Source organism: Pygocentrus nattereri, chromosome 12, assembly GCF_015220715.1.
Source record: "Pygocentrus nattereri isolate fPygNat1 chromosome 12, fPygNat1.pri, whole genome shotgun sequence".
NCBI classification, from domain to species: Eukaryota; Metazoa; Chordata; class Actinopteri; order Characiformes; family Serrasalmidae; genus Pygocentrus; species Pygocentrus nattereri.
Window position 1 is genome coordinate 32,301,576 of NC_051222.1, and position 72,089 is coordinate 32,373,664.

A 72,089-nucleotide genomic window follows, 5' to 3' on the forward strand; every position below is an offset into this window, starting at 1 on the left:
GAACGGTACTTGTCTGACTGCATTGTGCCAAGTGTAAAGTTTGGTGGGGGGGGATTATGGTGTGGGGTTGTTTTTCAAGAGTTGGGCTCAGGCCCTTAGTTCCTGTGAAAGGAACTCTTAATGCTTCAGCACCAAGAGATTTTGGACAATTTCATGCTCCCAACTTTGTGGGAACAGTTTGGTAGAAACCACCAATGAGAAACTTTCTCCCACTCAACCATGAAAGATTTATGAAATGTTCCACTGTTGTAATTTCATGTTGTGACCATAACAGATACTTTAAAACAGCAATTCATCACCCAGGAGCAAAAATCAGCCTTCAAACTTGGAAGAAATAATGATTTGACATTTATCGCAATATGTATCGATATCAAACAATATGAATTTTTTAATCGTGATAACATTTTTGGCCATATCGCCCAGCTCTACCTGTAGAGATTGAAGAAGGGTCCAGTACATGGCCACGGTTCAAACACAGTCAACACAGTGTTAGCATTCTCCTTTGAACATTGAGAATAAATAGCAGTGGGAAAGGGTTGGTTGAGTGTTGATCGCAGACAAATCACTCACAAGGTTGTTTATTTGAGATTATATCCAAAAATGGCATCTTATTGTTGGTCCTGGTGGTGTTAAATTGTAATTGCAGATCTTGACACAGTTGATACAGTTTCCTTCTGAAATAGTGAAATTCAGGTCCAGTAAAATCGTTTTGCCATCAGAAGGACTGATCCACAAAATGATCATAGAAATTTGGTGAGCTCCAAAATGCATGTTGTGGTTTACATTGAACTAATACACCGTGTCCTGTTTTCATGGCATTTCCAATAAATACAGATGAAAATTTTGTTCATGGGTCGGAGTATTGGTCCAGAACAGAACAACTTTCACAGTGGTGGTCCAGAACAGAACAGCTTAGTTATTTCATGCTGCTGTAAATCACTGAGACATCATCAAGTGTGGAAACATCAGACCTGGACAACATGGCAAACACACTGTGATATATATTTCAATTTTTAGACTCTTTAGTCAAAATAAGAGCCTCAAATATTTCGAGTAGTTCAAATTCTCTTACCTGTTGGCAGCACCAGTGTTAGTAAATCTTATACTAGCGTACTGAACCTCGTCCTCTTCAGTCTTCTGTACCACTTTATCATGGCGGTGCTGGACAGTGGCATACTGAACCTCCTCATCAGTCCCAGAAGCTTTCACTGCAGAGCTCTCAGCATTCCTGGGGTTTCTGACTCTCTGTAATACAATACAGGCATAATGAACATCACACTGATTAGACAGATGTGGATCAGGTGCTGCATCACTGGTTGTGGATCTCACTGCCATATCAATGTAGTGATTTTTATGCAGTCAGAAATAATGAGAAATCAGATCATCTCAGAGGTTAATGCTATTAAATCACACAAATTCAGTTCATGTCTTCTTTTATGGTTATTTGAAGGACATGTATGTACTAACCACCTTCTTTCTCAGTTTCTTTCCACATTAGAGTTCAGCTGAGATTTTATCTAAATTTTTTACCTTCTTAAACTTTTTAAAAATGCCATTTTGGTTGTCAAAATAGAAAATCACAAAGGTAGTGAAACATGTTGAGAAGCTGTGGTTTTGATTGTGTTTGGTTAACTTGCCTGTCTCAGCTTTGATGCATCAGCTGAACCTCCTTGTTTCTTTTTACTGAAATGTAATATCAATGATAAAACAGTAAGTGAAGGTAAGAAAGAATGATCTGCATTAAAGTTCATTTTTCCATGACACAAGATTCATACATACCTAAAATACAAAACAGCAACAATGACAAATAAACATCCACATCCAGCAAGGACCCCAAGAACAGCAAACAGGTCAGCACTCTTAACCCCTGTGTGTGGAGAAATGTTAATAACAGTTGAAAACTGCACTTACTTTTTAATGTTTTATCTTTTTTTAAGAATGTTTTACCTTTTTCAGTGACAGTCACTGCATCTGATTTCTGAGATCCGTGTTCATTCTGAGCCTCACAGTAGTAGGATCCACTCTGTGGAGCCCTGTAACTGTGTCCAGATCCTACAGGTGAGCTTCCACCTTCTTTAAACCAGGTGTAGTTCTGCACAGGTGGGTTTGCATCACTGCTGCAGGTCAGAGTCACTGAACTGCCCTCCACTATTTCACCAGAGGGACTGATAGACACTGAGACGCTCTTTGGTCCATCTAATGGTAGAAGAACACATTACACTTCATGAGGATGCTTTTCTGTTGGAATAAAAAGACTTGTCGTCCTGCAAAATAACATCATGTTAATGGTCTAATACTCATCATTAACTTCAGCTTAACTTCTTTTTTCTTGGTTCTATAAGGACAAAAAAACATTCTGACATCATCAGAAGAACAGAAGAAAATGTAATACACTGAGCAGGAGAAGATTCAAGATGTTTCCATCCTCTTACAGCAAAGCTTTAACTGACTTTAGTTAATTATCAAACCCTTCATGAGCTCAACTGAACAAGATCTCCATAACTGAGATTAGAAACCACAGTTTAACTGTTAAAAGTTGTGTATGGTACCTATTCATCAGAACCCTAAAGATTTCTGAATATATTTCAGTTACTCATTCATTTATTTATTCATGAAGAAAGATTAGTGATACTGCACCAGACTGAATGCACTTACGTCTGACATTAAGAGTGACCTCAGGAGAGTTCTGACCCAGTACACCACAGTGATACCTGTCCTTATTCTCCCTGCTGACCGCCTGCAGGTGGAGCTGGTCAGTACTGGAGGATACAGAACGTCCATTTCTGTACCAGGTGAATGTTGGTCTGACTGTCAGACTGCAGGTGGTTTTACATGTGAGAGTGACGTTATCTCCCTCTATCACTCTCTCAGGAACCTCCACCTGGAGATCTGAGAACCAGAGAAAACAAACTCACACTGTGGAGTCTCACACTCGCTGAGTGAATGTGTTGCTGCTCTCTGGAACGTTTGTACACAGAATTTGAATTGCAGTTATATTTACAGCTTAATGCAACTTGAAGCTAAAATTTAGCCTTAATGAACAAATATGTTTTTTTTATTTCTGTCCTATTAATAAGTTGATAAATTCATAATTGCAATGATAGATAAATGATAACTCATATTTGTATTTCTTCTACTTGATCAACTGAAAAGCCATGCCTAGTGTTAGTGCAGGACAAATAAAGTAAATTTTAGCCCTTCACAAGACCATCAATTTGGAAGGATAGTTGCAGCACAAGCCTCCTCTGAAATGTAATCCTAAAACTATAGTTAATGAACTCTGACTAATGTACTACAGTTAATGATCTACTGCTAATACAGCGCCGTTAAACACCTCAGTGTGCTGATCGACTCTGACTAATGTACTACAGTTAATGATCTACTGCTAATACAGCGCCGTTAAACACCTCAGTGTGCTGATCGACTCTGACTAATGTACTACAGTTAATGATCTACTGCTAATACAGCTGTTAAACACCTCAGTGCGCTGATCGACTCTGACTAATGTACTACAGTTAATGATCTACTGCTAATACAGCGCCATTAAACACCTCAGTGTGCTGATCGACTCTGACTAATGTACTACAGTTAATGATCTACTGCTAATACAGCGCCGTTAAACACCTCAGTGTGCTGATCGACTCTTACTAATGTACTACAGTTAATGATCTACTGCTAATACAGCTCTGTTAAACACCTCAGTGTGCTGATCGACTCTGACTAATGTACTACAGTTAATGATCTACTGCTAATACAGCTCTGTTAAACACCTCAGTGCGCTGATCGACTCTGACTAATGTACTACAGTTAATGATCTACTGCTAATACAGCGCCATTAAACACCTCAGTGTGCTGATCGACTCTGACTAATGTACTACAGTTAATGATCTACTGCTAATACAGCGCCGTTAAACACCTCAGTGTGCTGATCGACTCTTACTAATGTACTACAGTTAATGATCTACTGCTAATACAGCGCTGTTAAACACCTCAGTGTGCTGATCGACTCTGACTAATGTACTACAGTTAATGATCTACTGCTAATACAGCTCTGTTAAACACCTCAGTGTGCTGATCGACTCTGACTAATGTACTACAGTTAATGATCTACTGCTAATACAGTGCCGTTAAACACCTCAGTGTGCTGATCGACTCTGACTAATGTACTACAGTTAATGATCTACTGCTAATACAGCTCTGTTAAACACCTCAGTGCGCTGATCGACTCTGACTAATGTACTACAGTTAATGATCTACTGCTAATACAGTGCCGTTAAACACCTCAGTGCGCTGATCGACTCTGACTAATGTACTACAGTTAATGATCTACTGCTAATACAGCTCTGTTAAACACCTCAGTGCGCTGATCGACTCTGACTAATGTACTACAGTTAATGATCTACTGCTAATACAGCGCTGTTAAACACCTCAGTGCGCTGATCGACTCTGACTAATGTACTACAGTTAATGATCTACTGCTAATACAGCTCTGTTAAACACCTCAGTGTGCTGATCGACTCTGACTAATGTACTACAGTTAATGATCTACTGCTAATACAGCTCTGTTAAACACCTCAGTGTGCTGATCGACTCTGACTAATGTACTACAGTTAATGATCTACTGCTAATACAGCGCTGTTAAACACCTCAGTGTGCTGATCGACTCTGACTAATGTACTACAGTTAATGATCTACTGCTAATACAGCTGTTAAACACCTCAGTGTGCTGATCGACTCTGACTAATGTACTACAGTTAATGATCTACTGCTAATACAGCGCTGTTAAACACCTCAGTGCGCTGATCGACTCTGACTAATGTACTACAGTTAATGATCTACTGCTAATACAGCGCTGTTAAACACCTCAGTGTGCTGATCGACTCTGACTAATGTACTACAGTTAATGATCTACTGCTAATACAGCTGTTAAACACCTCAGTGTGCTGATCGACTCTGACTAATGTACTACAGTTAATGATCTACTGCTAATACAGCGCTGTTAAACACCTCAGTGCGCTGATCGACTCTGACTAATGTACTACAGTTAATGATCTACTGCTAATACAGCGCTGTTAAACACCTCAGTGTGCTGATCGACTCTGACTAATGTCCTACAGTTAATGAACTACTGCTAATACAGCGCCGTTAAACACCTCAGTGTGCTGATCGACTCTGACTAATGTACTACAGTTAATGATCTACTGCTAATACAGCTCTGTTAAACACCTCAGTGCGCTGATCGACTCTGACTAATGTACTACAGTTAATAATCTACTGCTAATACAGCTCTGTTAAACACCTCAGTGTGCTGATCGACTCTGACTAATGTACTACAGTTAATGATCTACTGCTAATACAGCTCTGTTAAACACCTCAGTGTGCTGATCGACTCTGACTAATGTACTACAGTTAATGATCTACTGCTAATACAGCGCTGTTAAACACCTCAGTGTGCTGATCGACTCTGACTAATGTACTACAGTTAATGATCTATTGCTAATACAGCGCCGTTAAACACCTCAGTGTGCTGATCGACTCTGACTAATGTACTACAGTTAATGATCTACTGCTAATACAGCGCCGTTAAACACCTCAGTGTGCTGATCGACTCTGACTAATGTACTACAGTTAATGATCTACTGCTAATACAGCGCCGTTAAACACCTCAGTGTGCTGATCGACTCTGACTAATGTACTACAGTTAATGATCTACTGCTAATACAGCGCCGTTAAACACCTCAGTGTGCTGATCGACTCTGACTAATGTACTACAGTTAATGATCTACTGCTAATACAGCGCTGTTAAACACCTCAGTGTGCTGATCCACTCTGACTAATGTACTACAGTTAATGATCTACTGCTAGAATTGATGTGATTTTAAACCAGAACTGCTTTGAATCCTGAACACCAGTGAATGAAGTACAGTGTCTTATTTCTGCTGATGGATCTTACCTGTGACTGAAAGATCAACTCCTCCTGCACCTTGATACTTTCCTCCAGTTTGGTTTGTTATAAATGTGAAGTAATATTTACTTTGATCCGTTTCTCTCACAGTCTTAAATCTGAGAGAGCAGTCACGATGTTCATCTCCGAGGTACTGAACTCTGCCTCTGTACTCTGGATCATCTAACAGATCAGGATGTTCTGAACCAGATGTAACCAGCTCTTTAGTCCAGAAAGGTTTTTGGACTGAGTGATTACTAGGAGGTGTGTATGTACACTCCATAGTTAATGCAGACCCCTTTAGAGTACAGACAGATTTAGAGTTGTAATTCACAGCCCACCCATCCTGAGCAACAACTCCTGCAACACAAAACACAGAAATGTGTAAATTCTCACTGTTTGGGTCTCAGTCAGTAAAAATGCTGCATTAAGTCTCCACTTCAGCTCATTTCTAAGACGGTTCATTTCAGCTGAGTTTGAATAATCAGCTGTAATAATTTGAGCTCATTTGGAGATAAAAACACAGAGAGAAGCTCCACAGGTCTTACAGTAGTTTAGATCAACTGACCACATCATATATAATAATTAACTCATAACTGTACAGAGTTCAGTTGGAAGTAGCAGCTCAGACTCACTAGAGATGAAGAGCAGAACCATCAGAGAAACAGTCAGAGACATTCTGAGTGAGATCAGCAGGTCAGCCTGTATGATCACAATATTAACAAGATAATGTTAATTTACTGAGTTATTTATGCAAATGAAAGGGTCATCAATATGTCTGTATCTGCTAAAGCACTTTCATAGTGCAGATAAAGCTCAGTCAGCAGAAAGAAGGCAGGCAGAGTTCAAACATGCACTTGGGCCCAATCCCATTTCTTATCTTTACCCCTACCCCTTGTTTTTGAGCATCTTGTTGCCCTTTGGAACAGAGTTACAAGTTGTAGTGGTTGAAATCTTCCCTATAAAATGCTACCCTCACTGGACAAACATCAAGTTTAATGAATAAAATCAGACTGAAAGACAGTGACTCACTTTGTGGCTGCCGTCAGTGGCAGTCATACAGTTTGTTAAATTCATGATTGAAGTAACAATAAATAAGTTCAAGTAAGGTAAAATAATGTATGTTTATTAAAATCTGATTGTAATATGTATCGTTAAAAATTGCACGTTTAAAGGTTCTACAAGTGTTTCCAGGGTGGAACCAATGTTTAATTTGCTGTTTGGGATAGAGCGATATTTTCAGTTACACGCTACACTCGGTAGAGGGCAACGTGTTTTTTTTTTTTTTTCTCTCCGTACGCTAGAGATTTGGAGAAGCGTGCGGCGAAGTTTGACTCTTGGTTAAAGAAGACATTCCGAGATGTGTTTTTGTTAACCCTTTCAAGTTAATGCGGCCAATGAGGTATGCAATTTGTATTTTAATGTGTGTATATCGGAAATAAGATGTTTATCTGTGAAAGACTTGTCAAGTTTCTGTTAGTTACGTGGCCTCAAGGACTATACAGAATTTACTGATGTTGTTTGTAAGTCAAGCCACTGATTTGTGAATATTTTATGTTGTTGAATCATATTCTTATTGTCTATGCTCTATGAGAATCCCTTACTGTATGAAAATGTATTATTTTATGTTTGTACAGTTCTCACGGCATCGTTAATGACACCTGTGTCCGATTAAATGCCAGTAAAAATCAGGAACGCCTTGTGTCCGTTTTTCAACTTGGAGGGAGTTACAGTGAGAACTCAGTCTGCTCGACATGAGGCGAGGAGACAAGGAACTGTGCCTTCCATCCACTGAGCAGCGAAGAAGATTCATCGCACTCTAGCATCAGACAGATAAGACTGTGCAACACAAGCAAACTACGCAGCGAGCAGTTTGAAGTTTACATTGATGGTCCAACAAGTGATACATTTAAAACAAGTTAAATGTTTAAGAAGTGGATCAGCTTTGTTAATTACTTTAAGGAGACACTGCAAGTGCTGAAATTAAGTAATCTGGTGCTATGCACATTTTCTTCAAGTTCAAGGTTCTGTCTAAGATTTTGTAGGTGAAGTCATTTGGCATTTTTCTGTCATTTGGATGCTAAAGGTGTTATACAATTAAGTGCTCAGTTTCATATGGTGTTGGTTCTAGAAACAGTTCATCACATTTGTGTTATTTAAGCTGATATTCATTCGGATGTTTTCTTAAGATTTAAGGTTCTGTGAAAAATCCTTATCTTTATCCATTCTTAATGCTCTCAGACAAGTTTATCTAAGGGCAAGATTAAGCTTGTAGCTATTAATATTTTTGTTTGTTGAGCTGGTCAGTTGTTAAGCCACAAGTCTGTCAAAATATAGCTATAAATTATTTGGGTCCAAGTAAGAAGTAAACATTGCAAAATGGAGCAAATGACTGAAAATGAAACTAAGAATGGAGACTTACTTAAAGATAGTAATGGCGCAGACACACAGCAGTCACCTGAAACTGAAGAGGAGTTAAGAAGAAGCCAGAGAGCTCGAAAGCTTACCGAAAAGGCTCAAGAACAGCATGATAATAAATAAAAAAAAATGCAGGATCGTTTTACCATTACTTATGATAAATGGAAAGTGACTGCCAAGCAAGCTAAGAAAGTGATAAAGGGAACTCCCTCTATTGAGGTTGTGCAGGAGTTGATGACTAAGATACGTTGTGCATCAGCAGATGTGAAACATAGCTATGAAGAACTGCGCAAATGTGCTCCCCCAGGCAGTGAGATCCGTCGCAGAGCTGACACCTGTGACGCTGTATCAAAAATAATCTTGGAAAATGCATCCACTTATCTTCACAACAAGGATGCCAAAGATGTCCAGACAGAGGATTTTGTCTGGCCTGAGTCTGGTTCTGTGTTCTCATCAGCTTCTTCAGGCACAAGTAAAGGCTCTCGAGGTTTAACCTCTGCAAGTGGTTCAAGCATTAAGTCACGTCAGTCAAGCCTGTCCTCTGTTAAGAGACAGGAAGCTGCAGCAGAGCTAGCTGCTACACAGGCTGCTCTAAAGGTCCTGCAAGAGATAGAAAGTGAACAATGAGAACTTGAAAGTCTTGAAGAAGAAAATAGAAAGAAGATTGCATTACAAGAGGAAGAAAATGTGATAAGAAAGAAAGCACTGGAAGAGAAACGCAGACAAATAGAGCGACTTCAGACTGTTAAGAAGTTGAGTGCAGCCAGGGCACGGCTAGAAGTTTACGAACAAGAAGTAAGCTCAGATGAAGAAATAGCAGAGTTGCTTCATAACTGTGCAGCTGAGCAACACCGATCGACAGGAGCTAAAAGAAGTCCTCATGAGCCTCCTGTGACATACCAAGCAGACAGTACTGCAGTCCTTGCTGAAGCAATAGCAGAGTCTATTAATGTGAGCCGTCTTCCAGTACCTGAACCTTCTGTTTTTACTGGAGACCCTCTAAGATTCAAAGACTGGAAGATGTCATTTCAAACTCTAATAGGCAGGAAAAACATTCCAGTAAACGAAAGGGTCTATTACCTTCGTAAATATGTTGGTGGACCTGCAAGAAAGGCCATTGAGAGTTATTTTCTATTGGGAACAGATGCAGCTTATGATTCCGCATGGGTTATCCTGGAAGAAAGATTTGGAAGCTCATTTGTGATAGCTAAAGCCTTTAAGGATAAGCTTGCATCATGGCCCAAAATAGGACCCAGAGACATTGTTGAGTTGAGAGATTTTTCAGACTTCCTTAGGGGCTGCTGGGCTGCAATGTCTCAGATTAAAGGTCTAGAAGTATTGAACACCTGTGATGAAAATCAAAAGCTTCTCACAAAGCTTCCTGATTGGCTGGTAGCCAGTTGGAACAGAAAGGTGATCGAGATCGAAGAAACTTGCAATGAATTTCCTACATTCAGTCAGTTTGTGGAATTCATCACAAAGGAAGCAAAAATAGCTTGCAACCCAGTGACTTCTCTTCATGCCTTGAAGTCTAGTGATGGTGAAAGGGTAAAGACAACAAAGACACGAAATGTCGGTGCAAAGGTGCTTTTAAGCAACTCTGAAGAAAATGCAGAACTCAAAGGGTGCGTCTTCTGTGAAAAACAAAATCATGGCATTCAGAAATGTTGGAAATTCAATGAAAAACCGGTTCAAGAACGTCTCAAGTTTGTCCAAACAAAAAAATTATGTTTTGGATGTTTACAACTAGGACATCGTTCAAAGGACTGCAAAAGAAGAAGCCTTTGTGAAACATGTAAAGGAAAACATCCAACATGTTTACATGAAGATCGTGAAAGGGCAAACAGAAAGGAAAGGGGCAGTGATGAACACCGGGAAAATGTAAAACACTCTGAAAATAATAAGTCAAGGGAAAGAACAGAGCACAAACACACCACTGAACCCTCAAATGAAGCTACATCCAACAGAGTGGTGCAAGGCATGGACAGCATGTACTCCTCTACAGTTGTTCCAGTGTGGTTATCCACATCAAATAATCCAGAGAATGAAATTCTTGTATATGCGCTTCTTGATAACCAAAGCGATACCACATTCATCATGCAAGATAAGGCAGAAGTTCTGGAAATGAAAGGAGAACCTGTGCAGTTAAAACTCTCCACACTTTCATCCAGAAATACAATCATCCCAAGTCAGAGGTTAGTTGGACTGCAGGTGAGAGGTTTCTATTCGTCAAAGAAGATCTCTCTCCCTGTAACCTATTCAAGAGAGTTCATTCCCGCTAATCTAAGTCATATTCCGACACCAAAAACTGCAAGAGCATGGCGACACTTAGAGCATCTTGCGGAGGAGATCGCGCCATTGATTGAGTGTGATGTAGGACTGCTCATAGGTTACAACTGCCCACAGGCGTTGTTACCCCGAGAAGTTGTACCAGGTAAAGACAATGAGCCATTTGCTCAAAAAAAAAAATCTTGGATGGAGCATAGTCGGTTGTGTTAGCCCATGTGTCGACTATGGTGATGCCATTGGGAGCAGTCACAAGATCATCACGAAGTTCGTGAAACCTCAACTCCAAACATCTAAGAACCTCACAACCGAAGTGAAATACATATACCGAACTCAGGTCAAAGAGTTCATTTCTCCACCAGATGTGTTGAGACTGCTGGAGTCTGACTTCAGTGAGAGAAGAGTTGAAGACGCAAAGTTATCTCAGGAAGATTTGCGTTTCATAACCATAATGGAAGAAGGAATCAAAATTAAAGCGAATGGCCACTGTGAAATGCCACTCCCCTTCAAAACGGATCAACCAAACCTCCCAGATAATAAGGTGTGTGCAGTTCACAGGCTCAGATGCTTGAAACGGAGATTTGAAAGAGATAAGCAATACCAAAAGGACTACACAATCTTTATGAATGAAATCATAACAAATGGGGATGCAGAAAAGGTCCCAGAAGAAGAAATCAACAGCAGTCCTGCGTGGTACATTCCACATCACGGAGTGTACCACCCATACAAACCAGGAAAAATACGGGTCGTGTTCGACTGCTCGGCAAGGTTTGATGGTGTGTCATTAAATGACTATCTGCTCACGGGACCAGAATTAACAAACAGCCTGATAGGTGTTCTCTGCCGCTTTCGTAAGGGACAAGTCGCCATAATGTGCGATATCGAGCGCATGTTCCATCAATTTCACGTCAAACCAGAGGACCAGGACTACTTGAGATTTCTCTGGTGGGATGGTGGAAATTTCCAGGCCCAACCATCAGTCTATCGCATGCGAGTACATCTATTTGGAGCTGCGTCGTCGCCTGGTTGTGCAAACTTTGGGTTGAAGCATGTCGCTGCCCAAGGGCAAGGTCATTACAGTGAAACAACTATTCAGTTCATCGAACGAAATTTTTATGTTGATGATGGACTGACAAGTGTTGCAACCAAAGACGAAGCTATAAGGTTGGTGAAAGAAGCAAGGGAACTCTGCAGTGCTGGCAAACTGAGAATTCACAAGTTTGTTTCCAACAACCATGATGTCCTTGCATCCATTCCGGAGGAGGAATGTGCAGATTCAGTAAGAAACCGTGACATGGCGCTTGGAGGGTCACAAATTGAGAGAGCTTTGGGAATCAAATGGTGTGTTGTTTCAGACCAGTTCCACTTCAGAGTGATTGTGGATGAACGCCCACTCTCTAGAAGAGGAGTTTTATCAACTGTGGCATCCATCTATGACCCTCTTGGGTTTGTGGCACCATTTATTCTGGTCGGGAAGCAAATACTCCAAGAGATGTGTCGAGACAAGATTGGATGGGACGAGCCATTGTCAGAAGATCTCAAACCACGGTGGGAGTCTTGGCTGTTGGATCTTAAGAATCTGACTGACATTAAGATTCAAAGATGTTATCTCCCAGAAGGGTTTGAGAAAGTTGAAAGATATGAATTGCATCATTTCTCAGATGCAAGTGTTAAAGGTTATGGTGAATGTTCTTACTTGAGAGCAATCAGTGTATCAAACCAAGTCTGCTGTTCCCTAGTTATTGGCAAGGCCAGGGTGACTCCTACAAGGGTCACCACAATACCCAGGCTTGAGCTGTCAGCAGCTGTTATTGCTGTACGAACTAGTGACCTGCTTAAAAGGGAAATGGAAGTTCAAGCCCAAGAATTCTTCTGGACGGACTCGAAAGTCGTTCTTGGATACATTAACAACGATGCTAGACGGTTTCACATATTTGTGGCCAATCGTATTCAACGTATACAAGAAGGTTCCGATCCAGATCAGTGGAGATACGTGTCCTCTGAGGACAACCCTGCTGATCACGCATCACGGGGTTTGACAGCAAAGGGACTAATTACTTCCAACTGGCTCACTGGTCCAGATTTTCTCTGGCATAGCAAACTTCCTGCTTATGATGATAAGGTGGGAGAGTTGGGAGCTGAAGATCCAGAACTTCGCAAAACCTTCGTCCATAAGACACTGACGACAGAAGATTCGCTGCTTAATCATTTCTTAAAGTTCTCAAGCTGGACAAGACTAGTTAAAGCCATTGCACGACTCATGCGATGCGTCAAGGAGGTCAAGGGTCTGGTGTCTAGAACCAACGAAGTCACCAGTCTTGAGGAAAGAAAAGAGGCGGAGCTTTTCATCATATCTACCACCCAAAAGGAAGTGTTTTCTGAAGAAATCAAAGATCTAAAATCCAAAAAGGAGATAACAAGGGACAGCACAAATAGGCTGCACAAACTGAATCCTTTCTTGGATGAAATGGGTGTGCTCAGAGTAGGAGGTCGGCTGGAGCGCTCTGATTTACATGCACACATTAAACATCCAGCAATCTTGCCAAGCAAAACCCACATATCACAATTACTGATTGGACACTTCCATCAAAAGGTTCATCACCAGGGACGTGGGATGACCTTGAATGAGTTACGATCAAACGGCATTTGGATAGTAGGCTGCAGTCATGCTGTGTCTTCCTACATTCACAAATGTGTCAAATGTAGAAAGTTCCGAAGAAATGCTGAAGCTCAAAGAATGGCAGATTTACCACGTGAAAGAGTTGAAACAGCGCCTCCCTTTGCCTATTGTGGAATGGACTGCTTCGGCCCATTTTACATTAAGGAGGGAAGAAAGGAACTTAAACGCTATGGTCTACTCTTCACTTGCCTGTGCTCTCGTGCTGTGCACATAGAGCTACTTGATGACATGACAACTGACGCTTTTATTAATGCTCTGCGAACATTGATTGCCATTCGTGGAAATGTTCGGCAGCTTCGATCAGATCAGGGAACCAACTTTGCTGGAGCAAGACGAGAGTTCTTGGAATCTGTAAAGAAAATGGACCAAGAAGGCCTAAAACAATTAGGTTGTGAATTTGTCATGAACCCAGCATCTGCTAGCCATATGGGTGGAGCCTGGGAAAGGCAGATCAGGACGATAAGGAGTGTGCTGACGTCCATCCTAGATCATTCGTCCAAAAGACTTGACACTTCATCCTTGCGTACATACCTTTATGAAGTTATGGCGATCATAAATAGTAGACCATTAACAACTCACCTGCTCAATGATCCCAGTTCTCCACAACCTCTTACACCGAATCACATCCTGACTATGAAGTCTTCAGTGGTCTTGCCACCACCCGGTGAGTTTGTGAAAGAAGACCTTTATCTTCGCAAAAGGTGGCGCAAGGTGCAATACTTGGCCAATGTATTTTGGACCAGATGGAAAAGGGAATACTTGCTGAATCTTCAGCAGAGAAACAAATGGTACAAGACACAGAGAAATGCCAAGGTCAATGATTTTGTGATTCTGATGGACAATAGTCTACCCAGAAATGAGTGGAAGCTGGCTAAAATCACTAAAGTGTACCCTAGTGAAGATGGAGTCATTAGGAAACTCGAGCTGTTAATGAGTGATGCAGCACTGGATGACCAAGGAAAAAGAGTTAACAAGCCAGTATACCTTGAGAGGCCTATTCACAAAACAGTTACTCTACTTGAAGCTGAATAGTGCAGAACAATAGTTTGTTAGATCTAAAACATCATTTACATTTTTATTTTTCCTTTGCATTCAGGTTTAGTTGGAAATCACCAGTGATTTGGTGGGAGTGTGGCTGCCGTCAGTGGCAGTCATACAGTTTGTTAAATTCATGATTGAAGTAACAATAAATAAGTTCAAGTAAGGTAAAATAATGTATGTTTATTAAAATCTGATTGTAATATGTATCGTTAAAAATTGCACGTTTAAAGGTTCTACAAGTGTTTCCAGGGTGGAACCAATGTTTAATTTGCTGTTTGGGATAGAGCGATATTTTCAGTTACACGCTACACTCGGTAGAGGGCAACGTGTTTTTTTTTTTTTTCTCTCCGTACGCTAGAGATTTGGAGAAGCGTGCGGCGAAGTTTGACTCTTGGTTAAAGAAGACATTCCGAGATGTGTTTTTGTTAACCCTTTCAAGTTAATGCGGCCAATGAGGTATGCAATTTGTATTTTAATGTGTGTATATCGGAAATAAGATGTTTATCTGTGAAAGACTTGTCAAGTTTCTGTTAGTTACGTGGCCTCAAGGACTATACAGAATTTACTGATGTTGTTTGTAAGTCAAGCCACTGATTTGTGAATATTTTATGTTGTTGAATCATATTCTTATTGTCTATTCTCTATGAGAATCCCTTACTGTATGAAAATGTATTATTTTATGTTTGTACAGTTCTCACGGCATCGTTAATGACATCTGTGTCCGATTAAATGCCAGTAAAAATCAGGAACGCCTTGTGTCCGTTTTTCAACTTGGAGGGAGTTACACACTTGTTGTTTACTGATTGTTTACTTTTATGTTCTTTTACATTCTCAGTCAGTATTTTTACTTACATTAAAGTTTTTGTCTGGTGTTGTCACAGTAATGCAGGTCATTTTGGAGGTTTTTTTTCAATCTATTCTGTGGTTTTTAATTGCTGCATAAGTTAATATTGTCTAAATACTTTTTTCATACAATATACTGTTTAATTGTCAGCATAATATAACACATTGTTTAAGTGTTAAAATATACTCTCACACTCAGCATTGGTTTTTAATGTGAGTTAAAGTTTTAAATGTAAGTCCTGCATGTGATTGTTCAGTGACAGAATAATTCATTTAGTTCATTTAGAGTAGTGATTGATTTTGGCCTGGTAATGGATGGGTCGAGTTTCTATTGAAAAAGAATAGCGGCGTAGTTACTGAGAAAAAAGAAACAAACGGCCATGAACTAGTTCGTTTTCATTAGTATGAATTAAACTTTATCTATTGCATTTTCAGTGTGAACTGGCACAAGATTGTCCAATAGAGGCCTGTAATGTAGTGAGGCCTCATGTTGGAGCTGCATTGCTGATATTATATACATGCACTTCATTATTAGAGTCTCAGTAAATGTTCTGTAGTAGAACCAAAAGATCAACAGTCAATCTACACTTATTAAACTAAACACAGCACAAATATTAATATCAGTTCACTTCTCTGTCCCTTAACTATGAATTAATGACTCTTTATTAATTCCAAAAGCACTAAGAGTGTTTCCTACCTTCATTAAGCGACGATCATCTCCTGAACTCAGAGAACGAATCCAGAGAAAAGGAGGAGCTTTCACAGTTTAAACTGCTAAACTGTATGTGGTTAAAGTGTTGCTGACTTTCTCACAGTCAGTTCTTCATCCCAAGACACACTTATTCCCATTAAAACAAATCTATATCATAAAAACACTAGAAGAACTGCTCCATAACCACGTAACATTAATAAGTGAGCAGTTAGATGATGAACATTTGTCCATTTAATCACTTTTCAGCATCTTTCTTGTTTTCTGTAGTCAGTGTGTTTTACTTCCACTGACCAGCTGCTTCTTTTCCTCTCACTAGAACTTCCTCAATATCTGAACTCTACTCTGTGGTGATGTCAGAGTTGGTTTGTCTTCTAATGTTGGTTTGTGCTGCCACCTCGAGGAATGTACCTGTAATTACATGCACACTGTACTCTAAGACCCATATCTGGACTCCGAGACTGATATCTGGACCTCTGACCCTCCGTCCATCTTTGTCTTCTGCTCATCATATTTCAGTTATTTATTAACAATATTATTAAAACAATATTAACAGTCGCTTTTTCATTAAGATTAAGTGACCCTTATTAGTCCCACAACGGGGAAATCCCACCTCCGCATTTAACCCATCCGTGAAGTGAAACACCACATACACTCTAGTGAGCACACACACACTAGGGGGCAGTGAGCACACTTGTGTGGAGCGGTGGGCAGCCCTATCCGCAGCACCTGGGGAGCAGTTGGGGGTCAGGTGTCTTGCTCAAGGACACCTCAGTCATGTGCTGTCGGTTCTGGGGATCGAACTGGCGACCTTCTGGGACCAGGCTGGTTCCCTAACCTCCAACCCACGACTGATAAATGTATGATTAGACATCATCTTCTTGGAGCAAATATTACCAAAAATGGATCCTACAGTCAATAGATACAGCACAGATTGGCACTCAGGAGAACAAGGATGAAGGAGCTTGAAAGGTTCTTTAGATGAAATGATGAGTCTCTACAAACAATGATCAGGTCTGTCCAGACTGTGGTCTTTTTTGTGGTTCTTAATGATTGTGGATAAAAATAGCAGGACAGAAAAAATATTGATGCTTTAAACTGAATACAGAAGCAGAAAAGCTGTCTGGTCTGGATTAAACAGTGTGGAACATCATTTTGAAGGTATTTCATGCAACTCATGAAGCATAAACACACATTTTTGTTCATATAAAGCCTAAAATCATATATTTATCTAGTATATACCTGCTCTTTAATGTCCATGTCTATATCACTTATTGCAATCCCTGGGCTTGAACTGTTTTTCTCTTTTTATTATATTTGGCACAGTCAGGCTGATGAGAGATCATTATGTTATTTACAGTTGCAATTGTTAATGGACAGTTATTTCATATTTGATTATGAAAATATTTTGGCATGTACAAAAGTTTGGACACCCTGTCAACATCCCCTTTATCTCTACTTATGAAACTTTTCTTGTTTTTTCTCCTTTTTTTCTTGATTTAGCAAATTTAATTTGTTTGTATATACACTCACCAGCCACTTTATTAGGTACACCTTGCTAGTAAAAGACTGGACCCCCTTTTGCCTTCAGACCTGCCTTAATTCTTTGTGGCAGACTTTCAACAAGGTGTTGGAAATGTTTCTCAGAGATTTTGGTTGGTTATTTGAGTTACTGTTGCCTTTCTATCATCTGGAACCAGTCTGCCCATTCTCCTCTGACCTCTCACATCAACAAGGCATTTTCGTCCACACAACTGACCGCTCACTGGATATTTCCTCTTTTTCGGACCGTTCTCTGTAAACCCTAGAGATGGCTGTGTGTGAAAATCCCAGCAGATCAGCAGTTTCTGAAATACTCAGACCAGCCCGTCTGGCACCAACAACCACGCCACGTTCAAAGTCACTTAAATCCCCTTTCTTCCCCGTTCTGATGCTCGGTCTGCACTTCAGCAAGTTGTCTTGACCACCTCTACATGCCTAAATGCATTGAGCTGTGGCCGTGTGATTGGCTGATTAGCTATTTGTGTTAACAAGCAACTGAACAGGTGATCACTGTTGTCGGAATAAAACCTTGTTTGTCTCCATTTTTGTCATTTACAGTCCTTTACATTGTGTGCAAATTTCATAATTGGAATTGGATAATAAATTAATTAAATAAATAAATCGGACTTTTCATAATTTTGGAATTGGAACGCCAGGATGCTGCATAAAATGTAAATAAACATAAATAAAAACAGAATGCAATGATTTGCAAATCTCAAAGACCCATATTTTATTCACAATATACCATAGAACACAATAGAACACAACTCAGGTGTTGAAAGTGAGACTTTTTACTATTTCATAAAAAAACATTAACTCATTTAGAACTCATTTAGAAAATTCAGACGGGGCAACAAAAGGCTGGAAAAGTACCTAACTCACATGACTGGGTATAGTAATGTCTGTGGGTCGTAACGTTGGTCCTGCACAGAACTGCAAAGCTGTTCATTTCATGATGCTGTAGATCACTGAGACATCATGATGTGTGGAAGCCGCAGTCCTGTAATAGCAGAGTAAACAGGGAGTGACGGAGAAAACTATCATTTAATTAAATTTCCAGTTTTAAGCTGCTGTATGTTAGATTAGACAAAATAACTGATCTGATACAGTTTGAGGAGGTGATGGGTTCTCTCACTTGTTGTTAGTACCAGTGCAAATAAATCTGACACTGGCATACTGAACATCATCTCCTTCAGTCTTCTCTACTACTTTATGATGTTGGTCCTGGACGCTGGCCTCCACATTTTGCTGAGTCGCTGGATCTGGATCAGGTGTTGTATCTCTGGGTGGTGCTCCAAGTCCAGGTGTTTCCAAATTGCTGCATTGATTCCCCTAAAGTGAAAAAGACACATTAGAGCAAATGATTTAACAAAACACGATTATTATGATATAAAATAACATTTTTTTTTCATATTTGGGACAATTTACTATATAGTTTCTAGTGCAGCTAGTTGGGATAGCACTATGTTCAAAACAACATATTTATCTCCACATCTGAGGATGAGTACTACTGAATTTTATTACTGCAGGTTTTTTTCTTATAGCCGAGTGACCATATTTATACCAAGAACCAACAGTAACTCCAGCTAAAACTCTGCAAAGCTCGGTCAGCGGTGGTTTCCACATGGAAAAATCCCATTAAAAAGATTTAGATTAGTTAGATCTTGATACATGATCTACAATTTAGTACAAAAATGCAAGTTAAACAACGGAATCTACTTGATTTATTGGGGATCTAATAGAATTCAGTGCAGCTCTGATACGATTTGATTCAGAAACATTACATTTCTAGTGCCTCATGCAAAAAGGCCCCTACTTTATTTCATGAATGTGCTTTGTTAAGGTCTTATACTATAAAATATGGATTTCACATGAAATTTAATCGTAAAATGCCACTTCCTTACGCTATGTAGGCTGTTTTCTTCTTTCCGGTACATGTTGTTTTCAAATTTACCAGGATATTTGCGCAGATGTTTGGGAATTTTTTTTTCATTGCTTATATTTGCATTTACATTGTTTTAAATTCTTAATTTCTTTTTTTTCCAGATTTGCCTTCCATACATATTAACCCATTTAGGAACTTCACTGACTGCCTGTATCTTTTAAGATGTTAAGTGACACTTTTTAAATAACCCTCTGCATTTAACCCATCTGTGAAGTGAAAGACCACATACACACACACACACACACACACACACACACACACACACTAGGGGGCAGTGAGCACACTTGCCCAGAGCGGTGGGCAGCCCTCTCCATGGCAACCAGGGAGCATTTGGGGGTTAGGTGTCTTGCTCAAGGACACCTCAGTCATGGACTGTCAGCACTGGGGATCAAACTGGCGACCTTCCAGTCACAGGGCCAGTTCCCTAACCTTCAGCACACGACTGCCCCAAAGCTCCTTCTCTAGTTTAGCATGAATTACACTGACCTGTGTGTCTGTCCTTTTTGAAAGGCAGTTTTAGTGTATTTCACTCAGCCAGCCACTTTTTTTTTTAACAATATGTTTTGCCCCACCACTTTTGGAGATGTTGTGCCACCACCGGATGGATAAAGAAGAGAGCCTCAGCCTCACCTCACAACAGCTCTGTAAGCGTTATATTTTATTCATAAAGATTTTATTTCAGGGCAACTTTTTGAACTGTTTTTACTGGTCCTTTGTTAGAGAGAGTTGAGAGTAAGAGTCACTTGTTATACACTCACTGGCCACTTTATTAGGTACTAGTTGCTAGTAAAAGGTTGGACCCCCTTTTGCCTTCAGAAATGCCTTAATTCTTTGTGCCACACTTTCAACAAGGTGTTGGAAACGTTCCTCAGATATTTCGGTTGGTTATTTGAGTTCCTGTTGCCTTTCTATCATCTGGAACTAGTCTGCCCATTCTCCTCTGACCTCTCACATCAACAAGGCATTTTCGTCCACACAACTGACCGCTCACTGAATATTTCCTCTTTCTCTGACCGTTCTCTGTAAACCCTAGAGATGGTTGTGTGTGAAAATCCAAGTAGATCAGCAGTTTCTGAAATACTCAGACCAGCCCGTCTGGCTCCAACAACCACGCCACGTTCAAAGTCCATTAAATCCCCTTTCTTCCTCATTCTGATGCTCGGCCTGCACTTCAGCAAGTCGTCTTGACCTCCTCTACATGCCTAAATGCATCAAGCTACAGCCATGTGATTGGCTGATTAGCTATTTGTGTTAAAAAGCAATTGAACAGGTGTATGTAATAAAGTGGCCGGGGAGTGTATGTTACTTTTTGACTGAATACCAACTCTCCTGGTTATTGTTAAGATTGCAAGTAGACCTGACTGTTAACATAAATCTTACTAGTTAAATGTCCTTCTTCAATATAAACTGTGTTGCTCTATGTGGTTTCATACGCTTCTGTTTTACACTGTTGTCATTTGCTCTGTTTTGTCCTAAATGCACACACATGGGACGGCCGTATGGGTTTAGCCTGTTTCCTGGTTGATTCACACTGGATGCAGGGTGCTACATCTACGTGACTCTACTGTTTTCTGATGTGCATCAGTATTTCACTACACTCGTAGACGTTACATTCATTTATGCCAACAAAACAAACATTTCTCACATTCTTACAGAGTGAAGTAGCCTGAAACAACAAACACTATTACACCTTTACAGTTACTATCAGAAAACACAAGTACAGTACATTAAAACAGAATTTGTAGAACAAAAATATCTTGCTATGACAAAATAGGGAAATAAAACATGAACTGCAGATGAAAAAATGAAAGCTTATAGTAACTAGCCAAACTGCAAGGAATGCTGGGAGGTCCTTCCTCCAGCGCTGCACAGAACTGACAAAACAGTGCAGAATAAATTACAGAAGAGTTTTGGGTGACTTGCCAGTGTCATGCATGTAGCTGTGCCTCCTCGGCTCTTTCTCCTGGGAAAAAGAATTCAGTCAATGAATGATTCAAATAACAGCGTAAAATAATGGAAAATGAATAGGTTTTTCACTGGTGACATTACAAGAAACATGCATTTAAATCGGATTCCAATGACAGAAAACCTTTAAGTTTCTGGCAGACACTCTTATCCAGAGAGACTTACAGTTTGACCATTTTTTAAACAGGTAGGTGAAGGTAGTGTTAGGAGTCTTGCCGAAGGGCTCTTATAGGTATAGTGTAGGTCTGCAGTGTGGGAGGCAGTAGTGTTACCCACAACACTGTACCAACCCCAGCATGTTACAACAGCATGTTAACGTACAATTAAATACTCTGCAATGTTAATTTTAAAAGGATTTTTTCCAGTTTGGTAATGAGAAAGGATGCATCTGCTTACCTCACATAAAAAACAGCAACACAAACAAATAACAATACAGCTGACACTCCAAACACGCCATACAGAACTGGATTCCCAGCCCCTGTGAGCACAGAAATGTGTCAGGTTTTACAAAATGTTGCTCAGATTTACAGGTTTTTCCACATCACTAATACCTTTCACAGTGACAGTCACTGCAGCTGATTTCTGAGATCCGTGTTCATTCTGAGCCTCACAGTAGTAGGATCCACTCTGTGGAGCCCTGTAACTGTGTCCAGATCCTACAGGTGAGCTTCCACCTTCTTTAAACCAGGTGTAGTTCTGCACAGGTGGGTTTGCATCACTGCTGCAGGTCAGATTCACTGAACTACCCTCTGAAGTTTCATTGATGGACACCAGGACTTTCTTTGGAGCATCTAGAAAATATAATGGCAGAAGAGCAACTTTTACTACAGATAGTCCTTCTGTACATTTCAAATCAACACGAGTGACAAAGATGCAGACCAACAACTTACACAGTACTGTTAATGACTTGTACTCTGAGTATTTAGACCCGTGTTCGTTGGTTGCCATGCAATGGTATTCCCCACTGTCTGCAGAGCTGATGTTTGAGATGCTGTAGATTTGACTTGTTGATTTCTGCAGGGCTCCTGTATTTGGCTTCTTAAACCAGGTATAGTTCTGCACAGGTGGGTTTGCATCACTGCTGCAGGTCAGAGTCACTGAACTGCCCTCCACTATTTCACCAGAGGGATTGATGGACACTGAGATGCTCTTTGGAGGATCTAAAACATCAGAAATTCTAAAATGTTAGAGTTATTTTTAAGTCACTAAGTGGTGTTTAGGAATGTCAGCAAATTGTTGGTGCACATCAACATTACACTCACACAAAACATTCAGAGTTAGAGCTTCAGAGAGTTTCTCTCCATGTTCATTACTGGACCTGCACTTGTATTCTCCACTGTCCACAGAGCTGATCTTCTTCATTGTGTAAGTCTCTCCTTTTACTACTAATGATGTTCCTTTAAACCAGGTGTAGTTCTGCACAGGTGGGCTTGCATCACTGCTGCAGGTCAGAGTCACTGACCTGCCTTCCACTATTTCACCAGTAGGACTGATGGACACTGAGATGCTCTTTGGAGGATCTGGAAATCAGACGAAAAAAGCCATGAATGATCTAATGATCAGAGGATATTACAGATCTAGAAAAGAGAACTGCTACAAAACAGACTCACACAAAACATTCAGAGTTAGAGCTTCAGATAGTTTCTCTCCATGTTTATTACTGGATCTGCACTTATATTCTCCACTGTCCACAGAGCTGATCTTCTTCACTGTGTAAGTCTTGCCTTTTCCTACTGATGATGTTCCTTTAAACCAGTTATATTCCACAGGTGGGTTTGCATCACTGCTGCAGGTCAGAGTCACTGAACTGCCCTCCACTATTTCACCAGAGGGACTGATGGACACTGAGATGCTCTTTGGGCCATCTAGAGGTAGAACGACAAATGAAACTTTTCAGAGGGGCTTTTCTGTAGAATAATCAAATGAATAAAGTCCTGTAAATCCACCTCATATTCTATTGTAGATACCCATCATTAACATTAGCATATGAAGATTATTGTACTGGAAGCTTTAGGAATAATTTCATCCATCCATCCATCCATCCATCCATCCATCCATCCATCCACTGTATGTATAGAATTACTGTAATCTTTTCTTGGGAAGTAAAAGGAATACGGACTTTCAGATCACATTGGATATTGAGATTTTCAAAGAAAGTTTTTTTTGGCTTCATTAACTGAATCATTGTATTTAACAAATAAGAGAGACAGCAGTTCAATATGATGTTTCTACTTGTGTTCTGCTGTTTACCACATTGCATTAAATGCATAAATATCGCCGTTGTCAGAAGAAAACCTTGTATCTCCAAAACCTTTACAGGACGAAAAAACCTACTTTATTTTTAATGAACGTCAGTGGAACCAGAATTTTATCCAAATCTTTTTGGCCCGTTTCTTTTGGTCATTTCTACATGAAATTTCACACAATGTAAAGAGCAAGAGGTGATACTAAATAATTATAGATCAGAGACGTATATAAGCTTTTACAGTAAAATAATTTCTGTCTTTTATTTATTACATCAGGACTGAGATTAATGTGACTGACACAAACTCTCAGCTTTGTTTGTGTTCTGAGACTGAATGAATGAATCTGGACTTACATCTCACATTAAGAGTGACCTCAGGAGAGTAAAGGTTCTGATCCAGTACAGCACAGCAATACCTGCCTGCATCCTCCCTGCTGACCGGCTGCAGGTGGAGCTGATCAGTCCTGAAGGATAAATAACGTCCATTTCTGTACCAGGTGAATTTTGGTCTGTAAGACAGACTGAAGCTGGTTTTACATGTGAGAGTGACTTTATCTCCCTCTATCACTCTCTCAGGAACCTCCACCTGGAGATCTGAGAACCAGAAAGCAAGTCCTCAAATAAGCCAAAGAAAACTGTAATATGTCAGTGCACAGCTTTAAAATATTTATAGCAATTAATTAAAGCCAATGAACATTGGATTTTACTTTGATTAATTTTAGATTTTAACACTAATTTTAGCCAGAGTTTAACACTAAATTTAGCCTCTCTGAAACATCTCTGAAATGTAGAGCTGATCTGGAATCAGATTCAATTTAAGAGCAAATCAATTAATATATACTTACATCTGACATTAAGAGTGACCTCAGGAGAGTGAAGGTTCTGACTCAGTACAGCACAGCGATACCTGCCTGCATCCTTCCTGCTGATTGGCTGCAGGTGGAGTTGGTCAGTCCTGGAGGATAAAGGATGTCCATTTCTGTACCAGGTGAATGTTTGTGTGACTGTCAGACTGCAGGTGGTTTTACATGTGAGAGTGACTTTATCTCCCTCGATCACTCTCTCAGGAACCTCCACCTGGAGATCTGAGAACAAGAGAAAACAAACTCACACTAATGTACTACAGTTAATGATCTACTGCTAATACAGCTCTGTTAAACACCTCAGTGTGCTGATCGACTCTGACTAATGTACTACAGTTAATGATCTACTGCTAATACAGCTCTGTTAAACACCTCAGTGTGCTGATCGACTCTGACTAATGTACTACAGTTAATGATCTACTGCTAATACAGCGCTGTTAAACACCTCAGTGTGCTGATCCACTCTGACTAATGTACTACAGTTAATGACCTACTGCTAATACAGCTCTGTTAAACACCTCAGTGTGCTGATCGACTCTGACTAATGTACTACAGTTAATGATCTACTGCTAATACAGCTCTGTTAAACACCTCAGTGCGCTGATCGACTCTGACTAATGTACTCCAGTTAATGATCTACTGCTAATACAGCGCCGTTAAACACCTCAGTGTGCTGATCCACTCTGACTAATGTACTACAGTTAATGATCTACTGCTAATACAGCGCCGTTAAACACCTCAGTGTGCTGATCGACTCTGACTAATGTACTACAGTTAATGATCTACTGCTAATACAGCGCTGTTAAACACCTCAGTGCGCTGATCGACTCTGACTAATGTACTACAGTTAATGACCTACTGCTAATACAGCGCCGTTAAACACCTCAGTGCGCTGATCGACTCTGACTAATGTACTACAGTTAATGATCTACTGCTAATACAGCTCTGTTAAACACCTCACTGTGCTGATCGACTCTGACTAATATACTACAGTTAATGATCTACTTCTAATGCAGCTCTGTTAAACACCTCAGTGTGCTGATCGACTCTGACTAATGTACTACAGTTAATGATCTACTGCTAATACAGCGCTGTTAAACACCTCAGTGTGCTGATCGACTCTGACTAATGTACTACAGTTAATGATCTACTGTTAATACAGCGCTGTTAAACACCTCAGTGTGCTGATCGACTCTGACTAATGTACTACAGTTAATGATCTACTGTTAATACAGCTCTGTTAAACACCTCAGTGTGCTGATCGACTCTGACTAATGTACTACAGTTAATGATCTACTGCTAATACAGCGCCGTTAAACACCTCAGTGTGCTGATCGACTCTGACTAATGTATAACAGTTAATGATCTACTGCTAATACAGCGCCGTTAAACACCTCAGTGTGCTGATCGACTCTGACTAATGTACTACAGTTAATGATCTACTGCTAATACATCGCCGTTAAACACCTCAGTGCGCTGATCGACTCTGACTAATGTACTACAGTTAATGATCTACTGCTAATACAGCTCTGTTAAACACCTCAGTGCGCTGATCGACTCTGACTAATGTACTACAGTTAATGATCTAATGCTAATACAGCGCCGTTAAACACCTCAGTGTGCTGATCGACTCTGACTAATGTACTACAGTTAATGATCTACTGCTAATACATCGCCGTTAAACACCTCAGTGCGCTGATCGACTCTGACTAATGTACTACAGTTAATGATCTACTGCTAATACAGCTCTGTTAAACACCTCAGTGCGCTGATCGACTCTGACTAATGTACTACAGTTAATGATCTAATGCTAATACAGCGCTGTTAAACACCTCAGTGTGCTGATCGACTCTGACTAATGTACTACAGTTAATGATCTACTGCTAATACAGCTCTGTTAAACACCTCAGTGCGCTGATCGACTCTGACTAATGTACTACAGTTAATGATCTACTGCTAATACAGCGCTGTTAAACACCTCAGTGTGCTGATCGACTCTGACTAATGTACTACAGTTAATGATCTACTGCTAATACAGCACCGTTAAACACCTCAGTGCGCTGATCGTCTCTGACTAATGTACTACAGTTAATGATATACTGCTAATACAGCACTGTTAAACACCTCAGTGTGCTGATCGACTCTGACTAATGTACTACAGTTAATGATCTACTGCTAATACAGCGCCGTTAAACACCTCAGTGCGCTGATCGACTCTGACTAATGTACTGCAGTTAATGATCTACTGCTAATACAGTGCCGTTAAACACCTCAGTGCGCTGATCGACTCTGACTAATATACTACAGTTAATGATCTACTGCTAATACAGCTATTAAACTCCTCAGTGTGCTGATCGACTCTGACTAATGTACTACAGTTAATGATCTACTGCTAATACATCGCCGTTAAACACCTCAGTGCGCTGATCGACTCTGACTAATGTACTACAGTTAATGATATACTGCTAATACAGCACTGTTAAACACCTCAGTGTGCTGATCGACTCTGACTAATGTACTACAGTTAATGATCTACTGCTAATACAGCGCCGTTAAACACCTCAGTGCGCTGATCGACTCTGACTAATGTACTGCAGTTAATGATCTACTGCTAATACAGCGCCGTTAAACACCTCAGTGCGCTGATCGACTCTGACTAATGTACTACAGTTAATGATCTACTGCTAATACAGCTATTAAACTCCTCAGTGTGCTGATCGACTCTTACTAATGTACTACAGTTAATGATCTACTGCTAATACAGCACTGTTAAACACCTCAGTGCGCTGATCGACTCTGACTAATGTACTACAGTTAATGATCTACTGCTAATACAGCTCTGTTAAACACCTCAGTGTGCTGATCGACTCTGACTAATGTACTACAGTTAATGATCTACTGCTAATACAGCTCTGTTAAACACCTCAGTGCGCTGATCGACTCTGACTAATGTACTACAGTTAATGATCTACTGCTAATACAGCTCTGTTAAACACCTCAGTGTGCTGATCCACTCTGACTAATGTACTACAGTTAATGATCTACTGCTAATACAGCGCCGTTAAACACCTCAGTGTGCTGATCGACTCTGACTAATGTACTACAGTTAATGATCTACTGCTAATACAGCGCCGTTAAACACCTCAGTGTGCTGATCGACTCTGACTAATGGACTACAGTTAATGACCTACTGCTAATACAGCGCTGTTAAACACCTCAGTGTGCTGATCGACTCTGACTAATGTACTACAGTTAATGATCTACTGCTAATACAGCTCTGTTAAACACCTCAGTGTGCTGATCGACTCTGACTAATGTACTACAGTTAATGATCTACTGCTAATACAGCGCTGTTAAACACCTCAGTGTGCTGATCGACTCTGACTAATGTACTACAGTTAATGATCTACTGTTAATACAGCTCTGTTAAACACCTCAGTGTGCTGATCGACTCTGACTAATGTCCTACAGTTAATGATCTACTGCTAATACAGCTCTGTTAAACACCTCAGTGTGCTGATCGACTCTGACTAATGTACTACAGTTAATGATCTACTGCTAATACAGCTCTGTTAAACACCTCAGTGTGCTGATCGACTCTGACTAATGTATAACAGTTAATGATCTACTGCTAATACAGCGCCGTTAAACACCTCAGTGTGCTGATCGACTCTGACTAATGTACTACAGTTAATGATCTACTGCTAATACAGCGCCGTTAAACACCTCAGTGTGCTGATCGACTCTGACTAATGTACTACAGTTAATGATCTACTGCTAATACAGCGCCGTTAAACACCTCAGTGTGCTGATCGACTCTGACTAATGTACTACAGTTAATGATCTACTGCTAATACAGCGCCGTTAAACACCTCAGTGAGCTGATCGACTCTGACTAATGTACTACAGTTAATGATCTACTGCTAATACAGCGCCGTTAAACACCTCAGTGTGCTGATCGACTCTGACTAATGTACTACAGTTAATGATCTACTGCTAATACAGCGCTGTTAAACACCTCAGTGTGCTGATCGACTCTGACTAATGTACTACAGTTAATGATCTACTGCTAATACAGCGCCGTTAAACACCTCAGTGCGCTGATCGACTCTGACTAATGTACTACAGTTAATGATCTACTGCTAATACAGCGCCGTTAAACACCTCAGTGCGCTGATCGACTCTGACTAATGTACTACAGTTAATGATCTACTGCTAATACAGCGCCGTTAAACACCTCAGTGCGCTGATCGACTCTGACTAATGTACTACAGTTAATGATCTACTGCTAATACAGCGCTGTTAAACACCTCATTGTGCTGATCGACTCTGACTAATGTACTACAGTTAATGATCTACTGCTAATACAGTGCCGTTAAACACCTCAGTGTGCTGATCGACTCTGACTAATGTACTACAGTTAATGATCTACTGCTAATACAGCTCTGTTAAACACCTCAGTGTGCTGATCGACTCTGACTAATGTACTACAGTTAATGATCTACTGCTAATACAGCGCCGTTAAACACCTCAGTGTGCTGATCGACTCTGACTAATGTACTACAGTTAATGATCTACTGCTAATACAGCGCTGTTAAACACCTCAGTGCGCTGATCGACTCTGACTAATGTACTACAGTTAATGATCTACTGCTAATACAGCTCTGTTAAACACCTCAGTGTGCTGATCGACTCTGACTAATGTACTACAGTTAATGATCTACTGCTAATACAGCGCCGTTAAACACCTCAGTGCGCTGATCGACTCTGACTAATGTACTGCAGTTAATGCTCTACTGCTAATACAGTGCCGTTAAACACCTCAGTGCGCTGATCGACTCTGACTAATGTACTACAGTTAATGATCTACTGCTAATACAGCGCCGTTAAACACCTCAGTTTGCTGATCGACTCTGACTAATGTACTACAGTTAATGATCTACTGCTAATACAGCGCCGTTAAACACCTCAGTGTGCTGATCGACTCTGACTAATGTACTACAGTTAATGATCTACTGCTAATACAGCGCCGTTAAACACCTCAGTGCGCTGATCGTCTCTGACTAATGTACTACAGTTAATGATCTACTGCTAATACAGCGCCGTTAAACACCTCAGTGCGCTGATCGTCTCTGACTAATGTACTACAGTTAATGATCTACTGCTAATACAGCGCCGTTAAACAACTCAGTGCGCTGATCGTCTCTGACTAATGTACTACAGTTAATGATCTACTGGTAATACTGCGCCGTTAAACACCTCAGTGCGCTGATCGACTCTGACTAATGTACTGCAGTTAATGATCTACTGCTAATACAGCGCCGTTAAACACCTCAGTGCGCTGATCGACTCTGACTAATGTACTACAGTTAATGATCTACTGCTAATACAGCGCCGTTAAACACCTCAGTGTGCTGATCGACTCTGACTAATGTACTACAGTTAATGATCTACTGCTAATACAGCTCTGTTAAACACCTCAGTGTGCTGATCGACTCTGACTAATGTACTACAGTTAATGATCTACTGCTAATACAGCTCTGTTAAACACCTCAGTGTGCTGATCGACTCTGACTAATGTACTACAGTTAATGATCTACTGCTAATACAGCGCTGTTAAACACCTCAGTGTGCTGATCGACTCTGACTAATGTACTACAGTTAATGATCTACTGCTAATACAGCTCTGTTAAACACCTCAGTGTGCTGATCGACTCTGACTAATGTACTACAGTTAATGATCTACTGCTAATACAGCGCCGTTAAACACCTCAGTGTGCTGATCGACTCTGACTAATGTACTACAGTTAATGATCTACTGCTAATACAGCTGTTAAACACCTCAGTGTGCTGATCGACTCTGACTAATGTACTACAGTTAATGATCTACTGCTAATACAGCTGTTAAACACCTCAGTGTGCTGATCGACTCTGACTAATGTACTACAGTTAATGATCTACTGCTAATACAGCGCCGTTAAACACCTCAGTGCGCTGATCGACTCTGACTAATGTACTACAGTTAATGATCTACTGCTAATACAGCGCCGTTAAACACCTCAGTGTGCTGATCGACTCTGACTAATGTACTACAGTTAATGATCTACTGCTAATACAGCTCTGTTAAACACCTCAGTGTGCTGATCGACTCTGACTAATGTACTACAGTTAATGATCTACTGCTAATACAGCTCTGTTAAACACCTCAGTGTGCTGATCGACTCTGACTAATGTACTACAGTTAATGATCTACTGCTAATACAGCGCTGTTAAACACCTCAGTGTGCTGATCGACTCTGACTAATGTACTACAGTTAATGATCTACTGCTAATACAGCTCTGTTAAACACCTCAGTGTGCTGATCGACTCTGACTAATGTACTACAGTTAATGATCTACTGCTAATACAGCGCCGTTAAACAACTCAGTCTGCTGATCGACTCTGACTAATGTACTACAGTTAATGATCTACTGCTAATACAGCTGTTAAACACCTCAGTGTGCTGATCGACTCTGACTAATGTACTACAGTTAATGATCTACTGCTAATACAGCTCTGTTAAACACCTCAGTGTGTTGATCGACTCTGACTAATGTACTACAGTTAATGATCTACTGCTAATACAGCGCTGTTAAACACCTCAGTGTGCTGATCGACTCTGACTAATGTACTACAGTTAATGATCTACTGCTAATACAGCGCTGTTAAACACCTCAGTGTGCTGATCGACTCTGACTAATGTACTACAATTAATGATCTACTGCTAATACAGCGCTGTTAAACACCTCAGTGCGCTGATCGACTCTGACTAATGTACTACAGTTAATGATCTACTGCTAATACAGCGCTGTTAAACACCTCAGTGCGCTGATCGACTCTGACTAATGTACTACAGTTAATGATCTACTGCTAATACAGTGCCGTTAAACACCTCAGTGCGCTGATCGACTCTGACTAATGTAGTACAGTTAATGATCTACTGCTAATACAGCTCTGTTAAACACCTCAGTGTGCTGATTGACTCTGACTAATGTACTACAGTTAATGATCTACTGCTAATACAGCGCTGTTAAACACCTCAGTGCGCTGATCGACTCTGACTAATGTCCTACAGTTAATGATCTACTGCTAATACTGCTCTGTTAAACACCTCAGTGTGCTGATCGACTCTGACTAATGTACTACAGTTAATGATCTACTGCTAATACAGCTCTGTTAAACACCTCAGTGTGCTGATCGACTCTGACTAATGTATAACAGTTAATGATCTACTGCTAATACAGCGCCGTTAAACACCTCAGTGTGCTGATCGACTCTGACTAATGTACTACAGTTAATGATCTACTGCTAATACAGCGCCGTTAAACACCTCAGTGTGCTGATCGACTCTGACTAATGTACTACAGTTAATGATCTACTGCTAATACAGCGCCGTTAAACACCTCAGTGTGCTGATCGACTCTGACTAATGTACTACAGTTAATGATCTACTGCTAATACAGCTCTGTTAAACACCTCAGTGTGCTGATCGACTCTGACTAATGTACTACAGTTAATGATCTACTGCTAATACAGCGCTGTTAAACACCTCAGTGTGCTGATCGACTCTGACTAATGTACTACAGTTAATGATCTACTGCTAATACAGCTCTGTTAAACACCTCAGTGTGCTGATCGACTCTGACTAATGTACTACAGTTAATGATCTACTGCTAATACAGCGCCGTTAAACAACTCAGTCTGCTGATCTACTCTGACTAATGTACTACAGTTAATGATCTACTGCTAATACAGCTGTTAAACACCTCAGTGTGCTGATCGACTCTGACTAATGTACTACAGTTAATGATCTACTGCTAAAACAGCTCTGTTAAACACCTCAGTGTGCTGATCGACTCTGACTAATGTACTACAGTTAATGATCTACTGCTAATACAGCGCTGTTAAACACCTCAGTGTGCTGATCGACTCTGACTAATGTACTACAGTTAATGATCTACTGCTAATACAGCGCTGTTAAACACCTCAGTGCGCTGATCGACTCTGACTAATGTACTACAGTTAATGATCTACTGCTAATACAGCGCCGTTAAACACCTCAGTGCGCTGATCGACTCTGACTAATGTACTACAGTTAATGATCTACTGCTAATACAGTGCCGTTAAACACCTCAGTGCGCTGATCGACTCTGACTAATGTAGTACAGTTAATGATCTACTGCTAATACAGTGCCGTTAAACACCTCAGTGTGCTGATTGACTCTGACTAATGTACTACAGTTAATGATCTACTGCTAATACAGCGCTGTTAAACACCTCAGTGCACTGATCGACTCTGACTAATGTACTACAGTTAATGATCTACTGCTAATACAGCTCTGTTAAACACCTCAGTGTGCTGATCGACTCTGACTAATGTACTACAGTTAATGATCTACTGCTAATACAGCTCTGTTAAACACCTCAGTGTGCTGATCGACTCTGACTAATGTACTACAGTTAATGATCTACTGCTAATACAGCTCTGTTAAACACCTCAGTGTGCTGATCGACTCTGACTAATGTACTACAGTTAATGATCTACTGCTAATACAGCTCTGTTAAACACCTCAGTGTGCTGATCGACTCTGACTAATGTACTACAGTTAATGATCTACTGCTAATACAGCGCTGTTAAACACCTCAGTGTGCTGATCGACTCTGACTAATGTACTACAGTTAATGATCTACTGCTAATACAGTGCTGTTAAACACCTCAGTGCGCTGATCGACTCTGACTAATGTACTACAGTTAATGATCTACTGCTAATACAGCGACGTTAAACAACTCAGTCTGCTGATCGACTCTGACTAATGTACTACAGTTAATGATCTACTGCTAATACAGCTCTGTTAAACACCTCAGTGTGCTGATCGACTCTGACTAATGTACTACAGTTAATGAACTACTGCTAATACAGCGCAGTTAAACACCTCAGTGTGCTGATCGACTCTGACTAATGTACTACAGTTAATGATCTACTGCTAATACAGCTCTGTTAAACACCTCAGTGTGCTGATCGACTCTGACTAATGTACTACAGTTAATGATCTACTGCTAATACAGCGCCGTTAAACACCTCAGTGTGCTGATCGACTCTGACTAATGTACTACAGTTAATGATCTACTGCTAATACAGCGCCGTTAAACACCTCAGTGTGCTGATCGACTCTGACTAATGTACTACAGTTAATGATCTACTGCTAATACAGCGCCGTTAAACACCTCAGTGTGCTGGTCGACTCTGACTAATGTACTACAGTTAATGATCTACTGCTAATACAGCTCTGTTAAACACCTCAGTGTGCTGATCGACTCTTATTAATGTTCTGCGGTTATCAGCTAAGTTAGCTTCTATTTTACACAAATTTTACTCCTTTCTGCTCTACCAAATTTCATTTAGCTCTGATAAATCTGATGCAGCTGAGAATGAAGATAAAACACTTCTGGACTGAATTCTGGTTCTCCAGTTCTAAGCAGTGCGTTTCTCATGAGTGCTATTAAGGAATCTTGTATTTATATTACAGAACTGCTTTCTGATCCTGAACACCAGTGAATGAAGTCCAGTGTCTTATTTCTGCTGATGGATCTTACCTGTGACTGAAAGATCAACTCCACCTGCACCTTGATACTTTCCTCCAGGTTTGTCTGTTATAAATCTGAAGTAGTATTTACTTTGATCAGTTTCTCTCACATCAATCAGTCTGAGAGTGCAGTTGTGTTTTTTATCTCCCAGGTACTGAACTCTGCCTGTGAACTCTGGATGATCTAACAGACTTGGAGGTTCTATGTTTTTGGCAGGCCACTGTTTGGTCCAGAAAGCTTTTTGGAGTGAGTAATCACTAGGATATGTGTAAGTGCATCTCATGAACACTGTAGATCTTTTTGGAACACAGACAGATTTAAAGATGTAATTCACACTCCAGCCATCCTGAGCAACAACTCCTGCAACACAAAGCACAGAAATGTGTAAATTCTCACTGTTTGGGTCTCAGTCAGTAAAAATGCTGCATAAAGTCTCCACTTCAGCTCATTTCTAAGACGGTTCATTTCAGCTGGTTTGAATAATCTGCCTTAATAAGCTGAAGTCATTTGGAGATAAAAGCACAAAGTGAGAATCTTCACACACAAACACAGCACAACTGACTACAGTATATAAAAATACATTAACTTTGTGGGATCTGTCTACATTTTGTTTTGAAGGAGCAGCTCAGACTCACCACAGATGAAGATCAGAAACAGCAGAGAAACAGTCAGAGACATTCTGAGATCAGCAGGTCAGCCTGTGTGGTCATAACACAAACAACAAAACACTGTTTGTTTACATAAATGTCATAAATGTTTGTTCAAACATCATCAACATGTATAAATCTCATAAATCACTTTCAAACTAAACCCATTTTTTATACTAGATGGTGACATCAGTACAGTCCTGACCCCATGAATGGAGCCGTCATCTCCATCACGGAGTAATACAACTATTCATTCAGCAACTTTGCTTAAATAATGCTCATCAGATTATGGACTGGTAGATATCTGGAAAGAATATTCATATTAATCCCCTCATCACAAGTCATATTGCTGCATAGACTACGTTTTGTCTAATTACAGATACAACTATTCATTGAGATATTATTAGTATTTTCATGTCTGATCATGCACCAATCAGCATCACCTTCCTAGCAGATTATCAACCCCTCCACCCAGACGGTGCTTTAAAGCTGCTTTACTCAGTGATAAAGAATTTCTAGGTTACTTTAACCAGGAGAGGGCAGCCTTAGTTTCAGCCTTGAAACTAATGAACATCTTGACATCACAGCATGCACACATTGGGAAACAGCAAAAGTTGCGATGAGAGGAAAAATCTTTTCATGTTGTTCTAAAAAAGAAAGAAGAAGGACTTAGTAAAAAAAAAATAAAGCTGCAGCATGAGGTGAAGGGGTGACCCCTTGGCTACTAATGAGGTATTTTGTTCTTTTTACTCCAATCTCTACACTTCAGAAAGGAAAGCCTCACCAGAAGAAACTGAAAAATTCCTGTGCAGTATCTCCATCTACATCCATAATCAGAATCAATAGTCAGACCTCTGTCCCCTGAAGAAATCAACAAAGTTCTCTTTCTAATGCCTAATCATAAATCACCAGGCCCAGATGGTCACCTCATGCCCAGGTAGAAAAAGGACCTCAGATATAAATGAAATGTGACCTCCACTAGCAAAATACATGCAATGCCATCTTCTCTATGGCCAGCAACTCAAAACTCCACTTAATTCAATATATGACCTTTCACAGAACATACATGACAGCCTTTAAACTACACTGGATGGGATTTAGTCACAGTGGTTCATGCCAACATTGCCCAGCGTTCACAGACCACCATGCTTTCTACATTTGTCACCCAACCCAGCAGTTTAGCTCTGAGGTCATGGACAGGCTGTCAGAGATGCTGGCCTTGTCATCCCTTTATGACCCACTGTAGCACTACTTAATGACCTTTCTCCACTTTCAGCACCCAATCACCTCAAATCCTCTATTTTATTATCATTTACCAAAAACTTCTACTGTTGAACTGGAAGGACAGAACAAAAATTTCCATAAAGCACTGGCTTAACTTTCTTACGGATCACTGTAACTTGGAGAAAAGTACAGAAAATTGTAAAAATAATACAAAACCATTCAAGGAAACATGGTCAAACTTTTTACAATATGGTGAGAGATTATTTATCCGGACTCTTTAAGAAGAAGGTTAAAACCTGTCACGCAGTCGACGAGGGAGACGGACTTCATTTCCCAGAGTGCTCGGACCATGCGCACCAGGACTCCATCTTAGTAAAAAACTTCAAAACAAGGCACCGACCCCTGGACAGCATGTGGAGTTCACTCCGTGTGCTAACGTGGTGAGTATTCCCACGAAGGGGTTGGTTTCCAAATCAATTCCAAATTGCCTGTTTGGTTGTGCCTTCACCCTAATGTTATTGTCGTTTCAGCACTGATCGACTCCGGAGCCGAGGGGAACTTCATACATGCTCAGATAGTGGAAAAACTAAACGCCCCTGTCCAGAACCTCCGGAGAGCCCTAGAAGTTACTGCATTAGATGGAGACCCTGTGGGGCCTAGGCCCATCTCCCATGTCACCATCCCCATCAAAACCCAAGCTGGCGCGTTGCATTCAGAAAAACTGTCCTTCCTGACCTTAGAACAAACCGACTTTGAAGTCATTCTTGGGCTTCCGTGGTTAGAAAAACATAACCCGACCATTTCGTACAGTTAAACAATGCTCAAATTACTGCTTGCAAAATTGCCTTTGTACTCCCTCTATTGCCATCAGATCCACCACTTTCAAAAGCCCGGACTCCGATTTCCCCATTGAAATTCCCCAAGAATATCTAGACTTGAAGGAGATGTTTAGCAAGAAAAATGCCACCAAACTGCCACCCCACAGGCCCTATGATTGTGCTATAGACCATAGCATGAAAAAAGGGGGATTGGGTGGTTGTAGTACCACATCAACTTATATCTGTATGATTAGTAATAAGTGAATAAACGAGTTAATAGAAAAACAAAAAAGAAAAAGAAGAAAAAAAGGGAGGTGGTTGCCAGTGAATAAACTAGAAATGGCTGTGAGTTCTTACATGCAGTCACTTCATTAGAAGCCTTTTATGAATTTAACAGTTTTAACAGGAATCATATTAGTGCTATTTCACGAATGTTCTTTGAGACACTTTACTCAGAATGTCTCACTAATTGCTTTATTGTCAAGATTATCAAAGAGAGTAAATGTAAAACTGCATTTGACCTAAAGACAATAAGCGTAAATACTAGATCACTTCTTTACCCAGCAACTATAGATGCTCACCTAACTGATCAAGCAATGAGAGGAGTTTCCTACCTTCATTAAGTGACGATTGTCTCCTGAACAAGGAACGAAGGAGGACAGGAGAGCCGGTGTGAATGTGGTTAAAGTCTTGCTGCACATCCTGATAAATGTTCTTCCTGTTTTCAGTGAATCAGTCCGTCATTCTTCAAACATACACAAGAAACCTTTATTCTCATTAAGAATGAATATCATTGAATTATTGGAAGAGCATTAATGAGTCAGTGGTGACATGATGAACATTTACTTTATTGAATTTGTGATTTTTTTAAGTCCTTGCATGTTTTCTGTAGACAGTGTTTGTAGTCAGTTGACCAGCACCTCCATTTTTTCACACTACAACTTCCTTTGTCTCTGAGTGCTCAGACCACAACTCCTCTGCTTGTTAGTACTAAAATAGCACTTCATTTTTTCCACTGATAATCACTGACAGCTGCATCTTCCTCTAATCAGATGAAGATGAAATGGACTTTTGCTTCCAGTGTCCAGCATTAATGTTGATAATAACCTCTTTCACTTGTGAAGGACTTTGAGTCAGTCACTCTTCACTGATTGGTCAGCTCACTTGTGCTATTTTCTCTTCTTACATCAAACGTACAAAGTGCTGCTCATCTCCTCCCAGAGCTGCTTCAGGATCAGATTCCTCCCTGTTTTAGATCTCAGGCTCAGAATCAGATCCTAGCACAGCAGAGCTGCTCTGACAGGCCCACTCATTACACACTCATTAGCTGTAGAGACCAATGGAGCTTAGCTTTAGCTTCAGCAGATGGACATATGGAGCTGATTCACAGTGGACTGGACACGATGAAACTCTGACCAACATTTAGAGTAGAAACACTACATGAGCAGCATTTGGAAAGAGTGGCATTTAGTTCAGAGCTGATGATATCACTTCCTGTGTGTGTTCAATAAAGATTTAACCTCATTCAGATATAGAATCAGGAGGAAACAGTGAGTCATGACAGGAAACACCCTGGTTAGGCTGCTAGACCATCACAAGGCAGGCACACAGACATATACTTGTTTTCTATTAACCGTAATGAATATATTAAATTCTATAGATCCACATGCTGAAATATCATAAAATAATGAGTCAACCATCCTAAAAATAATGTGAACTGTTTAATAGGATTTGCCTCATCTTTCAGTCTCCACATAGCATTAGATATTGTCTTTAGAAGCAGAAAAGCATCATGTTCGGTGAGCACACGTCTTCATCACACACCTTTTACTTTGTGTTCCAGTGATGAAAGTAGAAAGGTGCTGTTGTCAGGAAACTCAGGACACATTTGGTAAGAGCTTGTTCACAGTACACTTTCAGTGGTGCACCTTAAGCTCTCCAGGCTACAGGGGCCTGTTGTGTCCTGTAGAAGTGTAATGTGGAGCGATGAGGCGGACGCATATGCGGAGATAAGCGACTTTTATTGAGGGCAAATCCAGGGTCGTGGTTATGACAGTCCAGGTTCAAAAAGCCAACACGGAGAGATTGGGGTTCAGACATGATGAAAGAAGCACTGGCTGCAATACACAATGGAGTAACACACCAAACAAATCAAACAAGCATACAAAGCAAACAAAGACTAACAAGACAAACAAAGACCAACCCAGACCAGGGCAAACACCGGGTTTATAAAACACACAGGGATAATGATGGGACAGGCAGAAAACAGGTGGAAACAATCAGGGGCAGAGTCACCAATCAAGGTGGCTGGACTAAGAAGCATGAAAAGTGGATGGAAAAAAAAAAGCACATGGACAGGACTGGGAGGGGCCAATCGTGACAGGAGGTCACATCAGGGTCCAATACATGACTAGAGATAAAACTTTTAGAATAAATCACAGAGAGAAAGTGTTGGTTGATTTGTTGGTCACAGGCAAATCAATCACAAGGTTTTTTATTTGGATTTTGTTTCAGAAGTCTCATATACACCCCACCATGGCAAATGTTTGTTCGCAGCCTGTACCTAAGCCAACATTCTTTCCTGCTGATTTCACCCTCAGTGGACAAACCATAGCCAAATGCCCTGGCCAGCCACATGTCCAGCCCTTTGCCACTGGCTGTATGGCTGCAGTTATGGCCAACCCTCAGATCAGTTCCATCATCTCTTCTGCTGACACTGGCCTTAGTAACTAGCTTGACTCCTTGCCAGTTCTGGAGGACAGCTGGAGAACTGGTAACATCTGTGAACTGCAAAACTGCAGACCATGCCACCTCTCTCTCCAGGACCAGAGGCAAGTCACTTGGATGGGTCCAGCTGTGTGTGGACGCAGAGTTCAGGTGGAAACAGTGCCATGGGCCACCTCGCTCTGTATTACAGGTGGTACATGAGCTTAAACCAATTTAGCTAAAGTCTCAATATCATTATCCAGGGGCTTAATGGCTTCCTTGTCAGTTTTCAACAGTTACACAGTTTAAATCGCAGAAAATTGGGCTTAAAACCCGCTTAAAATACCTCCAAATTGCCTCAACTAATGCACTGAAATTGGACCTCTTGATAGAGTCGAGCATTAGTTAATGTATCATCGGTCAAAGAAATAGTCAGCTGCAGGGCTTTCTGTCCATTGGATCACTCAGACAGTATGGCTGTCAATTCAAATTGTGCATGGAAAGCCTCTCAGTCCACTTTACCGGAGTGTTTGTGAGTCCTGCTGTTTGACACAGCTGCTGGGCGCTGTCATGTTTGTTTACATCTGCTCCCAGATTCCTGGCTAAACTTTTGGGAGCAGGACATGGTGGACAATGGCAGCCTTCAGACTCACTAGAGCTTCCAAGCTTGGCTCTTCTTTCACCACTGGAGCTCTCTCACTGCACCCAAGGTCAGTCCAATTCTCCCATCAGTGAAAACCTTAGCATCTTACACAAGTTGTGGTGCTTTAATAACCAGCTTAGCCTCAGCTCATGTCTGTCTCTCTCAGTGCTCAGCTCCAACTGACTCAGTTTTTCCTGTCCAACCACATATCAATCTAGCCCCATCTTCACAATCAGAATAAATAAGTACAAAATAACTAATAACCTAAACTAACATGTTAAAACATTTCTTCCACATAAACTTCTAACTTCAAGCTATATCAGACAAAATGAGAAACTCATATTTGATGAGGTGGTAGCACAGTAAATCTTACATTGGAGTATTGAACATCATCCTCTTCAATGTTCTCTACCACTTTATCATGGCGGTGCTGGACGCTAGCATAGTGAACCTACTCATCAGTCCCAAAGGTAGAAGCTGTAACTGCAAAGCTCTCAGCATTCCTGGGGTTTCTGACTCTCAGGCGCACAACACTGGTATAATGAACCTCATCCTCATTGGACGGATCTGGATCAGGTGCTGCATCACTGGCTGCACATCTTATTGCCACATTACTGTAGAGATTTTCCTAAATTTTGAAATAATGACACATTACAAATCAGCCAGTCATCCTAGAAATTACCTCTATTTAACACATTACACAAACCCAGTAAAGGTTGGTAAACAGCAGTGCTTGTTTAACTTTGACTGTAGTTTTTTGAAGCACATCAATGTACTAACCACCTTTCTTGTTTCCTCTCAGTGCAAAATCACAGAGCTCCAATGAGGAGATTGACTTTTTAGCAATGTTTTAATGTCTTTTTTTGGTCAAAAAAGAAAACCACAAGGACTGTAAAACACTATAAAAAACTCTTTGGTTGATTTTCATGTTTTGGGTTTTGTCCAAATATGAAAAGTGGAGGTAATGTAACATGATCTGCACCACATTCTGCTCTGGTAGTGTTGCCTCATGGTAGGAGTGCATAGTGGAGTGGCATGCAAGTTCTTCCAGCAGCAACATGTTGAGGAAACACCCCAAAATAACTCCTCTTGAACCTGCTTTCCGAAGGTAAGCCTGCCAGACTTAGAATTAGTGCTTAATTCCACCACCAGCATGCTTACCGACTCCCCCTTCTGCTTTCACCTGTCTGAGAGCAGTTTCCTTATAAAGAGCACCACTGGTACTTCCCCAAACCATCATGATCGATACTATGTATTCGGCGTGCTGCCCCACTGGTAAACCCACAAGTGCCTGAAAAGCTGGATGATGGCCTCTGTCTCTGTCCAGTCACAAAGCTGAATAACCACCTACTGCTGCACTGACTATAGCCTCTATGATCCTTCCCCATTTTAGCTTCCATCCATCCATTTCCATCCATGTTCTAAGCCGCTTCTCCGTCAGGGTCACGGGGGGGGTGCTGGAGCCTATCCCAGCAGTCTTCGGGCGGAAGGCAGGATACACCCTGGATGGGTCGCCAGTCCATCGCAGGGCAGACAGACAGACACAAACAGTCACTCACACACTCACATCTAGGGGCAATTTAGCACGTCCAATCGGCCTGACTGCATGTCTTTGGACCATTTTAGCTTAACTGCAGAAAATTTGTTGACTCTGCTCTGCCTTGTCTCAGCAGGGCGCTGCTGGCTGCTGTTGCTCCACCACTTTCTCTTTTGTCAGCTTCGCTTTCTCTTTTCTCTCATTGGCTGTCGCACTGATTTTTTTGTTGGCCATTGTGCTCCTTTTCCCAATGCCTGTCACGATTCCGTCTTCCTATCACTGGCTTTTCTTTTGCAGTCTCATGATTTTGCATCTCAGCTGCAAAATTACACTTCTGAGCACCAATGTGGTGCTATTCAGAAGAAGAATCAGATGAGGCCATAATTTCTGCTTGAAAATGTTCTTTATTGAGTGTATAAAGCAGAAAGCTCACTCAAAAAGCAACTGAAAACACAGACAGGTCACTCCTAGCCCTACTTTATCTTGATCGGTACAAAAACACAAACCTACTCTACTTAATCCCAACTCAGCACAAAAAAGCTCAAAACACAAACAAATCTTACTGAGCAACCAGCAACAATAACAACAATTAAAGTCCCTGTTATAGCAGTCATGCGTTTACTATACGCCTCACACAGCATAATGCTAAAGTGCTCCACTGGCAAAATGCAACAACACTGTTGAAATCAGGAGGATTGATCCGCATGATGGTCACTGAAGCAATGAGGGAGAACTCCAAAGTGCTGTCTGCTTCCATAGCATAGACATTGATGTAAATTGTGTCCATGGGTCTTAAAACTGGTCCAGGACAGAACTGCAAAGTTGTTCATGGCATTTTGCTGTAAATCACTGAGACATCATCAAGTCTGTAAACTGTAGAGCTGCAACATAATAAACAGTGTGATCCACCAGAAAACTGTAAATAAAAATATGTATTTCAACATTTGTAGCTGTTTTAGACAGAATAAGAGACTCGAAACAGTTTGATGAGGTCAGTTCTTCTCACCTGTTGGTAGAATCAGGATGAGTAAATCTTAAACTAGCATACTGAATGTTGTCTCCTTCAGTCATCTCCACCACTTTATCATAGCGGTGCTGGACGCTGGCATAGTGAACCTCCTCTTCAGCCCCAAAGGCAGAAGCTGTCACTACAGATCTCTCAGCATTCCTGGGGTTTCTGACTCTCCGGGGTAAAGCACGGGCATAATGAACATCGTCCTGGTTAGACGTGTCTGGATCAGGTGCTGCATCACTGGTTGCAGATCTTACTGCCACATTGCTGTAGAGATTTTCCTGAATTTGGAAATAAGACAAAATAGAAAATTACAGAAGAAAAAAACTGCAGGAAAAACTATGAAAACTATATTTGTTGTCACGGTTGGCTCCCACTACTCCATGTGCTCCTTTGTTTTCATTATCCATGTGCATTTGTTTTGGATTTCTAGGCCTGCCCCTTGTTTGGTTACTCCGTCCCTGATTGTCGCCACCTGGTTTCTACCTGTCCCTCGTTAACACCGTAGTATTTAAGCCCTGTGTTTGCACTTTGTCTTTGCTGGTCTTTGTAGTTGTATGGATTGATGTTTGAATCTCTGTCTGTACAGTTGTTTGTTCCATTTAATTCTGTTTTGTCATGTCCATCCCTCCTTCTCTCCGTGTTGGATCTATGAACCTGGACCATTATGATCCTGATTTTGGATTTGCCCTCAATAAAAATCACTTACCTCCGCATATGCGTTGCTACCTCGTTACATTTGTCTTACCTTTGATGGATTGTTGACTCTTCCTTTCCCTTTGCCCTTAAATAAAATATAATAATGATAATAATAACAGAATAAGTGAAGGTGAGATAAATCTATCTGCATGAATATTATTTTCAAAGTATGTTTTCCAGTCAGGTGACAGAAGATGCCCATACATACCAAAACAACAATGATGACAAATAAACATCCACATCCAGCAACAACCCCAATAATAGCAGTCACAACAACTGAAGTCTTAACCCCTGTGTGCAGAGAAATGTTGACACCGGTTGAAAATTACAGAGATTTTAAGAAAAAAGTGGTTTTGGGGTTCATTGATTTTCTTCCACCAACAGAACAACACTACTAACTGCTGTTTGGGAACAAATACTGAAGTCCGTTTTAAAGTACACAAATATCCAGGCATGTATCATGTTATAAAGTATTATAAATGATTTTTTGGGGGTTAATTAAGATTCTTCTACCATCAATAACACCTTTTACAGTGACAGTCACTGCAGCTGATTTCTGAGATCCATGTTCATTCTGAGCCTCACAGTAGTAGGATCCTCTCTGTAGAGCCCTGTAACTGTGTCCAGATCCTACAGGTGAGCTTCCACCTTCTTTAAACCAGGTGTAATTCTGCACAGGTGGGTTTGCATCACTGCTGCAGGTCAGAGTCACTGAACTGCCCTCCACTATTTCACCAGAGGGACTGATGGACACTGAGACGTTCTTTGGAGGATCTAGACAAGCACAAAATTTACTCAGTTTAGTAATATGTGTGAGTGGTCCTCGAGTGACTGAGTGGTCTTTATCAATGTTAAAATCCTGCCTGTTGGTGAACATAAACACAAACACTCACACAAAACATTCAGAGTTAGAGCTGTAGAGTATTTAACTCCATGTTCATTACTGGATTTGCACTTGTATTCTCCACTGTCCACAGAGCTGATGTTCATCGTGTAAGTTTCTCTCTTTGCTACTAATGATGTTCCTTTAAACCAGTTAGATTCCACAGGTGGGTTTGCATCACTGCTGCAGGTCAGATTCACTGAACTGCCCTCCACTATTTCACCAGAGGGGCTGATGGACACTGAGATGTTCTTTGGACCATCTAGAGGTAGAAAGACACACTACACTTTATGGAGGTGCTTTTCTGTTTAGATAAGTGTTTAGTTCCATAAAACTACATGAACTATATTCATGTTAAGATACTCATCATTAATTTGAGCTCAGAAAAGGATTCATTTGACCAAAACACTCAGAATTACTGTAATGTAAACTTCTCTTGGTTCTGTGTTTGGACACTGTTAGAATCAAGATGTTTCCTTCCTCTCACAGCAAAGCTTTAACTTTAACTAATTATCAAACCCTTCATGAGCTCAGCTGGGTGAACTGAACAGGATCTCCAGAACTGAGATTAGAAACCACAGTTTAACTGTTAAAGGCTGCAGATGCTGCCTGAATCAGTTTGTCATCAGAATTTAGACATTTTTATTGGTATTTCATTTAGGATGAAGTTTAAAATTTCATAGAGAGAACATTGATGCTGCACCAGCTGAGGATTAAACACAGTTCAGCATGAAGCCTCAGGTTTGTTTGTTTTCTGAGACTGAATGAACAAATCTGTACTTACATCTGACATTAAGAGTGACCTCAGGAGAGCGAAGGTTCTGACCCAGTACACCACAGCGATACCTGCCTGCATCCTCCCTGCTGACCGGCTGCAGGTGAAGTTGGTCAGTGCTGGAGGATAAAGGATGTCCATTTCTGTACCAGGTGAATGTTGGTGTGACTGTCAGTCTGCAGCTGGTTTTACATGTGAGAGTGACGTTACCTCCCTCTATCACTCTCTCAGGAACCTCCACCTGGAGATCTGAGAACAAGAGAAACAAACTCAGATTAGCTGAATGAGTCTATCAGTGGTGTTAATGGATTAATGCTAATACGTCACTGTTAAACACTTCAGTGTGGTGACCAACTTTAATGTATTACAGTTGACCGCTCAGTTAACTCCTATACTACACAGAATAGACACAAATCTGCTCTATAGGCATTCGTTTAACTCTGAGCATCTGATGCTGCTAAACATGATTTTTTTAGCTGTGTGACACTGAAAACAATACACCAACGCCTTACTTGATGTTTTCCTCATAAATTTTACTGTTTTAATTCCCAAAAGTAACTATTATTCCAAATTTGATTTTTGGAAAACATGTAAAAACATGTCATCTTGAAAGCAGCACGTTACTTAACAATCTTCAAAAGACCTAAAATATTGATTTGTCAGAACACTATACACATTTTCACTTTGTGGTGGTCCATCTCAGAGGCCTCTGAGCCCAGAGAAGTCCACAGTAGATGTACATGGTTACCATAAGGCTTCGTTATGGCACAGTAAAGTTTTAAGAAGCATTTGTAGATGTAACTACATATTGTGGTGTTTGATAAATGTTTGCCAAAGTAATCCTGAGCCCATGTGCTTATATTGCTTTTAAATCTTTGATGGCTCTTGATGTGCTGTCAGGCTGGCACCCTTGCCCTTTATGCTCTGAAAGTCCTCCAGGTAGCTTGGATCTTTTAGTCTTTTAACAGTCGCCCCATTTTTGCCAGCAAACCCCCAGTAAACAGAGCTCTGTGCCCACATACTTTAGGCTACAATCATGATTTGTAGGTCTCATTTGAAAGGTAACACTTTGAAGTTTTTATCCGTCAAAATAATTTTATGACAGAGAATAAGAGAATTATTGTTTTTTTGAAAAATACATGCCTATTTTGAATTTGATTTCAACAACACGTTTCAAAAATGTTGGGACGGGGGCCTGTTTACCGCTTTGTTTCATCGCCTCTACTTTTAACAGCACTCTGTAAGTGTTTGGGAACGGAGGAAACACTGCTGTAGTTTTGAAAGTGAACTGTTTGCACATTCTTGTTCAGTATAGGATTTCATCTGCTCAATAGTTCAGGGTCTCCTTTTTCATATTTTTCATTTCATAATGTGCCAAATGGTATAAGTGGGTGACAGGTCTGGACTGCAGGCAGGTCAGGTTAGCACCCGGACTCTTTTAATATGGAACGGAGCTGTTGTAATACATACATGGTTTGACATTGTCTTGCTGAAATAATCAAGGCCTTCCCTGAAGAAAACATCATCTGGATGGCAGCATATGTTGCCAAAACATATATATATATATATATATATATATATATATATATATATTGTTCAGCATTAATGGTGCCTACACAGATGTGCACATCACCTTTACCATGTGCCTTCCTAGTCCGGCCCCCTTGTTTTCTGACTCCGCACCTGATTGTTCCCACCTGTTTTCCACCTGTGTCCTGTTATCCCTTGTTACCCCTCTTGTATTTAAGCCCTGTGTTTTCCCTAGTCTTGTGTTGATCTTTGTTTGATGTAAGGTTTGTGTTCAAAGTGTTTTGTTTATTTTTGGCCTGTTTTGAGTTCTGTGCACATTTTTGTCATGTCCTGCTCTCTGTATTGGCTCTCTGAGTATGGACTGTTCTGACCCTGATTTTGGATCCGCACATGCGTCCGCCTCATCATCGCTCCACGTTACACACTTCACCTTAGTCCATTTTAAATGAGCTCAAGCCCAGAGAAGGTGGCAGCATTTCAGGATCCTGTTTATATCTGGTTTCTTCTTTGCATTTTAGAGATTTAACTTGAATTTGTGGATGCAGTGACAAACTGTTTTCATAGACATTGGTTTTCTGATGGCCCAAAGATCACGGCCAGCAAATATTGTTTTTTGGCCTAGTCCCTTGCATACAGAGATTTTTTCAGATTCTCTGAAACCTTTCATGTTATTATATATCATGGATGAAGAAAACCAGAAATTCTGCTTTATGTTGAAAAATCGTATGCTTGAATTGTTGCACTATTTGCCCACACAGTCTTTCACAGACTGGTGAACTCCTCCACATCTTTACTGCTGAAATATTCTACCTCTCAGAGATGGTCTTTTATACCCAGTCATTGTACTGACCTGTTGTCTATCTACCACCTGGTATTGTTTTAACATTACATTTACCAGCCTTTTGTTGCCCTGTCCCAAATTTTTGGGAACATATTGCTGGCATCAAATTCAAAATGGGAAAATAGTTTTTTAAAAACAGAAAAACTTCAGTATCAACTTTTGAGATGTTGCCTTTGTACTATTTTCAATTAAATATGGGGTTTAAATGATTAGCAAATCATTGCATTATGGTTTTAATTAAAACAGTTGTTCTGGACTGAATTCTGGTTCTCCAGTTCTAAGCAGTGTGTTTCTCAGGTGTTCTATGAAGGATTTACGTGATTATATTACAGAACTGCTTTGTGATCCTGAACACCAGTGTCTTATTTCTGTTGATGGATCTTACCTGTGACTGAAAGATCAACTCCACCTTCACCTAGATACTTTCCTCCAGGTTGGTTTGTACTAAATCTGAAATAGTATTTCCTTTGGTCCTTTTCAGTCTGAGAGTGTCATTGGGTTGTTTATCTTCTAAGTACTGAACTCTGCCTCTGTACTCTGGATCATCTAACAGATCAGGAGGTTGTCCAGTGTTTTCAGCCCACTGTTTTGTCCAGAAAGTCTTTTTGACTTTATTTTTATTTATATTTTTAAAAGTACAGCTAATGTTCACTGCAGATCCCTTTAGAACACAGACAGACTTAGAGGTGTAAGTCACAGCCCACTCATCCAAAGCAACAACTCCTGCAACACAAAACACAGAAATGTGTAAATTATCACTGTTTGGGTCTCAGTCAGTAAAAATGCTGCATAAAGTCTCCACTTCAGCTCGTTTCTAAGACGGTTCATTTCAGCTGAGTTTGACTAATCAGCTGTAATAATTTGAGCGTTAAAAGCATTTGAATTTGGAGTTAAAAGCACAAAGTAAGAAGCTCCACAGGTCTTACAGTAGTTTAGATCAACTGACGACAACGTGTAAAAATATGTTCTTATAACTTTGTGGTGTCGTTTACATTTTGATGAGAAGTAACAGCTCAGACTCACCAGAGATGAAGATCAGAACCAGCAGAGAAACAGTCAGAGACATTCTGAGTGAGATCAGCAGGTCAGCCTGTGATCATAACACAAACAACAAAACACTCTTTATTTTCAAAAATGTTAAAAATGCTGTTTTAAGAATCGACAACATGCATAAATCTGATAAACAACTTTCAAACTACAAAGAGCTGTGAGTTTGTCACGATTGGCCCCTCCCAGTCCTGTCCATGTGCTTGTGCTGTGTTTACTTCACTGTCCTGCCCCCTTGTTTTGTGACTCCACCCCTGATTGTTTCCACCTGTTTTCCGCCTGTCCCTTGTCATCCCTGTAATATACACTCAACAGCCACTTTATTAGGTACACCTTGCTAGTAAAAGGTTGGACCCCCTTTTGCCTTCAGAAATGCTTTAATTCTTTGTGGCACACTTTCACCAAGGTACTAGAAACAGTCCTCAGAGATTTTGGTTGATTATTTGAGTTCCTGTTGCCTTTCAATCATCTCAAACCAGTCTGCCCATTCTCCTCTGACCTCTCACATCAACAACGCATTTTCGTCCACACAACTGACCGCTCACTGGATATTTCCTCTTTTTCTGACCGTTCTCTGTAAACCCTAGAGATGGTTGTGTGTGAAAATCCCAGTAGATCAGAAGTTTCTGAAATACTCAGACCAGCCCGTCTGGCCCCAACAACCACGCCACATTCAAAGTCCCTTAAATCCCCTTTCTTCCCCATTCTGCTGCTCGGTCTGCACTTCAGCAAGTTGTCTTGACCACCTCTACATGCCTAAATGCAGTGAGTTGCAGCCATGTGATTGGCTGATTAGCTATTTGTGTTAACAAGCAATTGAACATTCTACCTATTGTACCTAATAAAGTGGCAGGTGAGTGTATAAGCCCCGTGTTTGTCCTGCTCTGTGCTGGTCTTTGTATGTATGAATTGTGTTGAATGAAGTGTTTGGTGTTTTTGTTCTTCTTTGCACCGTTTGTTTTCCCTGTGTTCTTTTGTCATGTCTGACTCTCAATCTTTCTGTGTTGGCTATTTCAACCAGGACCATTTCGAACATGACCTGGGATTTGCCCTGAGTAAATCTTGCTTTTCTCCATGTATGCGTCTGCCTCCTCATCGCTCCTCGTTACAGAGTTCATACCTGCCGTTGTTCCATTAGGAGCTTTCATGTACTGAACACTTTCTACAGGCCTCATATTAGAGCTGCATCACTGATGTTCTTTAAGTGCTCTTAGTGTCTCACTGATGTTTTTTAAGTGCTCTTAGTGTCTCACTGATGTTCTATTGTGAAGATTATCAAAGAGACTGAAAGTAAAACTACACGTTACCTAAAGAGCGCAAAAGTATAAATATGAGTTCATTTCTCTGTCCAATAACTATAAACTCTCTACTTCCTGATCAAGCAATGAGAGGATTTTCTTACCTTCATTAAGTGATGATCATCTCCTGAACAAAGACCGAATGAGAACAGAAGAGCTTCATCAGTTTAAACAGTCGGTGTGAATGTGGTTAAAGTCTTTCTGTCTCCTCACATCCTGACGACTGTTCTTCTTCTTTCTCCTGAGTCATTCCTTCATTCTTCAAGTACACAAGACTCACTTATTCTCCTTAAAACCTGAATATGGTCAAATTATTGAAAGAACTGCTCCACGGTGAAGAATATTAACAAGACACTTCTGAGACGATGAACATTTTCCCTATTAAATCAACAGCGTTTCACCTTCTTCTTGTATGTAGACCGTGTGACTGACTTCAACTGACCAGCAGCTTCATATATTCACACTACAACTTCCTTTCTCTCTGAACTTTCACAGCAGTTCTCATGATGTCACTCTGATGATGAACAGATAATGCTGCTCAGTTTCTGATAGCTAATGCTAAAAATACACTGCAGCACTCACAGCATTATGGGTTAGAGGGTAACTGGTGATGAGCTTCAGTGACTGAGGACGACCCCTCATTAAGAGACCTGCATTAATGCTGATGATAGTAACTTGTGAAGGACTTTTAGGGGCAGATTTACTAACTTCATCCACTGACTAACACTGCCCAGTAATGATGAGCGAGAACATTACTGTGGTGAACTTGGTTGTAGAAAGTATGTTGTTGGTCCAGACAGGAGAAATGAAATGGGAGCTGTAGGCTGTCCTGTGTTCATAGTGTTAATATAATACTTAATGTCAATCCCCCCAAAGTGCTGCACCAACAACCAGCATCTATAATTCATCAAACGAATCACTGTGAGACTCGTTGTTTGGCTGTAGATCCTGTTGTGGTGTTTGCTGTGAAGGAAATGTAGAATTGAACTGATATTTACACACAGAAACACCAGAAATCACAAGTGTAATCTGTAGTGTTTATATGCCTGTGTGACGCAGAGGAAGTCGGATTCTGTAAGGGGTTCATCACAATAAGTGAGGCCAGTGAGACTCTGACCAGCATTTAAAGTAGAAACACTACATGAGCAGCATTTGGAAAGAGTGAGGTTTAGTTCAGAGCTGATGATGTCACTTCCTGTGTATCGTCAGTACTGAATTAGTCTTGTTCAGATTTAGAATCAGGAAGAAGAGGCGAGTCAAACAGGCCTCAGCACAGCTCCCACTTTATCAAGCACAAATCAGACACAAGTGCACAAAACCGCACAAGTCATATTGGATTATTATTTTTAGCATGTATGCTAGCAGAATGAGTGTTTAACTGCTTATATTTTTACTCTGAGGAAAAGCGTTGGTCGACTCTGTACACAAATCTGTGTATCTGTAAACATTTGTGTTGAGCGAGTCGCTCAAAACTGCAGTGAATCATTTCACCAGTGAAACCAGTGTTAGCTGCTAAATACACATATAGGAAGTGAGGTGGCTAATCAGCTAATTAGACAAGTTCTGGCGTTTACATCAACAGCTGCTCACAATGAATAGAAAATTAAATGAGCTGCAATTATTTAATGAGAATTAATTGGTATCTAAGATTTTAGAACTGTGACAGCCCTCAATGATATTAAAAGTGTTTCACTCTTTGAAAGAACTAATGAACTCTTGATGATGATGTCATAGCTGGTTTGTCATCTACTGCTTGTTTGTGCTGCCATCTAGAGGAATGTCGCTGTAATTACATGCACATTGTACTACAGTATAAGGCACATCACTGACTGAGTCATATCTTGAGCTCTGTATAAGCTCACCTTCATGCATCTTCCTCTTCTGCTCACTGATGTTTCACTTATTTATTAGCAAACCTGTTGCTGTTTCATTTATATAAGTGTTAAATGTTTCATAGGTAACTATTACACTCTTGGCTAAGGAGCTGTAATGGGACAGAATGAGTCAGGCATGTGCGGAGTGTAAAATATGAACAGGCTTCATTAGGTTGGAGGAGTTCTGTACTCAGTCACAAAACAGGCCAACGTCAAATCCAAAACAATCCATCCATCCATCCATTTTCTAAGCCGCTTCTCCCTCAGGGTCGCGGGGGGTGCTGGAGCCTATCCCAACGGTCATCGGAATGACCGAAACAATCCAAAACCAGAAAAATATTGTCATAACCAAATCTGATGAATCAGAATAGCAGAGTCAAAGAGTCCAGGACCTCAACGCGGGCCTTTAACAAAGTCCATAGCTGGAGCATACCCTGAACTCCCACAAACTACCATGGAGGTGATCTGAGATCATGCAGTGAAGAGCCTTTCTGGGACGACCCCTGGGACGAGGAGCAGGCTTGTTCGGGTGCTGATCATGGAAATCAGCGATCAACCCAGGATCCAAATGTCATGATCTAGAACACAGCATTGCTCCTCTAGGCCTAAACCCTACCAGGGATTGGAGAGCCCCTCCTTGTCTTCTGGAGTGCAGCATCTGGTGGACAGTGTAGACAGGGGCTCCATCCACCTCCTCTAAAGGGAGTGGTGTGAAGTTGGTTGTGGCCTCATCCAACATACCTGAAATTACATGAAACTAATATAACATGCAACAGTGTGGGGCAAATCTAATTTGTAATTGACATTATTCACTCTTTTCAGAATTTTAAAAAGGCCAATGAATTTGGAATTAAGTTTTTTACTCCCTCAGGAAATCAAAAGTTCCTTCTGGATAGCCAGACCCAGTCCGCATTCTGTCCTCGATGGTGATCTGCTTGCTGCTTGTTTTTTTGCAGGGCGACTTCAATCCTTTGATGTGTCTCTAGCAACCCCACCCTCCATTAGCTGATGAGCCATCTCTGCCCATATAAAAAAGCTGGACAAGTCCTTGAGATTGCTGTAGCAATACAATCTCAGAGGTTTTCCCTGTTCCTGGTTCACACCCTCACATTGTCCATTAAACTGAAGATGGTATGCTTAGATTTACCTTAATGAAACCCTATATGCTCAAAGAAGGATGACCAAACTTGAGAAGTGAATTGTGGGCCTCGATATGACAGAATGTCTTCTGGTTTTCCAAAGAGTCTAAAAACCTGTTTTACTAAAACGTCTGCTGTTTGAAATGCAGTTGGCAGCGATCCAAAAGGAGTGAACTGGACACTACATGAAAATCTATATTTAACAGTGAGGACAGTGGTGAAACCACTGTGGCTCAGGTTGGTCTGTAACAAACTCTGTCAATGTGCTTCCAAGTTCTAGCAGGTGTGGGTAATAGAACAAATTTACCAGCTGGTAACATTTTTGGGGGTTCTGCTGTGAGAACAGACTGAACAGGATGATACAAATCTATAAATGTCATTATTCATGGACTCCCACCAAAAACAATAAGCGAGAAACTGCTGAGTGCGATTCTCTCCTGGGTGGGCTGAAAAAAAGGAAAAACTGTGCTCAGGTCACAGGTCTCTGAATCGTGGGGTACATACAACCCCATTTCCAAAAAAGTTGTGACACTGTGCAAAATGTAAATGAAAAACAAAATACAATGATGTACAAAACATTTAAAACCTCTGTAAGACAGCATATGAAATGTTGAAACTGAGAAATTTTATTGTTTTTTGAAAACTATATGCCCATTTAGAATCTGGTGGCAGTAACGCATTCCAAACAAGTGGAAATGGGGTTTAGCTTTAGCTTTAGCAGATAAAAATATGGAGCTGTGTTAACTGCTAAATACACATATAGGAAGTTAAATGGCCAGTCAGCTAATTTGGCCACTCTTGGCTTGTATTGTAATAGCTTTATACAAAGAAAAGAAAATGAAATTGTTAATTGCCATTTATTGATACTTAATTGTCAAGATTTTATAATTATGACAGCCTTAAATGACAAACATATTTGTAGAACTAGTAAACTTTTAATGATATCAGAATTGGGTTATGATCTAATGTTGGCCTGTACTGCCATCTAGAGGAAAGCAGTTATAAGCACATGCACACTGTACTATGAGGCCCAGCACTTTCTGATATCTGGAGATCTGAACCAGCTCACCTGACACTTCATCTTTCTCTTCTGCTCACTCATTTCAAGTGTATCATCCATCCATCCATCCATCCATCCATCCATCCATCCATCCATCCATCCATCCATCCATCCATTATCTTCCGCTTTTCTGGGGTTCGGGTCACGGGGGCAACATCCTAAGCAATGAGGCCCAGACCTCCCTTTCCCCAGCCACTTCCACTAGCTCCCCGGAGGGGGGGGGGGGGGGGGATAAAGTCCAGCCCCTCGCAAGGAGACTGGACCCAGAGCCCAAGCTGTGTGTTGAGGTGAGCCCGAATATATCTAGCCGCTATCTCTCAACCTCGCGCACCAACTCAGGCTCCTTCCCCACCAGTGAGGTAACATTCCAAGTTCCAAAAGCCAGTTTCAGCAACCGGGGATCAGAACGCCAAGGCCCACGCCTTCGGACACTGCCCGATCCACAAAGCACCGAACCCCTACTACTGCCCCTCCCATTGGTGGTGGGTCGATGGGAGGGGGGAATCATGTAACTCCTTCGGGCTGGGCCCGGCCGGACATTTACTCATTTACTCATGCCCGGCAACCAGACGCTCACTGGCGAGCCACTCCCCCAGGCCTGGCTCCAGGGTGGGGCCCTGGTAACCCAGATCTGGGCAGAGTACACAAGTCCGGATTTGATTTTGTTTACATAAGGGTAATTATTGATCACACTTTGTCTGACCTGTCACCTAGGACCAGTTTGCCCTGGGAGACCCTACCAGGAGCTTTTGCTCCAGACAACATAGCTCCTAGGATCATTCAAGCATGCAAACCCCTCCACCACGATAAGGTGGTGATCCATGGAGGGATCAGGTGTATCATAAATGTATTAAATGTTTCACTTGGTAACGTTTACACTGTTAGGTAAGGTGAATGCAAAGATTATATAGATCAACTGAAGTTTGTTTGGAGGGAAATAACAACACAGTCATCAGTGAACTCATTTAACACTAACATGACTGAGATTTCAGGATCCTCAGGACATCACCCCTACTTCTTGCCAGCAATTAGGAGGACCATAAGACAACTTTTATTATGTTAATTCACAGAGAAGCACTGAGGCAGCAGCTCTGTGCTGCATCCAGAAAGCCTACTAGTAACATCTGTCTATCTTCTCCCTATGTCTATAAATATATCATATTCTGGTGGCCAGGCCTTTACCCATGGGTCTCGGCTGGGCTCAGCCCGAAAGAGCTACATGGGAGCACTCTCCCATAGACCCACCACCTGCGGGAGAGGCACTTATGGTGGTCCGGTGCAGTGTGGGTCGGGTGGGGGCCTTGGCGTTCCGATCCTCGGCTACTTGGCTCTTGGAACATGGAACGTGACCTCTCTGGCAGGGAAAGAGCCCAAGCTAGTGTATGAGGCTGAGAGATACCAACTAGATATAGTTGGGCTCACCTCAATACATGGCAGGGGCTCTGAATGCACTGAACGGCAGTTCAGAGTACCCGGCCTTCTTGGAGACCCTGGAGGGGGTACTTGAATGTGCCCCCTGTGGGGACTCCATTGTCTTGCTGGGTGACTTCAACACTCACGTGGGCAATGACAGTGAGACCTGGAAGGGCGTGATTAGGAGGAACGGCCTCCCCGATCTGAACCCGAGTGGTGTTTTGTTATTGGAGTTCTGTGCTTGCCACAGTCTGTCCATAACAAACACCATGTTCGAACACAAAGGTGTGCATATGTGCACATGACATCAGGACACCTTAGGCTGCAGTTCGCTGATCGACTTCGTAGTTGTGTCATCAGATTTGCAACGTGTTTTGGACACCCGAGTGAAGAGAGGAGCTGAACTGTCAACCGATCACCACCTAGTAGTGAGTTGGATCAGATGGCTGGTGAAAATACCGGACAGACCTGACAGACCCAAACGAGTTGTGAGGGTTTGTTGGGAATGTCTGGTAGAGGACCCTACCAGAAAGATCTTCAACTCCCACATCCGACAAAGCTTCAACTGCATACTGAGGGAGGCCAGTGACATTGGGTCCAAGCGGGCCCTGTTCCATGCCTCCATTGTCGATTCAGCAGATTGGAGCTGTGGCCGCAAGGTCGTAGGTGCCTGTCATGGCGGCAATCCCCAAACCCGTTGGTGGACACCTCGGGTAAAGGAAGCCGTCAAGCCGAAGAAAGAGTCCTATCGGGCCTGGTTGGCTTGTGGGACTCTGGAGGCAAAAGATGGGTGCCGAAGGGCCAAGCGGGTCGCAGCTTCAATGGTTGCTGAGGCAAAAACTCGGGTGTGGGAGGAGTTTGGTGAGGCCATGGAGAAAGACTATCGACAGGCACCGAGAAGGTTCTGGCATACCATCAGGCACCTCAGGAGAGCCAGGAAAGCAGTTCCTGACCAACACTGTACATAGTGGGGCTTGGGGGCTGCTGACTTCGACTGGGGACGTCATTGGACGATCGAAGGAATACTTCAAGGATCTTCTCAATCCCACCAATGATCCTTCCCCAGAGGAGGCAGAGCTTGGAGATCCGAGTGAGGGTCCGTCCATCACTCGGGCCCGGAATTCCTGAGGGCTCTGGATGTTGTAGGGCTGTCTTGGCTGACACGACTCTGCAACATCGCATGAACATCTGGTACAGTCCCCCTGGAATGGCAGACCAGAGTGGTGGTCCTGCTTTCTAAGAAAGGGGACCGGAGGATACGTTCCAGCTGGGGGATCACACTTCTCAGCCTACCCAGTAAGGTTTATACAGGGGTCCTGGAGAAAAGAGTCGAAGTTGAATCTCAGCTACAAGAAGAACAATGCAGGTTTCGCCCAGGTTGTGGAACACTGGACCAGCTTTTTATCCTCATCAGGGTCCTGGAAGGTGCGTGGGAGTTTGCCCAACCCGTCTACATGTGTTTTGTGGATTTGGAGAAGGCATTTGACTGCATCCCTCAGGGGATCCTGTGGGGAGTGCTCCGGGAGTACGGGGTGAGGGGCTCATTGTTACGGGCCATTCAGTCCCTGTACAAACGGAGCAGAAGCTCAGCTCGTATAGCCTGCAGTAAGTTGGATTGGTTTCCAGTCAGAGTTGGACTCCACCAGGGCTGTCCGTTGTCACCGATAACTTTTATGGACAGAATTTCTCGGAACAACCAAGTGGTGGAGGGTGTCCAATATGGTGGCCTCAGGATTTCATGTCTGCTTTTTGTGGATTATGTGGTCCTGTTGGCGTCATCAGGCCGGGACCTCCAGCTCTCTCTGGACCAGTTTGCAGCCAAGTGTGAAGCGACTGGGATGAAAATCAGCACCTCTAAATCTGAGACCATGGTCCTCAGTCAGAAAAGGGTGGAATGCTCTGTCCAGGTCAGGAGTGAATTCTTGCCCCTTGCGACCCGGACCCAGATAAGCAGTTGAGGATGGATGGATGGATGGATATAATATACCGATTGTTGTTATTAGTGTAATATCTCCATATCATTATCATCAGTATATTTGGTTTTCTACAGTAAATTAAAAATAGAAATGTTTTGCACTGCATGTATTTGTTTTATCATTGTTCAAATTATTATAAATACCGTTTTTGGATACAGTTATACAGTACTACTAAATTTGCCAAAATCAGGTCGACAATATTAGAATTGTCTGCCATCATGTGAACCTTCCTAGCTGGGTAATTCACTTCGACCTAGCCAACAGTATGAACGACTGACTGAACAAACTAACGAAACGAAATTAAACTCGAACAAGGAAATGTTGAAATTATATTAATCTGAAACAAGGAAATACTATGAGTGCGTTTTATTTACACAATAAACAATGGAAATGCGCAAGTAATTTCACCAAGCAAACATTAAGAAATGGGTTGGAGTTTGTCTTTCGATGTAAATAGGTCAAAATAGCTGTCAATCAAAACGGGATTCAGCCTTTCGACTGATCCTCCAATCATCTTGCAGAAGGTCCGCATGCAGACCCGCCCACCCACAGCTCCATTCACCCCCAGAGACGCTCAGCATCCAGGAGCGGGACAAAATCGTGACATTTATCCAATGATTGGCGAGTTTCGAAGCAATGAAAAAACCCGCTCCATGCAGTCCCGTTGAAGTGAACAGACGCTCAGCTTCTACAGGCAAATGCACTGACGCTACGTGATAAGTAGCTGCTTCTGAACGAACTCGTCTTCAAGATTAACGTGTTCTAACACATTTGTAGTCAATGAAATGTTAACAAAACTGTACATATTTGATCATTTAATGTTTGACATTTTAGGGGAAGCTGTGCTTCCCTTGCAGTCTTAGATGAATTGCCACTGCTCTATCCGTCTGCTACTAAGTGCCCTTGAATTATAACTTTTGAAACACGATTCTACAAATTTTCCATCACGCTGTAGGATCGGTAACATATACACTCAGGTTGTAACTTCAAGTTTACCTTCAAGTTGTGTCACTTTAAGTGCTTTGGGAGTCGGAGGAGCTTTCAGTGAGCAAGGGGGTTGGTGCTTCCAACGCATTCCTTCTCATTACCAAGACAATAGGCATTAATCGCTTCAAAGCAGTGGAGTGGGCTACATGGGGACTGCTTTGCCTTACAAAAATTTTCATAGCTTTAGTCATTCTAGTGTTAAATGGTCCTTTACTGTAAATATCAAACTTACAATGAAATATAATAAAGCTAGACTAATAAAAGTAGTAGAAATGAGAAAAATGCATTGTTGTAGGCTTAATATTGCAGGAATGTTGGGAAATTATTATGGAAAACAAAGAATGTGGACGGTTACACAGCAAAGAATTTAACCTAACTAACCCTGCTGGTCATTCACTGTAACTGCAACCAACACCAAATCAATCCTGACTACATCAGACTAAACTAACCCTAAACCCAAAACACAGACACTGATGCTCTCATTCTGACCTAATCTGACCTTTTCCTACTGAACATAAGAGCAAAGTTCTCAGCTGTTCATTTTCTCTAAGATGAGAGGAAGATTAATCACAAACTTCTTCATAGCTTCACCAAGAGAGCAACAAACAATGACAACAACAATAACAACAACAGAACATTTCACTACACTGTTAAAACAAACAGGTTCCTATCAACTCAACGAACAGTGATCCACCAAACTTGTGGGTCATCAGAGGAGCCATGATGACTAGTTTGAGAGCCACTGCTTTAGAGAACCGCTTGTGTAAATGAGCTTTATAGAACGTCCACATAATGTAAAGATTCTATACACATTAAAGGTTTTTTCTTCACCTGTACTTACAAAACTGACAGGAACATTTTAGGAATGTTTGTTTGAAAGAGTTTATAAACTAGAATTTATTAATAAAAGGTTAAACATCTTTAAATAATGTTGATATAAGTGCTACAGAGTGATCTCAAAAAAACTTTTCTCAATCATAAAAGAAGTTTAGGCGTCCTTCACTACAAAGTGGGTATACGAATATTTAACCTGAGCTCATGGGTATGGTTCTCACCAGTTAAGTTTACTGTATCACCAATATAACTTAACTACCCATGTCTAACTTGGTGTTAAAAGTAACACCAGTATACCCAGTGAGTAGAGTCGACACAGATTATAGAAAAAGTAGAAATGTATTTTAAAAGGGAATGTTTTGAGATGGTAAAACTGCTTTTCATAATAAAAACAAAGTTCAGGTCAAGTATGAAATTAAATCTTTAATTGCCAAATGAACTACAAAAATAAACAGCACTGATGAAAATATATGTTCTCTTCATCAAAGTATAAAACATTTTTAATACACTGCTCTAAATTGCTTTTCGACTTTCAATTACATGCAAAAGAAATAAAGAAATTAAAGTTTTAACTTAATAAGACTTCAATTTAGTAAACAAATAACTTAAGGGATCTTACAGAGATAGACTCTAGGCTCAGCTTATAACTTAAAATTCCCATAAAGCAGTGTTTAATGACAATATTGATAAACCCTCCTTTCTTAAACTACATGAAATAAGGACTTGGTGTGACTCACGGACATCTTACGCCCTCATTTCCTAACAAACTTAACTGTACAGTATTACTGAGATGACTGGTCACTCAGGCGTTGCAGGCCCGTTGAACCACGTTGCAGCATGAAAAGGCTCTGTATGTATTAAGCAAGTTGTACTCACAGTCTGTATTTCAGCTGTGTGTGTCTAGCTCACACAGAAAGTCCATAAAGTGCTCTCACAAACAATCCACAGCTCACCATGTTGTCCTCTGGATACTTGCAGAAGAGCTGAGCTTAGCTAACCCAAGGAACCATAAAGCATTTCCTGGTACCCCGAGGCACTACAGGGCAGCATGAGTGCCCCTCATAGGTTGTGCTGAGGTGCTTCAAACGTTCCAATGGCTCGAGACGCTATCAGCAGCTCCAGGTCCACAGAGGTGGTTTAAAATGGCAAACTCACAGTCTACAGTCCATAAAACCACATAGAGAAAAAAAAATGTAGAGGTAAAAAAAATGGGGTTAAACCCAAAGCTAATGGCTTAGCTATGGATACTGGCAGCTATAGCCTTTGTTAGTAGCAGTTAAAGGCGTGCTCTAAACGATAAATAAATGGAAAAAAACTGAGTGTGGAGAAATACACAGCTGTGCAAGCAGCACAGGCTCTCTCCGTTTCTCTCTCTCTTCTAACATGCTGCACCCCTCCCACACCTGATCCTGCATCTGAACCACTCTGATAGGAGGAAAGGAAGGATAGCCTGTCTCCTCCCACATCTGATCCTGCATCTGAACCACTCTGATAGGAGGAAAGGAAGGATAGCCTGTCTCTCTAACCAATAGCACTTCATAACACTGGATAGATGCAATTAAACTAGGTGTCATGGCCATGTTGAACTTCAGGATGTTCCACACAAATGAGACTCATCAACACGTGTGAAAATGGATTTCTCTCAAAAACTATACACATACTGAAAAAACACTGAATGACAAGGTTTAGGATTTAACCCTGGGCTACAGAAGAATCAAGAACCACGGAATGTACTTTAGTTTCCTAAATACAGTCACTGCTGGAGCTTAAAGTCTATCAGTTCCAGCAGCTACAAAACACTCATCAGTACAAGTGGATTCACTCACTTCTAGAGTGTCGTACTCAGGAGAGCGAGACTGAGGATCCAGAGCTGAGTACAGATCATCAGAAGGACTGGAATGAACAGTCTGTGTGAGGGAAAGAGAGAATGAAGCAGAGGAGGAGAAATGAAGAAATATGGACTTTGTAGGAATTCTTTATAAATCTGAACGTCGGACTGAACTGAGTTTCTGAAGAGACACTTACTGCAAGTGTGCTGTACACATCATCAGAGGACCTGGACACGGGGTCAAGAGCTGTGTATGTGTCCTCCTTGGCATTAGGGTCAACGTTCTGGAGAGAGGAGAGTTAGAGAACAGGAGCAGTTTGAGTTCTCACTGATAAACATCAAGAACATTTACACTACAGACTAAAGCATTTGAATGGTTTTACATTTTGAAGGTGTCTTTGTCTTTTAAAAACCGTTGGACTGTAATATGTAGATTCTCCCCTAATGACTGATCTTAGGTCAGTTCTGCCACCTACAGGTGGAGATCTGTAATGACTCCAGCTGCTGGAGCTCCTCCTCACTGCAGAGTGTAGTGTTTACTCTGCAATAACCCACTAAATCAACTCAACAGGTGAGAAACAACCTTCAGGAGTTTAATCAGAGGAGTTACAGCAGCACAAACACTAAACTGTGCAGTTCAGCTTCACTCCAGTAGCTTTAACAGCTCACCTGGTGGCCATCTTCATCCATCATTCCCTTCTTCTTTCTCCTGCTTTCAGAAAAGAGTTTTACCACCAAGATTTACTAATTATACACAATTACTATGCTATAAATAATGTCCCTATCAGATATTGCATTAGTTTATTTTTGTGTTTTTTTCATGTACTTAATGTCACGGTTGGCCCCTCCCAGTCCTGTCCATGTGCTCCTTTGTTTTGGTTTCAGTCCTGCCCCCTGTTTGGTTACTCCGCCCCTGATTGTATTCACCTGTCCCTCATTGTTACGTGTATTTAAGCCCTGTGTTTGCCCCTTGCGTTTGCCAGTCATCGTATCTTTGTACCTGGTCTTTGTTTGTGTTGGTTCTGGTCTTTGTCATGTCATACCCTAAATCTGTACGTGTCGGCTCATTGACCCTGGACTGTTTTGACCACGACCCTGGATTTGCCCATAATAAATCTCGCTTATCTCAGCGTGTGCATCCGCCTCCTCGCTCCCCCTTACACTTAAAAACAATATGTTTAAAATAAAAGGTCATATAATACTATATTAACCTGAAATCAATATTCAGCATTCTTCTTTTAGGAATTTCAAAAATCTAAATTGTGTTTCATGTCACAAATGTATGATATGTAAACAGCAAACATGCTGATACGATTCTCTGTTCTTACCATATCAGTAAAATAATGGTAATAAACACTGCAGCCCCACAGAGTCCAACTCCAACCACCACATACAGAGTCATGGCTTGTTCTGCTGAGAGACATGGACAGAAAACCAGATGCCTCCAAAAAGACCAGTAAAGATCTAATAATTATTATTTGAAGCATTTAATCTTCTTTAAGTACCTATTTCATTGACAGTCATTGCAGCTGATTTCTGAGATCCGTGTTTATTCTGAGCCTCACAGTAGTAGGATCCTCTCTGTAGAGCCCTGTAACTGTGTCCAGATCCTACAGGTGAGCTTCCACCTTCTTTAAACCAGGTGTAGTTCTGCACAGGTGGGTTTGCATCACTGCTGCAGGTCAGGGTCACTGAACTGCCCTCTCCTGTTTCACTGATGGACACCAGGGCTTTCTTTGGAGCATCTAGAAAATATAATGGCAGAAGAACTACAGAAGTGAGTTGTACTCTGAATACTGAGACCCGTGTTTATTGGTTGCCATGCACCAATATTCCCCACTGTCTGCAGAGCTGATGTTTGAGATGCTGTAGATCTGACTTGTTGATTTATTTATAGGTCCTTTTTAGTCCTTTTTATTCCCCTCCTCTCATTATCTCACTTACCAAGGCATGGTCTGCATTTGCAAAATGGAGTTATGAAATAATTGCAGTTTGAGGAAACCAGGTGCATTTCTGCACACGTGGGTTTGCATCACTGCAGCAAGTCAGAGTCACTGAACTGCCCTCTACTATTTCACTAAAGGAACTGATAGAAACTGAGATGCTCTTAGGGCCATCTAGAGGTAGAAAGACACATTACACTTCATGGAGGTCCTTTTCTGTTTAAATTAGTTTTTAGTTACATAAAACTACATGAACTATATTCATGTTAAGATACTCATCATTAACTTGAGCTCAGAAAACATTTCATTTTACCAAAATACTCAGAATTACTATAATGTAAATTTTACTTCGTTCTGTGGTTGAGATTAGAAACACAGTTTAATTGTTAAAGGCTGCATATGCCATCACAATTTAGACATTTTTTATTGGTACTGTAATCAACATTTAGACATTATTTGTTGGTACTGTCATCAGAATTTATATTGGTATTCTATTTTGTAATAAGTTTAAAAAACACCCAAGCTCAAGTCCGTCATTGTGGTTCCTAACACGCCTGCTGCCTCGGCTTCCTCCGCAGAGATGGACGAAGTACACAAATCATGTACTTGAGTTAAAGTAGAGATACCCAAGATAAAATATTACTCCATTAAAAGTAGAAGTCATTACTCTAGACCTCAACTTGAGTAAAAGTACAAAAGTATTTGCCTTTAAATTTACTTAAGTATCGAAAGTCAAAGTACTAAAAGAGTAATTCTGGCTCTGATGTCCTGTTATCATTTTTATAACCAGACTGGCTTCATGAACTCATTTCAGGTGAAAGTCCTCTAGTGTCTCTCTTGTTAAACCTGTCTATTAATAGAATGTCATTAATTAGTGATGCTGACATCTATTAAAATGATCATAAGCACAAAACACTGAAGGTAAACAGTTTACATCAGGGAGAACCGAGTGGCTCTGAAATCACTTTTACAAACAAGCAAAGTTTCAGTTTAAGATTACTTTGTAAATTAGTTACAAGTTGAATAAAACTTGCTTTAAACACAGGTTCACAAAGAAGTTTTCCTGTACTGTATTGATCTGTAGGCGTCTGTTCATAAACACAAACTAACCGAAACTAATTTACTATAAAATGAAAGTGTTTGTATGAACTCAGAAAAAAAGAAACGCGCCAGTCATGACTGCAAATGTGGACATATTTCTATATTGTGGTCTATTTACACAATGTTAGGTTAGTTCCATCGTTTAGGTAGATGTATGTGCTCCCATTTTTTACGCTGCTGCACTTGTATATTGAACCGTGTGCTGCACTGGGTTGGTATGACCAACACGTCAAAACAAGCTCAGAACAAAGTGACTGCTGTGCCCTGTTTAGTGTTCCTGCTTTGCACTTCTTTTGTTTTGACATGTTACATTTTTATACAAACAGAAACCAAAAGGAACGACAGATTTCTCACAATGTAGTTGAGTAAAAAGTCAGATATTTGAGTTTGAAATATAATGGAGTGAAAGTAAAAAGTCACCCAAAATGGAAATAATTAAGTAAAGTACAGATACACAAAAAAACTAGTTAAGTACAGGAACAAATTACATTTACTTAGTTACAGGCCACCACTGTTCCTCCGGCTCCACATCTCACCATGGCAGCTCTCATGAGGCAGGCGGCGGCTCCCGAAACACCTGGCGTTCACACCCAGATCCCCCGCTCACTCTGTTGCGGTTTCCGCGAATGAGACACGGCTGTCGAGAGGCGAGAATTCCCACAGCTCCCCTGGCTCCTGCATTTCCTTGCCCTTCCTGCTCTAAATCAAGACCTCTGTCTATCTCCGATTGGAACATGGCTAAGCTGCAGAAGGTCCTTAGGGAACAGTGTATTCCTTTCACCTGTACAGCGCCTAAAGCAGAGCCTTTCTCTCTGTATGTGCAGTCTCTCGGGAGTAACCAGCGCCTGTTCACATGATCGCAACATCTTCCCCATTTCCACAGTGCGTCAGAAGTGCCGCCCTTTGCTGGATGTCCTGGTCATGCCCCCAGGCAGCTTGCCTCTGTTACTGGGCCAACCAACACTGTTGTCGCCTCCATTGTGTGTCTTGCTTCTTCTGCTTTTTCTCGTCTCTCTCTCCCCTTATTTTTTCCCTGCCTTTTTCTGCCCCAGCTTTAGCTATGTCTCTTCATTCTTCTTCTCAGCTTCCTTCTTTATCATGCCAACCCCCATTATCATCCCATCCCCTTCCTTTGTCATCCCAACTCCTTCCTTCATCATCCCATCCCCTCCCCTTATCATCCCATCCCTTCCCTTTGTCATTCCTTCCCATTCCCTCATCATCCCAACCAATCCCCTTATCTTCCCTCCCTGTTCCCTCACCATCCCAACCCCTACCCTTGTCATCCCTCCCTGTGCCCTCATCATCCCAGCCCCTCACCTTTTCTTCATACCCATTTCCTCAATCTTTCCTAACATTCCCTGCTTGTCCTTCTACTTCACTTTCTCATGCTGTTCCAGGTCTCCAGTTGCAGTCACTGCTGGCTCAGCCTTGGCCCCTCCTCGCCAACTCGTTTTCCCTCTACACTGCTCCTCCTGCTGTCCCGCCAAGCAATGCCTGCCTCTTCAATCCACTGCTTGTCTCTTTTGCGTTGTGTGCTCCAAGGTGTGAACATGAGTCTCCCCTCATTACTTCACCCCTCTGCTGCCTCTGGTACTCCCCATACCATTGATGCCAGCAACGTATCTCTTACCCTCAAGTGTGCTGATCCTCGCACCTCTAAGGTCTTCACCATTCCTGAGTTCACCCTTGCCTTTTCCATCTACTGTGATGTCATTCATTCAACCTTCCCATCTAGGCATCAGGAGCTGGATGACTATCTTTCCATCATCTTGAACTTTGCCGTTCAATTTGGTGGGTCAGGTTTCTACAATTACCATCATCTGTTCTTGGCCAGCACATCTGCCTGTCTTTAGCAGTAGAACATGTCTACATGTTTGGAGTTTGCTGGAAGGTGGATTTTACTTTGCGGTTTGTCTCGCCTTCAGCTGCAAGAGCAGCCCCAAGATTTTCAACATCCTGGCTGAAGCCTTGTGTTGGATCTTGCGGAATGTTTGCAGACTACCCTTTGTGCTCCATCTCCTTGATGACTTCCTCGTAGTGGTCTCCCCTTCCTCCCCACCTGGCCTCTGTACCCTCTCCTATGCATTTCAGCATCTTGGTCTTCCCCTCTTTCCCGAGAAGACATTGGGTTCATCTATGACTCTTGAGTTCCTTGGCATTCAGCTAGACTCAGTTTTGTTCCAGGCTTCCATTCCACCTGGTAAGCTGGAATGCATTACTGCTTCCTGTCAGAATTTGTGCTGCAGCCTCATTGTTTGAAGCTCCAGCTACTCTCTCTTTTTGGGCATCTCAATTATGCAATTCGAATAATACCTCAAGGATGCTCTTTGATCTCCTACCTCCTCAGCATTGCCTCCCCGGTCCCCTCACTCCAACACCGCCTCTCCTTGGATGATGCATGTATCTCGGAACTCCGATTCTGGCTCTTCCTCTTGCAGCACTGGAATGGCATCTCTTTGTTCTATGAAGATGCTATCCTAGTCCCTGAACATCTGCAACTATTCACTGATGCAGCTCCCTCAATAGGCTTTGGTGGCTGCTGGTTCGCTTCTCCTTGGCCCCCAGAGTTTGCTTTGCATTCCCTTGAATCAGGCAATTCCTCTGCCTTGTGGGAACTCTACCCAGTTGTCACTGCTGCACTCCTTTGGGGACATGAATGGACAGGAGGAGTGATTCTCATCCACTCCAACATCTCCACAGCTGTTCATATAATCAACAAAGGACGTTCTAAATCCCTAACATTCATGGCATTCCTATATCGCCTTACTTGGCACTCATTCCAAAATCGAAATAAACCTCACCTTCCACCACGTCAGCTGCCCTTAACCTCTGACATCCTCTACCACTGCATTCAGACACTCCCAATTGGTCTCTTCCCCAAAGAACTGTCCACTACATTATAAGCCCTGTTTCTTCTTACCATTTTCAGATTCCTGAGATGTCCAAAATATACAGCTCAAACAGAACCTTTCAACCCTGTTCTACATCTCTGCCTATCAAACCATGTTAAACTCGGATACTATGATTTATAATATCAAATACAGGAAAGCAAACCAATTTTGTAAAAGCATACCTTTGTACATTTATCTGAGTCCATATGAACCTCTGGCACAGCTACTCCAACTCAGCGTCTCTCAAAATGAAGAGCAATCAGACCCACTCTTCAATACAGTAACCAGCTCTGTTGTCTCCTGTTGCTTGTTCCACAAACTCTTACACATAGTTCTCTCACAATCCGGTTGCCCACCAGAGCAATTTTCTGCTCATTCCTTCAGAATTGGAGCAGCTTCTTCTGCTATTCGCGAAGGGCTCCCTGAACATATGGTCCAACTGCTCAGACGATGGTCTTCGCCAGCTTACCACGGCTACATACGAACGCAAATACAGGACCTCCACCAAGCTCACAAATGGCTGGCCTCCATTTAGTCTGGAGTTTTTTGGGGGTCTGCCTTCTCGTGACCCACAGAAGCCGTACTGAACTCCAGCCCAAAATTCCTCAGAGTTCCCCTCCTCTCATTATCTCACTTACCAAGGCATGGTCTGCATTTGCAAAATGGAGATATGAAATAATTGCAGTTTGAGGAAAGACTATGCCTTCCCAATTTCAGCTTCCTATGAATACAAGTTGTTCACTCCAGCTACTCATGATAAAATTTCGCACCACTCCTCCTCCCCATCTCCTCCACCTTGTCCACACCTGCACTTGATCTTTAATACGGGGTTGGCCTTCTCGTGACCCACAGAAGCCGTACTGAATTACAGCCCAAAGTTCCCCTCCTATCATTATTTCACTTACCAAGACATGGTCTGCATTTGCAAACCACCTTTAACTAACTATAAAACCCTTCATCAGTTCAGTTGTGTGAACTGAACAGGATCTCCAGAACGGAGATTAGAAACCACTGTTTAGGCTGCAGATGCTGCCTATGTCATATAAATGTAGACATTTCTATTGTTATTTCATTTAGTAATAAGTTTAAAACGAGAGAACAGTGAAGCGGCATCAGATGAGGTTCAAAACAGTTCACCATGAATCCTGAATTTTGCTTGTTTTGTGAGACTGAATGAATGAATCTGTACTTACATCTGACATTAAGAGTGACCTCAGGAGAGTGAAGGTTCTGATCCAGTACAGCACAGCGATACCTGCCTGCATCCTCCCTTCTGACTGATTGCAGGTGGAGTTGGTCAGTACTAAAGGATAAAGGATGTCCATTTCTATACCAGGTGAATGTTGGTCTGACCTTCAGTCTGCAGGTGGTTGTACATGTAAAAGTGACTTCATCTCCCTCTATCACTCCATCAGGAACCTCCACCTGGAGATCTGAGAAATAAACTCACATTACCTGAATGAATGTATCTGTGATGTTAATGATCTACTGCTAATACAGCGCTGTTAAACACTTCATTCTGCTGCTGATCAACTCTGACTAATGCACTACTATTTTTCTGTAAGGAATTGTGAAACATTTGAATAAACATCTCACTTTTTTTTTGGCTAACTTCATTTTTCAGCCCATCTTTGCTCTGAAAAGCCTTTCCTGAATGCTGCTTTTCTGAAGTATGAAACAATGATTCCAATCATATTTGCATCACCTGATTCAAATCACATCATTATTTTATTATCTTTCATTACTAGTGTTAAACTGCCCCATCCCAGCTTTTTAGGAATGTGTTGCAGGACTGAATGGCAGAAAAGGATGTCTATTTACAAATGAAATGAAGTCGACCAGACGAAACCTGAAAGATCTTGCGTTCATACTGTCTGTAATAAATACAAGTCACATTTTAGAATCACTGCTTTCTTATTGTAAAACACTTCTGGACTGAATTCTGGTTCTCCAGTTCTGAGCAGTGTGTTTCTCAGGTGTTCTATGAAGGACCGATGTGATTACATTACAGAACTGCTTTCTGATCCTGAACACCAGTGAATGAAGTCCAGTGTCTTATTTCTGCTGATGGATCTTACCTGTGACTGAAAGATCAACTCCACCTCTACCATGATACTTTCCTCCAGGTTGGTCGGTTATAAATGTGAAGTAATATTTACTTTGATCCTTTTCTCTCACAGTCTTAAATCTGAGAGAGCAGTCATGATGTTTATCTCCGAGGTACTGAACTCTGCCTCTGTACTCTGGATCATCTAACAGATCAGGAGGCTCTGAAACTCTACCCCACTCTTTAGTCCAGAAAGCTTTTTGGACCCTGTAACCACTTCGATCCGTGTAAGTGCAGCGCATGGTCGCCGTAGACCCCTTTAGAGCACAGACAGATTTAGGGTAGTAATGCACACTCCACCCATACTGAGCAACAACTCCTGCAACACAAAACACAGAAATGTGTAAATTCTCACTGTTTGGGTCTCAGTCAGTAAAAATGCTGCATAAAATCTCCACTTCAGCTCATTTCTACGACAGTTCATTTCAGCTGAGTTTGAATAATCAGCTGTAATAATTTGAGCTCATTTGGAGATAAAAACACAGTAAGAACCTCCACAGGTCTTACAGTAGTCTAGATCAACTGACCACAACGTGTAAAAATACATTCTTATAATTTTGTGGTTCTGTTTACATTTTGATGAGAAGTAACAGCTCAGACTCACCAGAGATGAAAATCAGAACCAGCAGAGAAACAGTCAGAGACATTCTGAGTGAGATCAGCAGGTCAGCCTGTGATCATAACACAAACAACAAAACACTGTTTACTTTCAAAAATTTTAAAAATGCTGTTTTAAGAATCGACAACATGCATAAATCTCATAACTTTCAAACTACTAAGAGCTGCGATTTCATACCTGCCATTACTCCATTAGGAGCTTTTATGAACTGAACACTTTCTACAGGCCTCATATTAGAGCTGCATCACTGATGTTCTTTAAGTGCTCTTAGTGTCTCACTGATTGTTCTATTGTGAAGATTATCAAAGAGACTGAAAGTAAAACTACATGTAACCAACAAACAAGAGAGAACAGGAAGACGCTATGCTGTAGTAACGCGAGACCTCAACGCGAACCTCGGCAGTATTGAGCAAGGCAGCGAGTCAGTAATAGGTATACACTACATGGATTAGTTTTCTTAGCCAGCATAGTTATAAACAACCGTAAAAAGCTATAAAATTTATATTAATAAGCTACTCACTACCGGAAGTACACTGGAGGACGGTGAAGAAGATCTGGACAGTCTGCAGGCTTATATCGACGAGTGTTTCGAACGAGTTGTTATGGGGAAACCAAACAACACGCCGACTCCGTCCGGCAGCAAAGGAGCTCTATCCACCAAGAATAGTCGCCCAGAAGATTCACCAGGGGCTTCTTCTCAGTCCAGCGAAATGGTGGATATTTTGGAGTCCATTGATAAGAAGCTGTCCAGTTTCGACGCTCGCCTCTACATTTCGGAAATTCTCCACAAGGAGTTTCAGGCTCTCCGGGAGTCGGTAGAGTTCAGCCAGCAGCAGGTGGAAGCACTGGCTGTGGAGAACGCCGCTCTCAGAGAGTCAGTGAATTCCCTCACCAAGGGAATGACCCGGCTCTCGGAGGAGAATAAAAAAATCAGGGAAGCCGTCACCGAGCTCCAGGCCCGCAGCATGAGGGACAACCTCGTGTTTTCGGGACTACCGGAGAAATCGGAAGAAAACCCGGAGACGACAGTGAAGGAGTTCATGCAGGCCTACTTGAAGCTCCCGGAGGACACCGTAAAAACCATCAACTTTGATCGTGTTCACCGTATAGGAGCTAAGCGACCCGGGGCACACAGACCTAGTAGCCAAATTTGAACGTTTCAAGCAGAAAGAGCTGGTGAAGAGCCGCGGACGGGAGCTGAGAGGAACGGATTTCAGCGTCAACGATCAGTTTCCTAAAGAGATCCTGGAGCGACACAAAATCCTGTTCCCTCTCCGGAAAAAACACATCCAAGAAGGTTCACGAGCTGTCATCGCGGTGGATAAACTCTATGTAAACGGACAGCTTTATCGCGACCAGGAAACCACGCCATGGCTATACTAATCAGGTGATCTGTGCACACAAACGCCTTTTTTCTCTTCTTTTTTTTTTGTAACTCTTTCGCTGTTTTCTTCTAAAAGATTCATTAGACATGTCTGTATATAACAATTAATGCTGGTTCAGTCAGCATAGTGGATTGTTTTGTTATGCTAAGTAATTATTATTATTTTATTTTATTTAATGTTTTTTATTTATTTACTTTAAAAAAAAATTTTTTTTTGTTCTTTTGCTATATTTGTCACTTTGGAGCACCCTTTCCTTTTCTTTCTGCACCCAACGTGTTTGCCACACAGCACACACAATGCTATACAGGACACACAACATGCAGCGTACACTCACATACACATCCACACACACACACACATCTTCAGTGAGCACGGAACACTTTCTCGATTAATTTCAATATGAGCACACTGAGGTTTGTTTCATGGAATGTACGCGGAGTTGGTTCAAGGGAGAAGAAGGTGAAAATTATTAACCGGTTAAACGATTTACAGGCTGACATTGTGTTCCTACAGGAGACACATGTGTCCAGAACATCTGCACACACACTCTCCTCTTCACAGTTTCCTCATATGTACTCAGCCTGTTACAACTCTAAACAAAGAAGTGTAGCTATATTAATTAACAAAAAGATAAACTTCTCTATTAGAAACATGATATCAGACCCCGAAGGCAGATTTATAATACTTAATCTATCTATTCAGAATATAGATTTATGTATTGCTAGTATATATGGACCAAATGTTGATGATCCCTCCTTCTTTCATACCTTCTTCACCTCACTTGCTGATCACTCTGACACCACACTTGTAATAGGAGGGGACTTCAACTTGGTACTTAATGCAGAGATTGACAGGCTTAGTACAGCAGTAAGTCAAAGGAACTGACAGTCTGCAGACATTCTTAAACAATACATGAAGGATTTTGGTCTTTGCGATGCTTGGCGCTCACATCACCCCACTCTGAGAGATTATAGTTTTTTCTCACAAGTACATCACTCCCACTCCCGCTTGGATTACTTTTTAGTCAGTAGCTCCATGATGACGGAAATCACAGACACTCAGATACATCCTATCACTATTAGTGATCACGCACCTGTATCTATGTCTCTGACACAGAAACGAGTTACACCACCAACTAGGAACTGGAGATTTAATACATCAT

At 41.3% G+C, this 72,089-nt stretch overlaps 1 protein-coding gene, 1 long non-coding RNA gene and 1 pseudogene across 2 annotated transcripts; all 3 read right to left on the bottom strand.

Annotated features, from left to right (window-relative positions):
• Positions 1 to 331: 331 nt before the first annotated feature.
• Positions 332 to 34,985, bottom strand: LOC108443958 (B-cell receptor CD22-like). The gene is made up of 12 exons (XM_037543283.1): positions 34,960 to 34,985; positions 34,743 to 34,786; positions 34,117 to 34,467; positions 24,464 to 24,703; positions 23,973 to 24,212; positions 22,984 to 23,238; positions 22,264 to 22,533; positions 1,948 to 2,196; positions 1,780 to 1,867; positions 1,637 to 1,683; positions 1,073 to 1,352; positions 332 to 971 (listed from the first exon to the last, which is right to left on the bottom strand). Exons 1-12 carry the CDS (start codon positions 34,983 to 34,985, stop codon positions 917 to 919), a joined length of 2,145 nt encoding a protein of 714 aa, XP_037399180.1. The 3' UTR covers positions 332 to 916.
• Positions 34,986 to 42,070: 7,085 nt separating this feature from the next.
• Positions 42,071 to 43,096, bottom strand: LOC119264811. Its single transcript, XR_005131231.1, has 2 exons — positions 42,689 to 43,096; positions 42,071 to 42,563 (listed from the first exon to the last, which is right to left on the bottom strand). It is a non-coding gene; the product is annotated as an uncharacterized LOC119264811 (long non-coding RNA).
• Positions 43,097 to 43,596: 500 nt separating this feature from the next.
• LOC119264809 lies at positions 43,597 to 50,174 on the bottom strand (annotated as a pseudogene).
• Between the last annotated feature and the right edge of the window lie 21,915 nt (positions 50,175 to 72,089).

Coding starts and splice junctions, on each gene's coding strand:
- LOC108443958 (XM_037543283.1), bottom strand. CDS start 34,985: ATGGAGATGACGGCTCCATTCATGGG. Junction 34,787..34,959: donor ATGACGGCTCCATTCATGGG/GTCAGGACTGTA, acceptor TGCTGATCTCAG/AATGTCTCTGACTGTTTCTC. Junction 972..1,072: donor AACACTGGTGCTGCCAACAG/GTAAGAGAATTT, acceptor CATGTTGTCCAG/GTCTGATGTTTCCACACTTG.